The sequence below is a fragment of the Arachis ipaensis genome, chromosome B1 (assembly GCF_059453495.1).
Source record: "Arachis ipaensis isolate K30076 ecotype BB chromosome B1, ASM5945349v1, whole genome shotgun sequence".
NCBI classification, from domain to species: Eukaryota; Viridiplantae; Streptophyta; class Magnoliopsida; order Fabales; family Fabaceae; genus Arachis; species Arachis ipaensis.
Genome location: NC_142436.1, coordinates 2,034,122 through 2,105,760, shown reverse-complemented (window position 1 = coordinate 2,105,760; position 71,639 = coordinate 2,034,122). Strand labels below are relative to the sequence as shown.

At 28.3% G+C, this 71,639-nt stretch overlaps 9 protein-coding genes across 11 annotated transcripts in view; 4 read left to right on the top strand and 5 right to left on the bottom strand.

Moving 5' to 3' along the window:
- Nucleotides 1-16,517: 16,517 nt before the first annotated feature.
- Nucleotides 16,518-22,022, bottom strand: LOC107644166 (putative metal-nicotianamine transporter YSL7). 2 transcript variants are annotated; one of them, XM_021115318.2, is made up of 6 exons: nt 21,588-22,022; nt 19,100-19,263; nt 18,803-18,900; nt 18,582-18,716; nt 18,018-18,207; nt 16,518-17,767 (listed from the first exon to the last, which is right to left on the bottom strand). In XM_021115318.2, exons 1-6 carry the CDS (start codon nt 21,976-21,978, stop codon nt 16,667-16,669), a joined length of 2,079 nt encoding a protein of 692 aa, XP_020970977.1. In that variant the 5' UTR covers nt 21,979-22,022; the 3' UTR covers nt 16,518-16,666. The 2 variants fall into 2 exon arrangements, with proteins under 2 accessions (XP_020970977.1, XP_088358497.1); XM_088502371.1 differs by lacking the exon at nt 21,588-22,022 and adding an exon at nt 19,755-19,940.
- Nucleotides 22,023-24,274: 2,252 nt separating this feature from the next.
- LOC110264193 (FLUCTUATING-LIGHT-ACCLIMATION protein 1, chloroplastic-like) lies at nt 24,275-31,923 on the bottom strand. Its single transcript, XM_088502372.1, has 7 exons — nt 31,573-31,923; nt 30,399-30,507; nt 27,167-27,222; nt 26,894-27,064; nt 26,027-26,098; nt 24,636-24,749; nt 24,275-24,397 (listed from the first exon to the last, which is right to left on the bottom strand). The coding sequence occupies exons 1-7, from the start codon at nt 31,921-31,923 to the stop codon at nt 24,275-24,277; spliced, it is 996 nt and encodes a 331-aa protein (XP_088358498.1).
- A 1,327-nt stretch (nt 31,924-33,250) lies between these two features.
- LOC107639486 (GRIP/coiled-coil protein) lies at nt 33,251-35,513 on the top strand. Its single transcript, XM_016343031.3, has 2 exons — nt 33,251-33,483; nt 35,194-35,513. The coding sequence occupies exons 1-2, from the start codon at nt 33,343-33,345 to the stop codon at nt 35,260-35,262; spliced, it is 210 nt and encodes a 69-aa protein (XP_016198517.1). The 5' UTR covers nt 33,251-33,342; the 3' UTR covers nt 35,263-35,513.
- A 109-nt stretch (nt 35,514-35,622) lies between these two features.
- On the bottom strand, nt 35,623-36,986 carry LOC107616072 (protein LEAD-SENSITIVE 1-like). Its single transcript, XM_016318075.3, has 2 exons — nt 36,876-36,986; nt 35,623-36,647 (listed from the first exon to the last, which is right to left on the bottom strand). The coding sequence occupies exons 1-2, from the start codon at nt 36,967-36,969 to the stop codon at nt 35,980-35,982; spliced, it is 762 nt and encodes a 253-aa protein (XP_016173561.1). The 5' UTR covers nt 36,970-36,986; the 3' UTR covers nt 35,623-35,979.
- A 1,550-nt stretch (nt 36,987-38,536) lies between these two features.
- Nucleotides 38,537-39,456, top strand: LOC107639558 (uncharacterized). Its single transcript, XM_088500806.1, has one exon. The coding sequence runs from the start codon at nt 38,657-38,659 to the stop codon at nt 39,239-39,241; it is 585 nt and encodes a 194-aa protein (XP_088356932.1). The 5' UTR covers nt 38,537-38,656; the 3' UTR covers nt 39,242-39,456.
- Nucleotides 39,457-41,854: 2,398 nt separating this feature from the next.
- On the top strand, nt 41,855-43,354 carry PQL3 (PsbQ-like 3). The gene is made up of 2 exons (XM_016318089.3): nt 41,855-42,454; nt 43,068-43,354. Exons 1-2 carry the CDS (start codon nt 41,990-41,992, stop codon nt 43,161-43,163), a joined length of 561 nt encoding a protein of 186 aa, XP_016173575.1. The 5' UTR covers nt 41,855-41,989; the 3' UTR covers nt 43,164-43,354.
- A 4,892-nt stretch (nt 43,355-48,246) lies between these two features.
- LOC107639641 (cysteine-rich receptor-like protein kinase 2) lies at nt 48,247-57,100 on the top strand. Its single transcript, XM_016343226.3, has 8 exons — nt 48,247-48,738; nt 51,987-52,396; nt 53,089-53,223; nt 53,389-53,516; nt 53,620-53,833; nt 54,956-55,187; nt 55,615-55,765; nt 56,632-57,100. The coding sequence occupies exons 1-8, from the start codon at nt 48,347-48,349 to the stop codon at nt 56,962-56,964; spliced, it is 1,995 nt and encodes a 664-aa protein (XP_016198712.1). The 5' UTR covers nt 48,247-48,346; the 3' UTR covers nt 56,965-57,100.
- Nucleotides 57,101-57,533: 433 nt separating this feature from the next.
- On the bottom strand, nt 57,534-65,477 carry LOC107644176 (cysteine-rich receptor-like protein kinase 2). Its single transcript, XM_088500805.1, has 8 exons — nt 64,892-65,477; nt 63,625-64,028; nt 62,425-62,547; nt 62,192-62,319; nt 61,402-61,615; nt 59,182-59,413; nt 58,367-58,520; nt 57,534-58,068 (listed from the first exon to the last, which is right to left on the bottom strand). Exons 1-8 carry the CDS (start codon nt 65,272-65,274, stop codon nt 57,745-57,747), a joined length of 1,962 nt encoding a protein of 653 aa, XP_088356931.1. The 5' UTR covers nt 65,275-65,477; the 3' UTR covers nt 57,534-57,744.
- A 5,860-nt stretch (nt 65,478-71,337) lies between these two features.
- Nucleotides 71,338-71,639, bottom strand: part of LOC107644188 (cysteine-rich receptor-like protein kinase 43) — an 8,757-nt gene continuing 8,455 nt past the window's right edge. For both annotated transcript variants that reach the window (XM_016347997.3, XM_088500804.1), the window contains exon 8: nt 71,338-71,639. This exon is cut by the window's right edge and continues 304 nt beyond it. In XM_016347997.3, coding sequence (XP_016203483.2) covers nt 71,629-71,639 — 11 coding nt within the window. In that variant the 3' untranslated portion in view covers nt 71,338-71,628.

The window sequence follows — 71,639 nt, the reverse complement described above, 5'->3', positions numbered from 1 at the left end:
AGCCAAACGTGGCTTGCTAATCATACATATATATATATATAATTACACATGTTTCCTTTCCATTCAATAACCATGACACCTAATTCTTTCCTATCACATTAATCATCATCATCTATCTTCTTTGGATTGCATTTTCTTGCATGGTGAGAAATAGTGACCGAGAGCAACAGAGAAAACCGTGGAACCCTTATGCCTTTCTATTTCAATTTTTTTAAATCCGTAACTCCAAAGAAAAATCTAATCCGGTAAAAGTGTTCGTATCTTCCTCCTCTACGCGTTGACGTTATTTTTGTTCGGTGGAAGCTGACGGTAACATAGCTCCCCTTCCTCTTGAGTTCGGCCAATTGGAGTTTTAAGAGGCACAGACGATTTCTGACGCTTTCCTCTTCAGTAGCTCGATCAAAAAGTTTCTCCAAAGTTTTTGTTGATTTTGATTTCGTATGAAGGTAGGGGATTTTATTTTGAAATTAACTGTTTTTAAACTATGAATGCCATGGAAGTCTAGTGGGTATTTGTAAATAATTTATGATTATTTGAAATGACTGAATGATGAGTTTGAGTTGTGTTTGTGACTGAATTTGATAAATATGTATTTGATTTCTTGATTGAAAAGAGGTTGAAAATGGTTCAGTTAGGACCCGAAAAAGGGTGGCTAACCCCGAATTTTAGAGAAAATGCCGCCGAAATTTTATAAAATCTGAGGTTTTATTTGAAAAGTTATTTTAAAAGATTTAGTTTTGGAAAATTAAATTATTTAAAATATATTTAGTTAAGAAAAGATTTATTCTATTTTAAAGTTTGATTTATTAAGGAAAATATAATGTTTTAAACCCAATCTTTTAAGGAGAGATTTTGTTTTAAGAAAAGATTTGAGCTCGGTTTATTAAAGAAAGGAACCTCTGCCACAGGAGAGCAGAGAACAAGGATTTAAAGAATATATTAATTAATGAAGTGTCTGCCACAGGAGAGCAGATGTGACATTGTTTGGGCCTTAGTGCCAAATGTAAAGTGGGGACGCCCACACACTGAGAACTGTTTTCCAGATGTACGCTTATTGATTTGGAAAGTCACACTGTATGCGGCCTGGCCGTACGACTTAAAGTCACACTGTATGCGGCCTGGCCGTACGACTTATAAGCACACTGTATGCATCTGGAAAACCATATCTGGGACTCGTGCCCGGGTAATGTCGGGAGCGGGTAGGCAACCGACACATGAGCTCATGGCCTGCATTAGGAATAGACATGCATCATGTTGTTTGCACATTTGTATTTGGTTGTGCTTGCTTGTATTACTTCTCTGTGATTGTACTATTTGACTTGTTTGTATGTTGGTTTGAATCTCTTGCTTGCACTATTTGTTTGTGAGGGTATTAAAGTGATTACGAGTTGACATTTGACTGAGGATTAACTATGTGGCTGAGAGACAGAAAATGTGACTAGTTTTATATTTAAAATTTGTTTTGAGTTTAGAAATTTAAGGAAAAGTAATTATTTATCTAAAGTAGAAATAAAAGTATTTTCAAAAGTTTAACAAAATAGTTTTACTAAGCAAGTTAATTATTTGCATTAAATTCATTACTTTTACGGTATTCCCATTCCCTACTGAGACAAGTGTGGTTTGTTCTCACCCCAAAATCTTCCACCCTTTCAGTGACACAGGTTCGGAGATTCAGTAAGAAGCTGCAGACGATTAGTAGATTTATTTGTGATTCCTGTTATTTTTATAGAGTTCCCTCGCCCTCGCCCTTGTTGCTTTAAGTTTTATTTTATCCAGAGGAATAGGTATTCTATTTGAGTTTTATATTGAATTCATTTGTATAGCATTTATTATTATTAATAATTGTGTGATTTTAATTACTACAAATAATTTTTCTGGTATTTTCTTATAAACTGAAATGCGATATCGACCTAAAGGCTCAATAGTAAATTTATAATAAAGGAAATAAGGTCTGTAACGCCTTACTTTTGGTACGATCATGACGTGCTAAAAGTTAGGGTGTTACAAAGTACTTCAAAGTCAAAAGTAAAATCACGAATATTATAACTTTATTTGTTATTTGCCTTTCATCTAAAAGTATTTTCAAACTTTTAACATTTTTTATTATTAAAGAGAATCGCAAATTAAAATTATAATACAGTTTTTAGATTTGCGATTTCTTGTAATATTATTTGTTATACTTCATTGACATATAACATACAATGAAATAAAACAAATAACACTACAAGAAAATTGAAATCTAAAAAAAGAAACTTTAATTTTTCGTTCTACTTGTTTATAATTTCATGTTAAAAATCAACATTTATTAAAAAATTTTAATCTTTATAACATTTTAATATCTAAAAAAAATATGTAAAAAAATTTCAAGTACTTTAAAGTTAAAAGCAAAATCACAAATATTATAACTTTATTTGTTATTTATCTTTTATTTAGTAGTATCTTCAAATTTTTAACACTTTTTCTATTATTAAATAAAATCACAAATTAAAGTTATAATACATTTTCTAGATTTGTAATTTCTTGTAATATTATTTTTTATACTTCATTGACATATAACATATAATGAAATAAAACAATTAATATTACAAAAAAATTGCAAATCTAAAAAATGAAACAACTTTAATTTGTTGTTCTACTTGTTTTTTAATTTCATGTTAAAATCTACATTGATTAAAGAATTTTAATCTTTATAATATTTTAATATCTAAAAAAAAGTATGTGATAAATTTTAAATACTTCAAAGTCAAAAGCAAAATCATAAATATTATAACTTTATTTGTTATTTGCCTTTCATCGAGAAATATCTTCAAATTTTTAACACTTTTTTTATTATTAAATAAAATCGAAAATTAAAGTTATAATAAATTTTCTAGGTTTGCAATTTCTCGTAATACTATTTGTTATACTTCATTGACATATAACATATAATGAAATAAAACAACTAATATTACAAGAAAATTGCAAATCTAAAGAATGAAATAACATTAATTTATTGTTCTATTTATTTTTTAATTTCATGTTAAAATCTACATTTATTAAAAAATTTTAATCTTTATAACATTTTAATATCTAAAAAAAAATATGTAAAAAAATTTCAAGTACTTTAAAGTTAAAAGCAAAATCACAAATATTATAACTTTATTTGTTATTTATCTTTTATTTAGTAGTATCTTCAAATTTTTAACACTTTTTCTATTATTAAATAAAATCACAAATTAAAGTTATAATACATTTTCTAGATTTTTAATTTCTTGTAATATTATTTTTTATACTTCATTGACATATAACATATAATGAAATAAAACAATTAATATTACAAAAAAATTGCAAATCTAAAAAATGAAACAACTTTAATCTGTTGTTCTACTTGTTTTTTAATTTCATGTTAAAATCTACATTGATTAAAGAATTTTAATCTTTATAATATTTTAATATCTAAAAAAAAGTATGTGATAAATTTTAAATACTTCAAAGTCAAAAGCAAAATCATAAATATTATAACTTTATTTGTTATTTGCCTTTCATCGAGAAATATCTTCAAATTTTTAACACTTTTTTTATTATTAAATAAAATCGAAAATTAAAGTTATAATAAATTTTCTAGGTTTGCAATTTCTCGTAATACTATTTGTTATACTTCATTGACATATAACATATAATGAAATAAAACAACTAATATTACAAGAAAATTGCAAATCTAAAGAATGAAATAACATTAATTTATTGTTCTATTTATTTTTTAATTTCATGTTAAAATCTACATTGATTAAAGAATTATAATCTTTGTTTCAAAAAAAAAAAGAATTATAATCTTTATAACATTTTAATATCTAAGAAAAATGTGTGAGAAATTTCAAGTACTTCAAAGTCAAAAGCAAAATCACAAATATTATAATTTTATTTGTTATTTGCCTTTAATCTAGAAATATCTTCAAATTTTCAACACTTTTTCTATTAGTAAATAAAATCGCAAATTAAAGTTATAATACATTTTCTAAGTTTGCAATTTCTTGTAATATTATTTGTTATACTTCATTGACATATAACATATAATGAAATAAAACAACTAATATTACAAAAAAATTGCAAATCTAAAAAATGAAACAAGTTTAATTTGTTGTTCTACTTGTTTTTTAATTTCAAGTTAAAATCTACTTTGATTAGAAAACTTTAATATTTATAACATTTTAATATCTACAAAAAAAATTGTGAGAAATTTCAAATATTTCAAAATCAAAAGCAAAATCACAAATATTATAACTTTATTTGTTATTTGTCTTTCTTCTAGAAATATCTTCAAATTTTCAACACATTTTTTATTATTAAATAAAATCACAAATTAAAGTTATAATACATTTTATAAGTTTACAATTTATTGTAATATTATTTGTTATACTTCATTGACATATAACATATAACGAAATAAAACAACTAATATTACAAGAAAATTGCAAATCTAAAGAATGAAACAACTTTAATTTGTTGTTCTACTTATTTTAGAATTTCATGTTAAAATCTACATTGATTAAAGAATTTTAATCTTTATAACATTTTAATATCTAAAAAAAATGTGTGAGAAATTTCAAATACTTCAAAAGTCAAAAGCAAAATCACAAATATTATAACTTTATTTGTTATTTGCCTTTAATCTAAAAATATCTTCAAATTTTTAACACTTTTTCTGTTATTAAATAAAATAGCAAATTAAAGGTATAATACATTTTCTAGGTTTGCAATTTCTTGTAATATTATTTGTTATATTTCATTGACATATAACATATAATGAAATAAAAAAATTAATATTACAAGAAATTGCAAATCTAAAAAATGAAACAACTTTAATTTGTTGTTCTACTTGTTTTTTAATTTCATGTTAAAATCTACATTGATTAAAAAATTTTAATCTTTATAACATTTTAATATCTAAAAAAAAATACGTGAGAAATTTCAAGTACTTAAAAGTCAAAAGCAAAATCACAAATATTATAACTTTATTTGTTATTTGCCTTTTATCTAGAAATATCTTCAAATTTTTAACATTTTTTTTATTATTAAATAAAATCACAAATTCAAGTTATAATACATTTTCTAGGTTTGCAACTTCTTATAATATTATTTGTTATACTTCATCGACATATAACATATAATTAAATAAAACAATTAATATTACAAGAAAATTACAAATCTAACAAATGAAACAACTTTAATTTTTTGTTCTACTTATTTTTTAATTTCCTGTTAAAATATACATTGATTAAAGAATTTTAATATTTATAATATTTTAATGTTTAAAGAAAAAAATATGTGAGAAATTTGAAGTATTTTAAAGTCAAAAGCGAAATTACAAATATTATAATTTTATTTGTTATTGTCTTTCATCTAGAAATATCTTTAAATTTTTAACATTTTTTCTATTATTAAATAAAATTGCAAATTAAAGTTATAATACATTTTCTAGGTTTGCAATTTCTTGTAATATTATTTGTTATACTTCATTGACAAATAAAATATAATGAAATAAAACAATTAATATTACAAGAAAATTGCAAATCAAAAAATAAAACAACTTTAATTTGTTGTTCTTCTTATTTTTTAATTTCATGTTAAAATCTACATTGATTAAAGATTTTTAATATTTATAATATTTTAATGTTTAAAGAAAAAAAATATGTGAAAAATTTCGAGTACTTTAAAATCAAAAGCGAAATTACAAATATTATAATTTTATTTGTTATTTGCCTTTTATCTAGAAGTATCTTCAAATTTTCAACAATTTTTCTATTATTAAATAAAATCGCAAATTAAAGTTATAATATATTTTCTAAGTTTGCAATTTCTTGTAATATTATTTATTATACTTCATTGACATATAACATATAATGAAATAAAACAATTAATATTACAAGAAAATTACAAATCTAAAAAATGAAAAAACTTTAATTTGTTGTTCTAAATTGTTTTTTAATTTCATGTTAAAATCTATATTGATTAAAAAAATTTCTTTATAACATTTTAATATCTAAAAAAAATATGTGAGAAATTTTAAGTACTTCAAAGTCAAAAGTAAAATCACAGATATTATAACTTTATTTGTTATTTATCTTTTATCTAAAAATATCTTCAAATTTTTAACACTTTTTCTATTATTAAATAAAATCACAAATTAAAGTTATAATACATTTTCTAGGTTTGCAATTTCTTGTAATATTATTTGTTATACTTCATTAACATATAATATATAATGAAATAAAACAATTAATATTACAAGAAAATTGTAAATCTAGAAAATGAAGCAACTTTAATTTGTTGTTCTACTTGTTTTTTAATTTTATGTTGAAATCTATATTGATTACAAAATTTTAATCTTTCTAAAATTTTAAAATCTAAAAAAAAAAATATGTGCGAAATTTCAAGTACTTCAAAGTAAAAAGCAAAATCACAAATATTATAACTTTATTTGTTATTTGCATTTTACCTAGAAATATCTTCAAATTTTCAATATTTTTTCTATTATTAAATAAAATCGCAAATTAAAGTTATAATACATTTTCTAGGTTTGCAATTTCTTGTAATATTATTTGTTATGCTTCATTGACATATAACATACAATGAAATAAAACAATTAATATTACAAGAAGATTGCGAATCTAAAAAATGAAACAACTTTAATTTGTTGTTCTACTTGTTTTTTAATTTCATGTTGAAATCTATATTGATTAAAAAAATTTAATCTTTAAAATATTTTAATATATAAAAAAAATATGTGAGAAATTTCAAGTACTTCAAAGTCAAAAGCAAAATCATAAATATTATAACTTTATTTGTTATTTGCCTTTCATCTAGAAATATCTTCAAATTTTCAACATTTTTTTATTATTAAATAAAATCACAAATTAAAGTTATAATACATTTTCTAGGTTTGCAATTTCTTGTAATATTATTTGTTATACTTCATTGACATATAACATATAATAAAATAAAACAATTAATATTACAAGAAAATTGCAAATCTAAAAAATGAAACAACTTTAATTTGTTGTTCTACTTGTTTTTTAATTTCATGTTAAAATCTATATTGATTAAAAAAATTTCTTTATAACATTTTAATATCTAAAAAAAATATGTGAGAAATTTCAAGTACTTCAAAGTTAAAAAGCAAAATCACAAATATTATAACTTTATTTGTTATTTGTCTTTTATCTAGAAATATCTTCAAATTTTCAACACTTTTTCTATTATTAAATAAATTCGTAAATTAAAGTTATAATACATTTTCTAAGTTTGCGATTTCTTGTAATATTATTTGTCATACTTCATTGACATATAACATATAATGAAATAAAACAATTAATATTACAAGAAAATTGCAAATCTAGAAAATAAAGCAACTTTAATTTGTTGTTCTACTTGTTTTTTAATTTCATGTTAAAATCTATATTGATTACAAAATTTTAATCTTTCTAAAATTTTAAAATCTAAAAAAAAAAATATGTGCGAAATTTCAAGTACTTCAAAGTAAAAAGCAAAATCACAAATATTATAACTTTATTTGTTATTTGCATTTTACCTAGAAATATCTTCAAATTTTCAATATTTTTTCTATTATTAAATAAAATCACAAATTAAAGTTATAATACATTTTCTAGGTTTGCAATTTCTTGTAATATTATTTGTTATGCTTCATTGACATATAACATACAATGAAATAAAACAATTAATATTACAAAAAATTGCGAATCTAAAAAATGAAACAACTTTAATTTGTTGTTCTACTTGTTTTTTAATTTCATGTTGAAATATATATTGATTAAAAAAATTTAATCTTTAAAAAATATTTTAATATCTAAAAAAAATATGTGAGAAATTTCAAGTACTTCAAAGTCAAAAGCAAAATCACAAATATTATAACTTTATTTGTTATTTGCCTTTCATCCAGAAATATCTTCAAATTTTCAACACTTTTTTTTATTATTAAATAAAATCACAAATTAAAGTTATAATACATTTTCTAGGTTTGCAATTTCTTGTAATATTATTTGTTATACTTCATTGACATATAACATATAATAAAATAAAACAATTAATATTACAAGAAAATTACAAATCTAAAAAATGAAACAACTTTAATTTGTTGTTCTACTTGTTTTTTAATTTCATGTTGAAATCTATATTGATTACAAAATTTTAATCTTTCTAAAATTTTAAAATCTAAAAAAAAAATATGTGCGAAATTTCAAGTACTTCAAAGTAAAAAGCAAAATCACAAATATTATAACTTTATTTGTTATTTGCATTTTACCTAGAAATATCTTCAAATTTTCAATATTTTTTCTATTATTAAATAAAATCGCAAATTAAAGTTATAATACATTTTCTAGGTTTGCAATTTCTTGTAATATTATTTGTTATGCTTCATTGACATATAACATACAATGAAATAAAATAATTAATATTACAAGAAAATTGCGAATCTAAAAAATGAAACAACTTTAATTTGTTGTTCTACTTGTTTTTTAATTTCATGTTGAAATCTATATTGATTAAAAAAATTTAATCTTTAAAATATTTTAATATCTAAAAAAAAATATGTGAGAAATTTTAAATACTTCAAAGTCAAAAGCAAAATCACAAATATTATAACTTTATTTGTTATTTGCCTTTCATCTAGAAATATCTTCAAATTTTCAACACTTTTTTTATTATTAAATAAAATCACAAATTAAAGTTATAATACATTTTCTAGGTTTGCAATTTCTTGTAATATTATTTGTTATACTTCATTGACATATAACATATAATAAAATAAAACAATTAATATTACAAGAAAATTGCAAATCTAAAAAATGAAACAACTTTAATTTGTTGTTCTACTTGTTTTTTAATTTCATGTTAAAATCTATATTGATTAAAAAAATTTCTTTATAACATTTTAATATCTAAAAAAAATATGTGAGAAATTTCAAGTACTTCAAAGTCAAAAGCAAAATCACAAATATTATAACTTTATTTGTTATTTGTCTTTTATCTAGAAATATCTTCAAATTTTCAACACTTTTTCTATTATTAAATAAATTCGCAAATTAAAGTTATAATACCTTTTCTAGGTTTGCAATTTCTTGTAATATTATTTGTCATACTTCATTGACATATAACATATAATGAAATAAAACAATTAATATTACAAGAAAATTGCAAATCTAGAAAATGAAGCAACTTTAATTTGTTGTTCTACTTGTTTTTTAATTTCATGTTAAAATCTACATTGATTAGAAAAATTTAATCTTTATAACATTTTAATATCTAAAAAAAATATATGTGAGAAATTTCAAGTACTTCAAAGTCAAATGTAAAATCACAAATATTATAACTTTATTTGTTATTTGTCTTTTATCTAGAAATATCTTCAAATTTTCAACACTTTTTTTATTATTAAATAAAATCACAAATTAAAGTTATAATACATTTTCTAGGTTTCCAATTTCATCTAATATTATTTGTTATACTTCATTGACATATAACATATAATGAAATAAAACAATTAATATTACAAGAAAATTGCAAATCTAAAAAATGAAACAACTTTAATTTGTTGTTCTACTTATTTTTTAATTTCATGTTGAAATCTATATTGATTAACAAATTTTAATCTTTAAAACATTTTAATATCTAAAAAAAATATGTGAGAAATTTCAAGTACTTCAAAGTCAAAAGCAAAATCACAAATATTATAACTTTATTTGTTATTTTCCTTTCATCTAGAAATATCTTCAAATTTTTAACACTTTTTTTATTATTAAATAAAATCGCAAATTAAAGTTATAATACATTTTCTAGGTTTGCAATTTCTTGTAATATTATTTGTTATGCTTCATTGACATATAACATATAATGTAATAAAACAATTAATATTACAAGAAAATTGGAAATCTAAAAAATGAAATATCTTTAATTTGTTTTTCTACTTGTTTTTTAATTTCATGTTAAAATCTATATCGATTAAAAAATTTTAATCTTTATAACATTTTAATATCTAAAAAAAAAATATGTGAGAAATTTTAAGTACTTCAAAGTCAAAAGTAAAATCACAAATATTATAACTTTATTTGTTATTTATCTTTCATCTTGAAATATCTTCAAATTTTCAACAATTTTTCTATTATTAAATAAAATCACAAATTAAAGTTATAATACATTTTCTAGGTTTGCAATTTCTTGTAATATTATTTGTTATACTTCATTGACATATAACATATAATTAAATAAAACAATTAATATTACAAGAAAATTGCAAATCTAAAAAATGAAACAACTTTAATTTGTTGTTCTACATGTTTTTTAATTTCATGTTAAAATCTATATTGATTAAAAAATTTTAATCTTTATAACATTTTAATATCTAAAAAAAAATATGTGAGAAATTTCAAATACTTCAAAGTCAAAAGCAAAATCATAAATATTATAACTTTATTTGTTATTTATCTTTCATCTTGAAATATCTTCAAATTTTCAACACTTTTTCTATTATTAAATAAAATTGCAAATTAAAGTTATAATACATTTTCTAGGTTTGCAATTTCTTGTAATATTATTTGTTATACTTCATTGACATATAAGATATAATGAAATAAAACAACTAATATTACAAGAAAATTGCAAATCTAAAAAATGAAATAATTTTAATTTGTTGTTTTACTTATTTTTTAATTTCATGTTAAAATCTACATTGATTAAAGAATTTTAATCTTTATAACATTTTAATATCTAAAAAAAATATGTGAGAAATTTTAAGTACTTCAAAATCAAAAGCAAAATCACAAAGATTATAACTTTATTTGTTATTTGCCTTTCATCTAGAAATATTTTCAAATTTTTAACACTTTTTCTATTATTAAATAAAAGCGCAAATTAAAGTTATAATACATTTTATAGGTTTGCAATTTCTTATAATATTATTTTTTATACTTCATTGACATATAACATATAATAAAATAAAACAATTAATATTATAAAAAAATTGCAAATCTGCATTTTTTAGATTTGTAAGTTTTTTCTGATATTACTTATTATACTTCATTGATACATAGTATAAAATGAAATAAAACACATAATATTATAAAAAAATTACAAATTTTTAAAATAAACATTTTTTATTTTTTATTCTAGTTATTGTTTTAATTTCATGTTAAAATTTATATTGATTAAAGAATCCTAATCTTTATAATGTTTTAATATCTAATGAAAAAATTATGTGACAAATTTAAAATACTTCAAAATCAAAATCAAAATGACAAATATTATAACTTTATTTGTTATTTATTTTTGATTAAAAAATATTTCAATTTTTCAACACTTTTTCCATTATTGTTTAACTATGAGAAAGTTGAGAAAAAAAATTAAGAGAAAAAGACAATAATAAAGTCATGAAAATTACTAACCTAATCGCAATAATAAAGTCTCCATAAAAAATATCGATCTCAACTCAACTACTTAATATGTGTATCCATTCACTACTATTAAAGAATCTTAATCTCTTTAATATTTCAATAGGTAAAAAATAAAAATTATGAACGAAATTAAAATATTTTAAAGCCAAAAGTAAAATAAGAAATGTTAAAGAAGAAGAAAACCAAGAAAAGAGAAAGTCTATGTGTACATACCTTTGTCGCTTGAGAATTGAGATAGATGAGAACGGTGTAAAACTCAAATCTTAGATTTTTACTTAAAAATGAATTCAAGAAGTGGAAAAAGTTAATAACAATAATAATAATAATAATGAATCCACATACATTATAGATATTTTATCACGTATTTGGAGATTTTGTAACATGATGCAACTTCAAACAACGATAAATAAATAAATAAATATTTTTTCTTGGAAACATTAATTAGATAACAAAATTTGAAATATTGCAAAACTTTCACTTGACCGAGGGAAAGAATTAAACATTTTCTTTATATTATATATTTTTTATTTGGTAAATGAGATTAGACAGAAAACAGAAAGTAAAAAAAAAAAAAAATTAAAGAAGAAGAAAATCGAAAAAAGAGAAAGTTTGTGTGTGTACCTTAAAAACGAATTCAATAATAACAAGAACAATAATAATAATGAATCCACATGTGATATGTGATGCAGCTTTATTCTCACATCTAAAAAATGTTAATTTCCAGTATTTGAATTGAATCTATTGACCACTTATTTCAAAGGATCCTTATTCAGATATGTACACAAATTCTTGGATTATCCTTCAAGAATTGACAAATTCTTAGGTGATTATGTCATTTTTTTTAATAGTGGTATGCATAATATGTGTAAAGCTCAAAAGCACCTAAGAATTTCTCAAAAAAATTGGAAAAGAACCAAAACAGAATGGTTTCCATCAACATGAATAAAAGAATTGCTCCTCATGTCTAGTCCTTTTTCTTTACTTCTGTTAAGTTCTTGACACTTATTTTACTCAAATCACATGTGGATTTTAGTAATTTAAAGATCCATGATTTGGAAATGATTCTAAAGAACTTAATTTGACATTTTTTTCATATGTTATTTGTCCTTACTTATTGAGTCAAAGCATAGTTTATATGAAAAATGAAACCAATGTATGAATAATGTACACTGGATATCAAGTATCATATCAACATATATAACTGAAAAATCTCAGCTCCTTTTGTTTTTAACTTTTTTTATTTTGTGACATGATGGAAACTGCAAACAAGAATGAATAAATATTTCTTCTAGGAAACATTGATCAGATAACAAAATTTTAAATATTTCAAAACTTTCACTTTTGCAGACGGAAAGAATCAAACATTTTCTTTATTTATTTGGTAAATGAGATCAGACAAAGAAAACAAAAAGCATAATTGAGATACAAGTTAGAAAATGTGAACCATTATTTTTTGGATGAATAAGCGAAGAGAGTAAAATAAATGGAAGACTTGGGATTACTACAAAAAATGAAAACTTTCAAAGATCAAGAAAAGTACCTTAACACTTTTGAGAGAGATGAGAAGGATTAAACAGTGATGATAAGTGCAATCAAAAAATAAATATTTTTTTAGATCATTGACAGAGTAGTAAAATAGAAATCATACGTCAAAGTATTACAAAATAATGATGCTTAGTGGTAAATAAGAGAGTAGTCAATTAGAAATCATACGTTATTTGCCAAAAAAAAAAAAAGAGAAAGAAAGAAAGAAAGAAGAAGAAGAAGAAGAAGAAGAAGAAGAAGAAACCTGATGTTTAACTGAAATCTTGGATGAGAAGGGTTGAGTAGCGGAAATAAATAAGTAAATAATGAATTCAAGAAGTGGAAAAAGTTAATAACAATAATAATAATGAATCCACATGATGGCAACTTCAAACAACCATAAATAAATAAATAAATATTTTTCTTGGAAATATTAATTAGATAACAAAATTTGAAATATTGCAAAACTTTCACTTTGACAAAGGGAAAGAATTAAACATTTTCTATCTGGTAAATGAGATTAGACGGAAAACAGAAAGTGTAATTGAGATAGAAGATTAAGAGAGTAAAAGATGGTTATATATATAGACTTATTCTTAATTGTTCTTTTATTAAGTATAAAGTGCTGTACACCTTTGTTAATTTATTAATTTTGAACCTTTTATTTATTATATTTTATTTAAATAATTTAAATTTAAAAAAGTAACTTGTTAATTAGGTTAACTATTTTTTTTATAAATTTTAAATATTTTTGTAACTTTTAAATATTAGACTGAAGTCTAAAACAAAAAAAAAATAATATACAAATATTAAAAACAACATGTCTTTACCAAAAAAAAAGTAATTGAACTTTAAAATTAAAATAAATAATACATAAAAAAAATTAAAAATTCATTCACCAAACCAAAAAAAAAGGATATGCATTTTGATTTTTTGGTGGGCTATGTGAGTGCGGGTCATGTGGCCAGATCTAACAAAAAATTAACCACCCATCAATATACCTTATAAAAAAAAGGACATAAAACCGCTAGTCCAACCAAAGTACCAAACTATCTATTATATCGGTTTGCAAATACATTAAATTATGGGTCAAATTTAATAATACCAACAATTTCTTGTTTGGAGCAATTTGGACCCTCCATCAAGAATCTTTTTCTTTGGTACTTGAAGTTTACCTCTTTATCTTATAATTCATCATATATATATATATATAAAATAATGTTTAATGTTGTTGGCAATAATAATAATAACAATAATAATAATAATAATAATAATAATAATAATAATAATATTATTATTATTATTTATTAATTCAGCTGTGAAGTATATTTAGAATTTAACATATGTTTAATTATTCATGTACTTAATTTAAATACATTTTTCTATTGATACTTTAAATATTTCTAATAATATGGTTGAGAAAGTACTAGAGACAAAATATTATAAAAAAAACAATAAAATTAATCATATGAACAATGAAGGACAAAATTGGTAAATAGAAAATAAATTTCAATTTAACGTCGCAAAAGTTATAATTTTTAGCTTTGACTAAACTTGGGTTGGAGAGCATAATCATGTTTATGTTCAGAAGAAGAAAAAATAGCCAACTAAAAAGTGAAGTTTTCAAAAAAACTAAGTACGTTTGATACTTCAAATACTAATACAAACACACCCTATATTGACTTAAGGCCATGTATATTTTTCATATTATGAGTAGGATGTGATTAGTGAAAGTATATATTATAACAGGATTGCTACACATTCAAGTATTTTTTTTATTTAAATAGGTCCAATACTAATAAAAATTAGGAAAAATATGAGAAGCCAATGGAATATTTGTACAATGTATACAATGGAGGATTAGTGAGTATTAGAGATATAATCATTAGTGTTACCTTTTGTCATCAACTAAATTTTTTGGGATGAGTGGTACATGATGTGGCACATGACATGGTATTAAAGTTTTGGATCCGAAAGGTCAAGAGTTCGATCCTTCATTATCGTCATCACCAACAACACCAACATTTTGCTAATGAATTATTTTTTCAATCGAATTGAATCGAATGCAATGGTTAAATTGAATTGAATTAAATGGACGCAGGTGGATAATGTTCCGCATTTAATATTATACAATTGTTTCACATTAATAACGTCTTCGGTTCATTATGCAAAAACCTGTTTTGAATTTGATTTTATATAATGAATAATATTCCGTTCATTTAGTACTATACAATTATTTCATCTTAATAATGTGTTCAGTTCATTATGCAAAAAACTGTTTTGAATTTGATTTTATATAATGGATAATGTTCTGTTCATTTAGTACTATACAATTGTTTCATCTTAATAACATGTTCGGTTCATTATGAATTGAATTGAATTGAATTGATTTGATTTTATATAATGGATAATGTTCCGTTCATTTAGTACTATACAATTGTTTCACCTTAATAATGTGTTCGGTTCATTATGCAGAAATCTGTTTTGAATTTAATTTTATATAATGGATAATGTTTCGTTCATTTATTACTATACAATTGTTTCACCTTAATAACATGTTCGATTTATTATGAATTAAATTGAATTATTTTGAATTGAATAGACGCATGTGTTCTGAATTGAATTGATAATTTCTGAGAAAAGGAGAAGAAAGAGGAAGAGAAAAAGGAAAGAAGAAAAACCCGCGTATATAAATTTGGAAGAAGAAGAAGGAGGAGGAGGAGAAGAAGAAGAACCTGCGTGAATTTAGAAGAAGAAAAAGAGATACGAGGAGGAGGAGGAAGAAAAGAAAAAAGAGAAAAGAAACGAAGAAGGAGAAGGAGAAAGAACGCGTCATTTAAAAGTTGTTACAATAATTTAGATAAAAAATTTGCTTGGATGTAGAACTTTATTCATAATATAAAGGAGATACTAGGATCAATGCTTATTATTAATATTAACTAACACTATTGATTAACACTCTATTTTTCTACTATTAAAAAGGTTTCATGTTTATTATTTAGAGTTTAGATTTGACTGAGTGATTTAAGTATATAATTTTCTGTGATTTACCCTGTATTTTTTTAATATGATTTTCCGATTCAATTATTTTTGCATTTTAATTTGGATTGACTTATTTAGTTTTTGAAAAAAGATTTTAAAGTTTTAAAGATTAAAAGATGAATGCAACTTACATAAAATAAATAATTAAATAACAAATCATTCCACATTCTTTTTAACTAAATAAATTAATAAAAAAATAATATATTAGCCAGTAAAATGTTCAATAAAAAAATATGATATTTATTATTTTAATATGTCATGTAATGTGGTTGGGAGTAAATTGGAGCAATCTATAGAATCTAATGCATGTAATTTACAAAATAAGGATCCAATCAGTTCCAAAGCTTCAGTTCATAAGGGTATGTTTGCAAAATAATGATCCAATCTTAACATTTGAGAACCAAATTTCATAATTTTTTTTAATGAAATTAAGCTATTTATTTATTTATTTATTTATTTTTTTGTGAAATAATCGTTAGTTCACTCTGATATATACTAATAAAGTTACTGTGATCTATAATATGTACTAGCTTTGAAATTGCATATAGGTTCATACACACAACAAACTAAATGGTATCTAACAAGTATACTAAAGATAATAAAACGAGGTCTAAGACTTAGGTGCTGAATTCCAAAGGAGAATCTTTATTTCGAATTTATCCTAAGAATGCATCCACCTTTGCATTTGTTGCTCTGGACAAAAACTTCATGCAAATTGGAGGCTTTACCCCTGCAAGAGCAATAATTGAGCTAGGTAGTGTCCAGATTCCATCACCACAGATCAAACCAGAAGCCACAGCTGATCCAAATGCCTCAGCATCTTCCTTGTTAACCTTCTCCCAAATAAATAAAATCAAGCTTCCAAGACACATGTCAATGGCGAAATAGCTCCCTATGTAAAAGGGTATTGCCATGGCCATTGGAACTGGAATGAACCTTGCATACTTGTTTCCTACCATGTCCCTAACAAGGTTGATAACAATGGCTCCAACAAAGAACGCACAGCAGAGAGTGAGGCAGTATCTTGGTAGAGCCGAGAAGCCGTCGACTCCCAATATCGCCATGTTCCGGTAAACAAGGGCATAAGGAGCAGGGTATTGTGAGTCAGGGCTCCCAAGATTACCAAAGGCCTTGTAGAAAAGCCAGAAGACACAAGGAGATATAATGCAACCCATGGCAGTTCCAACAACTTGGCTCACAAACATGGACCTTGGTGAGGCCAATGTCATGTATCCGGTTTTAAAGTCCTGCATAAGGTCAGAAGCTGTTGAAACAATGTTCATCATGACACCACATGCCGCCAAACCGGCTAGAACACCGCCACCATTAGACCCTGCCCATGCCCCAATACAGAAAATGGCTAATTTTCCATAAGTGGATGCAAGGGACCAATCAGTTAGTCCACAGCCAAAGGCATTGCAAAATGCTAGTGCTGGTGCAATGATGTAGATGACAATAATGTAGTACCACTTTAGCTGGTGGAAGATGAAGGGAAGAGTTATGGTTGAGATCGCTGCAATGATGACATATCCAGCAATAGAAAACCAGGTTGGGATTTGGTCCTTGAGGAAAAGCTCGGTTCTGCGCTTATCGTCGTATGAGATTGATGGAGGGTGGTCATGCGAGGAATCATCGGTTGGACCAACGTCCGAGTCCTTTTTGTAGCATTGCTTATATAAACCAGAAAGTGTGCGGGCAAGAACCTTCACGAAGTTGTATAGACCATCACCAAGAATCATTGCTATGGCAATGAAAACCTGAAGTATATAAAGAATACACCAAGTTAAAATCACAACTATTAGTTTAAAGGTGTGTATGGTTTCATCTAAACAGAAAAAAACTGAAAAATATAACTTTCATATACTCATAAAGTAATCAGAGTTTCACGAAAGAACAGACTTTATCCATGCACAAAAACTGTACACCAATCTTTCTTGTTCACTGCAATTCAACTATTCAATCACAAAAAGGAACATAGTGAAAATTGAGTGGTAAAGGATGACTTGCCTTGTAACCTTGAAGGCCCTCTAAGCTGCTTTGCTTAAGTTTTGCATCATACCAATCACCTTTTCTATTAGCAATGAGTGGCCACATGACACCCCATGAGAGAATTCCACCAATCAGCAGGGATACATTGATTATATATGGGCAAATCATCCCAACCCCAACATAAGTAGCGGAAAAATCAAAGAAGAACCTGTTATGCACAAGAAAATAACAAATAGATAAGCAAGTGGTTAAAGGAAATGAAAAATAAAGTACACATCTATTATTATATAACAATAAATAATTAATAAAAAAAATGGCATTATTTCATTCAGGATCAATAAGTGCTACCCCATCAAGCTAAGACTAACACTAGAAGGTGAAATGCTTCATCTTAGTTTTTCTTTTATTGGTTTATTATTATTACAATACAAAGTTGGCTAATATTTGACATTCAAGAAGCATATTTTTTAGAGGATAGAGGTTTTGCGAATATATTTACATGTCCTTTATTGAAATAAGTGTTTTAAACACTTCTTCTGTTTGATACTTTGATTCATCAACAAGATATAGTGAGTCACATACTTGTTCTTATAGGCCTGTAGACCAAATGTAGGGAAGCTTGAAAATCCGCAATCATCACCAGCAGTGAAAAACCATTGGAAGAAACTCCATAAGAAGCTAAAGGAGAAAAATCTTCCCAGCTTTGATACTTGCTTCCTAAAAATGAAAAGATCACGAAGAAGTTAGGAGAAAATATGCCAATAAAAGTGGAAACTCTGCTGTTCAAAGCCCTGAATGCTCACTTAGCTAGCTCTGCGCCCTCTGGAGTATGGAAACCATTGATAAGATTGGCTGTCGCAGTACCACTAGGATATGTCAATCTGAAGTCTACAATCATAATCTGTAAGAAGGAACATTAATGCAGAAAGGGTCAACTCAACATTCTGTAACGACTAACGAACCACCATAGAATCAACTGAAAACTCTATTTGCACCGCAGACGGATATTGCAAATTGAGCTTTAATTATAAACTTATTCTATATTGATGCAGTGGTGCTTGTTACAAGAAGTGGACACATGCACAACTAGTTTAGCTTACCTTCCGAAGAGGAAGCACAGAAAAGAGGCCAAGAAAGCTAACAACAAACAGAAAAGCAATCATCCATCCTAAACTCGGGTTCTTAATATCCGCACCAGCAGCAGCTTCTGGCGATTGATTTGCGATAGTTGAACTCATTCCAAACAGGTAGCTACCAAAACCACCTAGTCAAGCAATTTTTTCCATCATAAATTCAGTTGAATAGTCAAGCATTGACCGACTCTATGGCATAATATTCTTTTCAAATGAATGTAAACAATTGACACCATTTTTACCATAAGTTAAGGCAAAAAAAAAATTTCTGCATGCAAGTTTTCACCCTTATGTCCTACAAGACGCACTTCCTAAGTTATATAAACTTGGAACTTTCTTGAAACAATTAATTTTTAACCAAAAGTAGCTGTTTAAATTATCCCCTCTAAACTGTATAACTGGGACCTCTTCAAACAGTAGGTGGTATTGCATTAAAAAGACTAAATATTCATTGAGCAGTAAAAGATGGAAAATTAGAAATTTAGAATGTATGACAGTAAATATAAGCATAAACAAACACATATTAAACTTTGGCAGAAAATGCTCTGTTGGTTGTGTAGTAAAACTTCAAAAGATTCGAAATATGGACAATCTATTGTATTGAAAATGGGAAGTAAATCACATTTTTATCCAATTAAGATTTATAAGTTTCCAGTCATTGGAGTAAACAAATTGTAATGCCGACTCTTTGAAATATCACTTGCGCAGGAGCATATTATAATCTCTTGGAAACAACTCTCAGTCACAGAAGGTTAACACAGTGAAATACCATTAGAATATAAAACATAAGAAACTTCTAAACTCGTATGATGTACAAGTAAGCCAGATTTATTCTATATGCCAACTTTCTAGAACCAGAATCCAACACATGCATACTATTTGGAAAAGAAGAAGAGTTGGATAAGAATATAATAAAAAAATTCCCTGGATACCTTTATCCAAACAAAAAGAAGGGAAAAGGAAATTTTTTTTTTTTTGTTACTTTTAGCCATTAAATGACTAGCTGCGTAAAATTAGCTTTTCAGCCTTTTCTTCAACTGCACCTTATTGAAAGAGACATATTATTTATGCTCACTAATGATCCATACAAATTCCAGAATGGAAAGGTGTGTGACAGCTAGAGAAACATTCCATATATCCAAATGTAGTTGAATCACAGTTCTTGATTTTTCTGTCCCTTTCCTGGTTGTCATTATCATTATATGTATTCTTCTTAAACGTCATTATGTTAGGGAAATTCCAAAGACGAAAGATGGAGGGGAAAAGGTGAACATATGGACAAGCTAGTCAAACTAACAAGTACTCAATTGTCTTCATGGAAGGTCATAAATAACTTCATGTCACACTCGTTTAAAGAGCATTATAAGACACTTGAAAAAACAAATAAAATATTTAAGCATGATTAGGATATAAAGTGCTAATTCAACACAAATCTTAGTCACTAATCTCAAAAAAGAAAAAACACACTTCTCACCTTTCCACTTTACAAAAGGCAAAAATTTAATCAAGAGAACGTGTCCTCTCTATCTTCCTTGGTAGCTCCCACTTCCTACTTTCTACTTACGTTTCGTTCTCCAAAGGAAAATATGTAATGAACTAAATAATATTATTATGAATTTGATTTTATTATGTTAGTATATGACTAATAATTTATTAAAAATAAGCTTTTATATGATTCTAAAGTATTATTATTATATAAAAATAAAAACTAAACACCAGTGTGTATATAAAATAAAAAATTAGATAATTATGTATACTATTTTCACAAAACTTTAGTTTTTATTTAAACCTAACTTTCTCATTTTAACAATTTATTTACTTTAGAAAATCTTTTATTCCAACAAAGACCACTTTTTTATTTGCTGGGAATACACAAACACATTCTCATTCCGTCAGGACTACGTAAATCTGAAGTAAGCTATGTGATGCCGATATATAACAACAAATATTATTATTTTACAGAAATAAACAAACAACAAAGAGAGAAAAAGGATCACACTTTCTAAATGAACACACGAGATCCGCTGTAGGACCCACACACGCAAACAACACCCCCATGCAACAATCAAACGATGCCGTTTTGAACAAAACTACAATAAGCGTCTTCATATAGTTCAAATAACTTATTGCAAATTCATAATATAAAATTAATCTTAAATGTTTAAATTAATTGTTATTGAACTATGATTACTGAAATTTTCTGTAAATTAAACAGGCTTCCCCATTCACACTCTGTTCACTAAAATGTCTAAATTTGAACAAAAAATTACAAATTATTGCACTAAACAAAATCTCGTAGCTGAAATTTCAAATTTCAAAAGAAAAATTAAAAATAAAAATCAGGTCAATAATTGCAGAAGATGACAACAATAATGACCATGCACATTAAGTGAGCCATGTTCATGACGAAATTTTCCCGAGAAAGAAGAAAAAACGGAGAGAAGAAAATGTTTACCGCTGAAGGCGATTCCGCTGGCGGCGACGACGCAGGTCTGAATGACGGTGTTCTCTTGACGCGTGAACGGTGTCCTGAGAAGCCCCGTTTGAGCGAGAACCTTGGACCACGTCTTCACGAAGAAGAACCCTAACAATCCCGCAGAAACGTTCAAGGAAGGAATAATCCCAGTGGTGAGGTTGAGCTTCATTACGATGAACGTGAACGCGAATGAAAGCACGGCGCTAACGAAAATCGCTCGCACTGTGAGCTGTTTCGTCCATGGCGGCACCGATTTGGCCTCGAAGAGCTTCTCTACCGATGTGGTATCGTCCGGGGCCGCATTGTCCGCCGTGGATGGCGGCTCTCCAGCGAGGTTGTCGTCTTTGTAACGTGCTGTTCGCGAAGTCATTGGGTTGGCGCAGTGGCAGTAACGATTCTACGAAGAATGTGTTTGATGAGTTGTATGTCTGTATGTGGTGTTATATATATACGCTGCTCCATTGACTCGGTTCACCTTTTCTTTTTCTTTTTCTTTTTTTATTTTATAATTAAAAGTTTCATTTAAAATGGAAGATTAATAAATGTCAACTCAGTTGTTTTAATTTTATTTTAAATTTTAGTGAAAATTTACTTACAATTATCTTCATGTGAAGAGATTAATTGATTATTTGATAAATTTTCATTGTCTAATAATTTTTAGTTAGGAAAAGTCTATAGGCCAGCAATTTTATTACATTTTGGCCAGCATATAACCAGCAGAGAAATGTGAGTCATTCGATGAAATCTCATACCATCAAATCATCATTGATGGCTAGTTGATGGCTACCAATCACAAATGTTGCTGCCCCTAGCATTGCTCTTTTAGCTATTAACTTTTATAGAAAGACAACTACATACGAATCTTTATCTTAAATTTTTTATTATTTTATAAAGAGTAATGCTAGGGAGCTAATGGCCTAATCGTACAATGTGTACAATAGGCTAAATCTTTGGTCTATGAATAAAATGAACATCACCTATACTATCCAGAATAAACATCTCATGTCATAAAACCACTCATCCCAAAACCTTAAGCTGATTTTGGGGTTCACCAAAGATCGAACTCTTAACTTTTCGGATCTAGAACTCTAATACCATGTTATGAAACCACTCATCCCAAAAGCGTAACCTGACAGAACAATGTAACACTAATGATCATATCTCTAATACTTCCTAAACTTTCATTATACACATTGTACGCTTAGGCCATTTGACTCCTTATACTTTCTCTTTTGTAAAAGATAATATGAGTTTGTTTGAATTATTGGATATATTTTTAAAAGGAAAAGTATAGGTAGACAATGAAAATATTAAACAATGTGAACAATAAATGTATTGGATGTTCATCTTACTGGGTGTGTGGATGATTATTCTAATATTAAGATTTATGTAGATAATTTAGAGGTGTAGTGTGTTTTTATTTGATTGATGGTTGTTCATGTTGTTCAAAAAAATTATTAGTTACCTAGCATTGTCCTTTTTTAAAAGATATCTTTTTTTTTAAATTATTTTTTTATAAATAATTTTATTTTTTTATATTTTATATAAAAAAATTATTTTTATCTATTATTTTCTTTTTTGTTATCTCAAGCCGTTTGTCCGTTTCTATATTGTTTACGGTTTACCGGATGTCTTATTTTTAAATTAAGTTAAAAAAAAAAATCCTTAGCTTTTTATAAATAATTATCGTTTTGGGGTTTGTTTATGAGATTGAATTTTTGGACAGAAAGAGGAGGCTGTTAAATTTTTATGTTTTATACAACAAATCTTTTCTTCTCGCTCTATCTTTTTCTGTTTTTCAAACTTTCAACCATTAAAATTGAATTCTATTTTTAGTGCTTTGAACTTGGGGTTTAGTTAATTTGTCGTAGAAAGTTATTGTCATTTTCAAAGTAGGTTTCTGAGCCGCAATTCTAACTTTTGTTATTACCATCAGATTCGGAGTTAGTTTAGAAATGGCTGGAAAAATAAGTGCGATGAAAAGACTAGAAAGTAATTGTTGAATTATTCTGTAGTAGAATTCTCTTTTAAAATTAATTAATTAATTATGGAGACGATAAAAACTAAAAAGAGCCCATAAAAAATGGAAGAACAGATAAAGTGAGTTGAGAAGATGAAGACAGAGGAAAAAGAGGACACATGCAGAGGATATGAAAGTAATTAGTGGATGACGTGAAGAAAATAATGTAAGATAGAGGAAATAAAATAAAAAATTAAGATTGAAAAGAGATAAAATTAACTTAAATTAAAGCTTATCTTTCAATATTCTTTTATCAAGTGTTACATTTTTTATTAATGAAACAAATCTTAATTCTCTATTTTATTATGTTTTATCTACACTTTTTTATTTTATTAAGAGTACATACATTAGCATTTACCATTAATTAATATATCTATATATTATCAAAGATTATAATTAATTATTAACAATGAGATATGAAGAAATAACATATTCCTTAATAAGATTTCTTATAGCAGTTATTAATTCATAACTCATAAGTATAAGAAGTAATATATAACATTCATACTTAAAATTGGTTTTGGACCAAAATATATTGAGACATGAGAATATTAATTAAATCCCTCTTGCATGTGGAAAATTAATTAATGGGGAGAGTAAGAGTTGATTAAGTAATTAAGCATGCATTCCTCATTTTGTATCATTATTATTCCTTTTTCTTGGCCAGAAAATTTCCCATGGACTTTGCTAATTTTGGGTAATCTTCAATTAGTTCCTCTTCAGAAAGTGTGTCATCATATTTTTGTGGAGTCCATAGCACCTCCCCAGCCTGTAACAAATTGAAGACTTAAAAGCAATTACTAAATTAATTATTTTTATACGAATATATTAAAATAAAATATATAAAATAATATTTATATTTATATAAAAATACACGATATTAATTTCGTAATTGATTTTTGATATACGAATAAAGTTTTTGTCTAATTATATATATAGTCATAGTGATGAAGAAATTAATAATTATTATTTAATTTAATTAATTGAATGTATGTGTTTGATCTTACTAGTAAGTGTTTTGATAGAAGGGATCTAAGCTTTTGTAATGTCTTCTTCAAATCTTCAGCTCCATTGATACTTGGAAGCTTATGTGTTCCTTTAGCAGCTACCAAAATTGTTATCTGATATATAATTATATTAAAGAATAATGCAAGAAGAAACCTAGTAAGAATGTTCTTTTAGCTAGTGTTTGTTTTGAGATACTGAGACAGAGACTGAAAGACTGAAACTTAGTATTATGTTTGTTGGTTCAGAGATTAGTACTAAAATTTCTGTCTCTTTCTTCTAAATTTCAATATTTCAGTACTTTCAAAAAGTGGAGACACATAGGACTGAAATTTTTAGAGACGAAAACTGAAACTTTAATAACATTTTATACCTAAAATACCCTCATTTTAATTAATTAATTCTAATTTTACCCTTTGTGTAAATTAAATTAGAGCTTCATTCTTGTTTCAATTTCTGTCTCCCACTTTACACCAAACAGAATACTAAAATTTATTTCAATCTCTATCTTTTAGTCTTTGTCTTTCAGTCTCAGTCTTTCAGTTTCTGTCTCTGCACCAAACGCTACCTCTAGATATAGGAAAATAAAGTGTTTCCCTAAAGTAAGCAATGAATTAACCTCCATGGTATCTGGACAAATTCTTAGGTATTTTTGGAGTGACACATGCATTTATTCTTGTATTGATTGGGATTTAGGGGGTAACATTCACATGATGTTCAAGAATGGAAGATAAAATTTTAACTAATTTATTTCCAAAAAATGTTACATAAACTTAATTAAGAGAAAAAAAAATAAATTTACATCTAAAAATTATGTCAAAATACAAAAATACATAAAGTTGTTGCTTTCTGTGTGAAAATTCTGATATCCCATTATATAAAAAAGAGTATATATCCAAATAGCTTTTTAAAGAATTTTGCGTCAAATATTTGTTTCTAAAAAAACTTATTATATTAAGATTTCTAAACTTTACAAAGATATAAGTCTTTATCTTAATTAAATCTGTTGTTTTCATTTTGATAAATAAATTCTCAAAAGTATAACGAAAAAATTTATATATTCTATTTTTATAAAGTAGAGGAATTTCAATGTAATAAAAAAATTAAAACAAAAATATTCGATGCAAAATTTTTTAATAATCTATTTGAATATATACTCTAAAAAAAACTAAGCTAACAAGCAATTAAGGAAGAAATATTGTTGCATTCAAAAGCTTACAAAATTTCACAAACCAAAGTAACACTAGACTTGAACATTTTAGATGGATTAATTAGATATATTTGGAGGGCAGTTAATTAACAAGCAGGAATAATACAATAATTGATAATACAAATCCAAGCAAATTTTATAAACCTATGAGCAATAAATAAAATTAAAGAAATCATACCATACCACTATAAACTCATTCCCAAACCCATTGAGAAGTAGTTTCTTCTCTTCTTCAGGTTTCTTTTCCTCATCCAACTGCAAGAGACTACCAATTGGTTAGTTAGTTATAGTTCTATATCAATTTAGATGACATGTTGCATTATGATACTATAGTGAATATACATGTTTGGGTCAAAGAACATCTGATTTAGTGCTTGTTTGGCCCATTATTTTGATTAAAAAAATCTATTTTCAATGAAAAAAATCTTTTTTTATTTTTTAGCGTGTTTGGCAAATTTCTAGTAGTAAAAGTAAAAGCATTAGAAAAAAAAAAAAACATCTTTTTTGAGAAGTTGTAATTTACATTTTTTTTTAAAAGATCTTTTTTCCTTAAAAAAAAGATGCTTTTCAAGTAATAAATAAACAAAAAAGTACTTTTATATCGTTATATCCAAACATACTTGATAGATAAAAAGATTTTTTTGTATGAGATACCCAAACATAAAATTACTTTTACTTTTCCATAAGATCTTTTAAAAAAAGATGACTCGAAAAAAGATTTTTTTTTAGAAGCTCACCCAAACAAGTCCTTAAACTTGACTGTGCTTGATTAATTTAAAAAATTTTTAATTGAACTTATGTATAAGTTTTTATGGTGGTAAAATTTTGATTTCTTAAGCATTTTGAAACAATTAATTTGAAAAAGAAAAAAAATTCAAAAAAATAATTTATTTGTTTGTAAAATTTTGATTTCCTTAAGCATTTTTGAATAGTATCACATTACAAACCATAATGAAGGGTATTTTGTGAATATTTCTTAATTAACCTCAGGGTGTTCATTATAATTTTTAATGAAGCTATGAATATAATTAACTAATATATTATATATACCAATGTGTACTCATCATCATTGATGAACACATTAGCACTCTGGTTTCTTGTACTAATCTTCTCTTTGCCATTAAAGTTGACTAATGTCTCTTTGTCAAATTTGGCTCTCTCTTCATGTGATAATTGAGTGTAGCATTTCTCTCCATCTTCCCTACTCAGCTTAAGATCCACCTACAAAAGATATTGTTTGATATATACAATGATAATTGATATCTAGAAAATGATATTTTTTTACTTTGCCAATGAGAAGAAATTAAATGAATTATTTCTTACATATGAATATCCTGAAATACAGTAACCAGGATTCTGATGCAAAGCTAATATTGTCTCTGAAAGAGAAAATTAGTGTGATAAATTAATGCATCATAAATAAATGAAGCCTTGTGTGAACAATGTAATGATCTTAACAATGATTAGTTTCAATTCCTTGGCACATACTAGCTAGCTAGCATCACAAAATTAAAGAAACATATCCAAAACAAACATATTCATATCAAAGTGTCAAAAAGGGGTGTGCAAAAAAACTGGTTTCACTGAACTGAATTGAAACTGAACTGAAACTGTTTTAAATAAATCAGTTTTTTTAAATAAAAAATTGAACTGAAACCATAGTTTTTATGAAAACTAATTTATTAAAAACCAGTTTTTATACTTCAGTTTAGTTTTAAACCAAATTAAAACTGGTTTTATTTAAACTCTAAAATTAGTTTTTACATACTCTTTCTCTCTCTCTCTCCCTTCACTCTCTCTCCTCCTCTCTCCCTTCTCTCTCTCTTTTCCCTTTCTTCCTTCTCTCCCTCTCTCTCTCTGTCTCCCTCCTTCTCTCTCTCCCCCTTTTCTCCTCTCTCTCTCTCTCTCTCCTTTTCCTCTCTCCCCTTCTCTTTCCTTTCCCTCTCTCTCCTCCTCTTTCTCCCTCTCCTCTCTCTCCCTCCTTTTCCTCTCTCTTCCCCTTTCTTTCTCTTTCTCTCCTCTCCCTCCTCTCTCTCCACCTCCCATCTATCTCTCTCTCTCTCTCTCTCTCTCTCTCTCTCTCTCTCTCTCCCTCCCCCTTCCTTCCTCTCTCTCTCCTCCCTTCTCTCTTCCTCTCTCTCTCTCTCTCTCCCCTTTTCTTTCTCTCTCCCTCCTCTCTCTCTCTCCCCTCTTTCTTCCTCTCTCTCTCTCTTTCTCCTCTTTCTTCCCCTCCTCTCTCTCTCTCTCTCTCTCCATTTCCTCTCCCTCTCTATCCTTTTTCTCCCCTTTCCCTCGCTCCCCTCCCTTCCCCCCTCTGTCTCTCTCTCTCTCCCTCTCTCTCCCCCTTCCTTCCTCTCTCTCTCTCTCTCCTCCATTCTCTATTCCTCTCTCTCTCCTTCATTTTTCTCGCTATCCCCTTTTCTTTCTCTCTCTCTCTCTCTCCTATCTCTCTCCCCTCTTTCTTCCCCCCCTCTCTCCTTCTCCTCTTTCTTCCCCTCCTCTCTCTCTCTCTCTCTCCATTTCTTCTGCCTCTCTTTCCTTTTTCTCCCCTTTCCCTCGCTCCCCCTCCCTTCTCCCTTCTCTCTCTCTCTCTCTCTCCTCTCCTTCTCTCTCTCTCTCTCTCTCTCTCTCTCTCCCTCCTTTTCCTCGCTCTCTCCTTTTCTTTCTCTCTCTCTCTCTCCCCCTCTTTCTTCCTCTCTCTCTCTCTCCAATTTATCTCCCTCTCTCTCTCCCTCTCTTTCCTTTTTATCCCCTCTCCCTCGCTCCCCCTCCCTTCCCCTTCTCTCTCTCTCTGTCTCTCTCTCTCCCTCCCTTCTCTCTTCCTCTTTCTCTCTCTCTTTTTTTTCTTTTTTCTCTTTTTCTCTCTTATTTCTCTCTCTCTCTCTCCCTTCCCTTCTTTCTTTCTCTTTCTTCTCCCTCCTCTCTCTTTCTCCTCTTTCTTCCCTTTCTTTCTCTCTTTTCTCTTTCTTTCTCAACCTTCTCTCACTCTATATCCTTCTTTTCTCTCTCCCCTTTTTTTCTTCAAAATAAGAGAGAGAAGGAGGGAGAGAGAAAAGAGAAAAAAGAGGGAAGAATGAGAGATAGAAAAAAGAGAGAGAGATGAGGAGGAGAGAGAAAGAGAGAGAAGGGAGGGGGAAAAAGAGCGCAAAAGAAAGAGAAAGGAAGAGAGAGAGGGAGAGAAAGTGAGAGAGACAGAGAGACAGAGAGAAAGAGAGAAAGAGAGAGGGAGAGAGAGGAGGGGGAGAGAGAGAGGGAGAGAAGGAGAGAGAGAGAGAGTGGGAGAGAGAGAAAAGATGGAGAGAGAGAGAGAATAGAAGGAGAGAGAGGGAGAGAGAGAGAGAGAGAGAGAGAGAGGGGGGGAGAGGGAGAGAGGGGGAGAGAAGGAGAGAGAGAGGAAGAGAGAGAAAGGAGGGGGAGAGAGGGAGAGAAGAAGACAGAGAGAGAATGGAAGGAGAGGGAGAGAAGGGAGAGAGAGAGAGATAGAGAGAGGGAGATGGGGAGAGAGATAGGGGGGAGAGGGAGAGAGAGAGAGGGGGAGAGAGGGAGAGAGGGAGAGAGAGAAAATGTAAAAACTAATTTTATATATGTTAAAAGTTAAAACTAGTTTTGACCTATAAACCAGTTTAAATTGGTTTTTTCTATTAAAACTGGTTTTATTTTTATGAACTGGTTTAAACTTGTGCACTGTATTGTAAACTGGTTTAAAACCAGTTTCTTATTTGACAAAATAGTTTAGTTCAGTTTCTAAACCATTTAAAATGGTTTAGTGTAGTTTCAGTTCAGTTTATGAAAAAACTGAACTATGAACACCCCTAGTGCTAGGAGATTCATTTTGTATTTGACTACGGTTTATTTGGATGAGCTTTTAAATAATTTTTTTTTAAGTTATCTTTTTTTAGAAGATAGAAAAATAAAAATAATTTTATACTTAGATATTTCATATATACAAAAAAATTTTTTTAGCTATCAATTATGTTTGGATATAACAATATAAAAGTATTATTTATTTATTTATTATGTGTAATCTTTTTTTTTAAAAAATCTTTTAAAATAAGACATAAATTGTAACTTCTCAAAAAAAATATATTTTTTATTTTTCTAGTACTTTTATTTTTACAATAGAAATTTACCAAAACGTTAATAAATAATTTTTTTTATCTTTTTTCACTAAAAAAATATTTTTCTATCAATTTAATGGTATCCAAATAAATCCTATATGTTTTAGATATCTCTTGAGTTAGAAATACAAAAACTGATGGATATAAAAATTAAAATATTTAATTATTCTATTAATTTTTATAATTTTATTAAATGTTAATTATATTTTATAATTTAAAAATTTATAATTAAATATTTATAATAAATTTTTATTTAGAGTATTCCTTTTTTTTTTTGTTAAAAAACACAAATTTTTTTAGAATATTCGTTTTCGAATTTGATGGAGCATACAATGCATTTCTATCATAGTTAAATTAAAGTTTTGCGATGTACAAACTACAAAGAAAGTGAATCATACTACAATAATTTACAGAAAATAAATATTAATGACATATACCTATTAATAAGTTGCTCACACCTTCTGGAGAAGATGTATCTGCAGCTTGGGCAATCCTACTTAGATCCCTTTGTATCGAGCTTCCCTTCTTCCCACCTAACATTGCAACCTTCAATTAAGGCATTCCAAGAAGATATCATTAACATTACAACATGATGCTAAGCAATTTTATTAATTGCTTTTAAAATAATGAATCCTATCTAATTACAACTCATACTAATCACTTAATTAATAGACTAAATACACTATCAACTTACTAACTTAAGCTTGTGTAATTTTGTTTTATGCTGAATTTTTTTTTTTTTGGAAAATAAGAATCGCTAAACTCACTTCTCATTCTTATATCTTGTCATAAAATTATTTATTTCAAAATAATTATGAGTTGATATATAAAATTAAGAAGATAATTTTTTAATAACCATTAAATGAAAATAGTAGACTTAGCCATATGACAAGACGTGTAAATTATTCAATGTTAATTAAGTTTATACACTTCTTCATTTTAGCAAATTTTCTCACTTAAATTTTATTTCAACATGTTTATATATTTTCATTATTTTTTGGAAAAGTCTAGGGGGTCAGCAACTTTTGTGTTTTCTGTTCAGCACTTAACTATCAAAACAAAAGCGAGTGATCTTCCACTATCAGATGTAATATCACACCATTAAAAACATTATTAATGGCTAATTAATAATTACAAAACACCAAAATTACTAGTCCCTAGCATTCCTCATATTTTTTTATTAGTTTAAGTAGCATTACTCTTTAATTTTTTTTATTGAATAAAATAAACCTAATTGATAAAATTAATAAAGTGACACATATATATTATGAACTACACCTTTTACTTTATTTTATTTTTGCACTACAGTCTCGATTGACACACAATATTATGTCTAAAATCCAACTTAATTCTATATATCATAGTCTATTATGGAATCAAGATAGATGTTACATATAGTTATTAAGAGGAAAGAAATAACAGGAGACATCAGAATTTTTGTTTTTGGTAATCGGTTAATTATTAATATTTAAAAATATAGATTAAAATATGGTATTTAATTATTAGACTAAAAAAATTAAATTAATAGCTAAAGGTAATACAAAAAACAATAAATTTTGATAACTCTATAACATTTCTCCTTACTTAAATTGAAAGCATGTTTTATCATACCTGAACCTTGATCACAGAAATTGCATTTCCATTTCTGTGTTTACATAATCCAACCAAAACCAAACCAAACATGAAGAATAGAAACACGCTTGGAACCCCTCCATCATCATTGTTACTTGGAGTGTTATCATCAACAAAAGGTTGAGAAGAATCATAATGTTGATAATGTGAATGATCATTCAAAGATGATTGCGAGGATGAAGAATCCGAATCGTCGAAGAAACTCCCTCCCATGACGCCTCCGGAAGGCGAGGCCAGAGCCAAGAAGTTATGGTTGTTGCAAGTTTTGATGAATACAAGACTAAGAAGCAACAAAACCATATTAGCATTAGGCCTTCTCAACAAATTCATTTGCGCGCAAAAATTCAAAATTTTTTTTTGTTAGGTTTCGATTTTCTCACTTTAAAAGAATTAAATTCTATGGAACGAATTATACTTTCTGTTCTAACTCAATATACGCTCTGTTTCTTGCGTCATAAGAAATGTTTTACATTATTGTATTTGAATGTTTAGGGTTTTCTCATTGTGCATATAAAATTTGCACTAAAGTCATGGTGAGAGTTTAGATTATTGGTGCAAAGAGTAGGGAACAGGAGAGTTGTAAGGATTGATGATAGAAAATTGGCATGCAATTTCTCAAGTTTATTTTTGTGAAGGAGAATGTTTGGGATTTCATAGAGATCTAGAAATGTGTCATCGAAGAGATTTAGGATCACAAACTCTTTTTCTTACCACCATAATTGCGGAAAGTTGGAAACTTTGCTAACCATATATTATATGTAATTAAAGAATATTCATATAATATAGGTATTTATTTTTCCATGATAACATATATATGATTAGTTAAAATAGTATATGCAATATGCCACTCTCAAGAAACCCACTTGTTAAGAGGGAAGAGTTGTGAGAATAATGTTGTCCATTAAGGTTTCAAGAGGAGTATTATAAATGTTAAGAATACATGAGAATTTTGAAATATATTAACTACAAACTCAAAACTAGTTGTTTTACTTCTTAGGCAAAATTATAATGCATAGGGTTAAGTTATGATATTAAAGTTTTTGGTTACCAAGTATTTTCCCCTTTTTTTTCAAGTATATATAATCAAGTGAATAACTATTAATGATAATAGTGACTAATCTTTTTGTCAAAGAAGTTTAAAAAAATTAAACACAATTAACTATGCAATATATACACTCCATCCCCATGAAAGCATATTGAATCCTTGATTATATATGGTTGAGTAATAAAGAGTCAGTTAAGATTGCATTTGACAAAATTAAAGTACTTTTTTTTTATTTTCTATAAAAAAAATTCTTATTAAAAAGGTAATTATGTGTAGATAAAAAGTATTAAAAAAGTTAGAAAAAATTATTTAAAAATTTTGCTTAAAATTTTACTTTATAAAAAAAGTAACATATTACTTGCTTAAAATAAACCCTTTTTATGTTTTATAATGAAAATATATTTTTTTAACAAAAATACTATGTATACACTGAAATCAACAACTATTCTTTAAAAAAAAAAATTCAAAACATGCACAGTCTTTTTTTTTCCTTTTCAAGTTTTTATGTTTTTATTTTCATATTTTGGGCCGCATAGTACTATTGGGCCTGGCCCAGTTGGCAATTATTCTTAAATCTTAATTTCTTATCCATTTTCTCTTCTCTCACGTTCTTTTCGTTTTTGGCGTCGCTGTGGTCGTTTCATCTTTCTTCTGTCTTCGCTGTGCTTTCAGAGAGAGAGAGAGAGAGAGAGAGTAATTGAGAGATGGCGAGGCGAGTTGAGACTCGGAACGATTCGGCGCTGACTCGGGCGGTTGGAAAGGTGTTTGCGTTCGTGAGATACGCGGAGTTTGAGATCCTCTTCTTCCTCTTCTTCATCATTGCTTATATCGTCTTCAAAGACATTGTAACTCTCTCTCTCTCTTCAAATCTTTTTTTTTGTGCCGTGTTAGTATAATAATTCGATAATTTGATTCATGAAATATTTGGAACCTCTTGTTGTATTAATATCAAGTAAATTATAGTTTTTGTGAATTAGGAGCTTAAGTTGTAGTTTTGTGGATAAAAACAGAAAGTAGGTGCCAATTTTGTTCTGTGTGGGTGCTTTCTTTTTTGGCTTAATCTTTGACTTGCATGATTTCATAAAGGACTGAAAAAAGAGTCCGAATTGGCCAGGTTTCAACTGGTTTCAGGGGCTTCATCAATCAATACCTGATTTGGAATTGAGAGGGTAAGTTTAGCTGATTTGGGAGGCGAGAAATGTTATTTGAACCTGAAAATGTTGATATCATAGAGGGAGAAATGCAAAATTCTAAGTGATGATGGATATTTACAGAGAAAGGGCATTAAGTCAACACTTTTGTGGATCTCTCTTACCATGTTTGATGTTCAGATAACATGCAAATAACATTTCTCTTCACGGGTTGAATGGTTTCTGAATCATGCCTTACTTGGAAAGATTGAAAAAGATTTGAAAAAGAGATGTGAACTTTAAATACTAGACTGAATTAGGAACTGTGCTACTTATGTTAGGAGGATTAGTTTATGAATTCAGCATAAGTAGAGCATAAATTTAATCTAGATTAGGCCAAACAAGTGGTGTTGAAGGCGATCATCATTCCGCCAGTTCTCCATCCTCCCTAGTATCCACATCAATATTTAGGGTCAGTCATGAAAGTTTTCTTGTTGGGTGAACATCAAAAGGTGAGGATCAACAACCGGTGTTGCAGCCTCTGTGTCTGTGCCTCAGAAGAGTGTTTCTGGGTTTTGTTTTGGAGAGAATGGTTACTGAGATCTACCCAAACTCTGGAAGTTTGTGTATTTCTTGTCTCAGGTGGATGCTGACCATTAACGTTCTGACCAATATGACATGAACTAAGTTTTCACTACCTCTTCTTTGTCTATGGGTGCAAAAATGAATACATGGGACCCCAATGTTGGCAATGTGCTTCCATGTTGTCAATGCCTCATTCAGAGCATGCCAAATAAGTTTGTAAAATGTTGTCCACTTCAGAGGCATCATTAGGCTTGGGAATAGGATGATATTCAGACTTAACTTTCAAGGTTCCATTCCTTTCTAGTCATCCTTCAGTCCTGATAGGCATCACTAGGCTTGGGAATAGGATGATATTCAGATTTAACTTTCAAAGATCCATTCCTTTCTAGTCATCCTTTTCAGTCCTGATTTTCTCTAGGGAGTTTGTGTATAATAATTCTCTGACTGAACAGCACAAATAGAAGGAAAATTTTGGATTCCATGTCTATTATGTCAACTTGAATTTGAATCAATTATCTTGGAAACAGTGCCCTATTTTGCAGTGTTGTTGGCTTAATAGTTGATACACACTTATTTTTTCTCGGTACCCCTCTTATTCTCATCATAAGGTGTTAAGAAAGTTATATGTGGGATATATTATAGCCTATGTTCTTTGTAAATATGTATCTGCTTTTGGTATCTCATGTTCAACCAACATTTGATCTTAATATATTGATATACATTCATGGTAACAAGAGTTGAAGAGACTAGTTCCCTGTCTAAAAACTAAAAATCCTGCTTCATTCATTAGATAGTTTTCTTTATTAGCGTGTACTAACAAACTATTTGCATAAATTGCAGACATCAAGACCCGAATACAATCAAATCCTTGTAAAGAAGCCCGGTGGATCAGAGTTTTGGCCTTACTAGAAGATTGGACACTCTGCTTGGTACTGTTGGATGTATTCATTATTATTTATTTAATAGGTATGCTTAGCATGAACGCTGGTGACTTTGGAGTTTGGATATTTCCCTTTTGTATTATATCTTAATGTATTTTTATAGGTAAAATAGGTGAAACTGCTACAAATTCGTGTAATGTTCCACTCCAGTTAATAGCAAAATCTTGTAAAAGATTCAACACCTTTTTGTTTAATATTATTCTCTTGTAGTTCTCTCTATTTTCATTTCATTTTGGTGGGGATTTTTCCACATTTATTGACTATTTTGCCGGGACAATTATCTTAGACACCCCAATTTTACATGGTGCTTACGATTTACAAATTTATATTATGCTTTACGCATTAATCTCTATTCTTGTTAGTTGAGCTGATATACACCTGGTGAAAGGCAGCATAAAACTTTGATCAATTTGTGAGATGCAAGATATTTGTTTTCCATAATAAACATGAACATAGTAAAATATAAAGAAATACAACTCCTATGTTGGCAAGAGTAAATAAATATGTTAACTACTGCTAAACAATGATAATCATTTGAGAGAATCTTAAGTAGTTTTAAACTGCACAGTTGAAAATTGCAGATACCACAACAAACTTCATCTGTTAAGTGTTTGACAAATTAGGCAGTTTTAGAACACTGATCATACTTGACATTATTTTCTGACATACTTATGTGCAACCATCTTTAGTCTAACTTGGCCATTTCAGTTATCTTAGCCGGTGAATCCAATGAATCTACAAGCTTCTCCACCGGAACTTTAGTTACGTCTCGGCGAACTCCAATATCCGAAACCAATCGGCTAACACAGTACATGCCACAACCAACCAACGATAGACCGCCGATACCCGTGGTCATGAACCGAAGTGGTGAAGAAACTAAGGCACTAGCAGCAGCAAAACAAGATGCTGCTTGACCACTTCTCCCAACACTCATGTTTGTGAATACAAGCAGGCCAGTTTTGCAGTAGATTGCAAAGTCCTCACAGTTGTTCTTAAAGACATGGTAGCCACCGAACCCGTTCTCAAGGAGGAAGAAAGCACGGTGAAGCACTTGCTCGGTTGGATTGGAAGTTGCAAGGGTGCAGGTACCACCTCTAGCTTTGGCTAGAAAGAATGCTGGTGAGACACCATATTCAAAGAGGTAAAGGTCACCACCAGAGAGAAAACAGTCCAAGCAAGAAGAGATGACACCATCTTTTCTTGTCTGGTCGCCGCCACATCTTTGGCATGGTGTGTCTGTAGGATGGGAGGGAGGTAAACTGAATAGAAGACGGTCTAAGACAGTTCCTGCTCCTATTTCTTGGTCTGCACCCCTTGTGAAGTGGATCACCATTCCATCACCTATATAAATTCCTGCAATCTTATGCAAAAGTAGTTGCCACAAGAAAAATGAAAATTTTCAGTATCATTCACAGATAAACTCTTTTTGATAGAATTACTTGGGACTTCTGATATGTCACCAAACATGTTCCAAATTTGAAACAAAAATGAAAGAGGCCTCTTATAACAAGTAAAATAATATAGAACAAATATAACAAGTGTAGAACATCAATGTGAATATAGAAGAGAGAAAGAGATGACCGTGATGTGCATAGATGTAAGCCTGTCTCCAAGAGTAAATATGATCACCAGGATTAAGGTTTGAAGGATCAACCTTATTGGAAAGCACCCCCATTTTCCCTCATCAATGTTGGAGGAAGTAAGGAATGAATATGAATTATAAATAAAAGTTATAGGGTTCTTGGATTCCAACCCAAGGGAACAAAAAAATAAGGAAGACTTTTCTTGGCTTTCACGGTTCTAGTTTCATCAGTGTTCAGGTAATCAAAGATGAAATCCTTTCAGGAATAGTGAGAATACAAATTATTAAATTCTTGTGTTATTTTTATTTGTTATTTTATTTTTTTCTTTTAAAAAAAAATTGTTATGTTTTTTTTTTTTTAACAGAATCATCTAGAGATTCTGATTGTTTTATCTTATTTTAAAATTTAGAATACTATTATTTTAATTTTAGATTCTTAGTATTCTACATTTAAAAAGTAAAAATTCATATGCAGTTATCTTTACATAAAGTTAATAACTAAGAATTATTAGATTACAATTTAGTAAAATATATCAAATTATTTAATATTTTTTAATTATTAATTTTATATAAAAATAACTGTATGTGAATTTCTATTTTAAAAAAATTATTAGAACTAAAGTGAGTTTTTTCACTGAACTTTTGTCCCATGTGCATATATTCTTTGAGAGGGTGACACAAGGAAAAAAGACTAAGTATTGGCTTTTAGTTAGATATTCGAAATGAAATCTATTTTCTCGTAAAAATATAAAATCAATTTTATTAGAGTTTAAAAATGATAAATTCGAATCTTTTTGATAAATTTGCTATTCCCTATTAATGGTGAATGCTACTGTGCCTATCACATTGTACCTAAGTTATTAAAAAGAATAAATAAATAATATTTAATAAATTTTATATAATTTATTTTTTACTTTAAATATTTTATTTTTTATTTTAAAAAATAAGTTAGGCAATTTAGGCACCATAAAAAAGCACATAGAACTCACCATTCAAATTATACCGAATATTGGCTATATTCTGTATAACTTTTATACCGTAGAATAATTTTTTTCTGTGTTTGTTTCGGTAGGTTGATATATTTATATGTATCGATATATTTAAAATATAAACAAATAATAATTAGTTATATGAAATTTATTTTTCACATCAACATTTATTTATTCAATAGTAGAAAAGAATATTTATTTTTATATTTGGAAAGAAAATTTTATCCTTCATATTTTTTGTTAGAGCAAAATTGGAGATATACATTTTTATTTTTGTCTTTAGTTGGAATATACTTGAAAGATTCTTATTAAGAACATAATTTCTATATAATAATTATTATTAATATCTAATTAAATATTATCACATAAATAATAATGCAACAATAATCTTTTCTAAAATGCTAAGTGTAGTGACATTTGTATCTTTCACAATATTTTATTCTTTTATAGTATGTTTAGTCTGGAATAACGTTTTTTATTTTTATTTTCAATAGTAAAATAAATATTTGAAAAAATATTTTTTAAATAATGATTCATTTTCAATAATTTTTTATTTTTATTTTTTGTTTTTAATTTTCTTTTTACAACTGTTATAAAAAAACATAGAGTAAAAATTCTTTTTTACGATAAAATGTTTTTTAAGAACTTTTAAATAAACTCTTTTTAACGAATTAAACGCACTTCACAAGATCCTCAAAAAAGAAAGTTGAAGAAACGTTGATTTCATTTTTTCTTTGTTCATCTCTTTCCAAAAAGACATTACTTTCTTTCAATCTTTCTCTCTCTTCGCCATGGCCTCAATCCTCCGCCGTTTACCGATCGCCGCCGTAATCTTTTTGGCGGTGGCCCTCTCCGCCACCACAACCGCCACCGCACGACCCTGCAGATCCTTCCTCATCTCTTCCTACTCCATCCGCAACCCTTCCACCAACAACTTCGCCACCGTCACCGTTACCGAGATCCAATCCCTCACTATCAACACCAACAATCACTTCTTCAAAATCCCCTTCAACCAAAACGGCGTCGTTTTCCCCTTGCACCGTCGCAACCATCACCGCGATCTTTCACGCGCGTCGCTACCACGCGCCTCCTCAGGGATTTACGGTTACGACTTCGCTTCACTCCGCGACCGCACCAAGGACATCCTCAGCGTCGTCCTCGCCTTGCTCTTTGGATTCGGTTGCGGTTCCCTCGTCGCCGCCACTATGTACCTCCTCTGGTTCGTCCTCTCCGGCCGCCGCTTCGACGATCTCTCCGATGACGATAGCCATGGCGCGGAGATCGAGAGTTTCAAGAAACTCGGGTACGTGAAGATTCCGGCGGCGGAGAAGACCGCTGCTCCACCGGCGGCGGCGAAGGATTCTTCTTCGGTATGAGATTTGAGAAATAGGTTTCTTGTTATATAGTGTAAACCCTAACCTCACGCGGGTTATTAATGATCATAGTGGAATACCATTAGAACCTTCTTATTAGTGTTTTTCTTTTTGTGCATTGCATGTTTACTTTTGAAAGTTGATGTATTTGCTTGCAGAGTTTTATTACTGTTGTTGATAGTGTATTTAGTTTCAATGCAAATGGTTGTGGCTCTTTCTGAATTGTGTATTTATATGAATATGGATATAGATGTGTGTAGACACATTAGACACGAAGTGAAACTAGGATTCAAGTGTTGGGGACTTTGGGGTTGCTTTCTGTGGATAGTGTAGTAGAATTCTGTATTAGGTGGCTTGCAGTTTGTTCATGAGGTTAGGAGACCTTTATATTAGGGTGTTTGGTTTGCAGAATGTTTTCACATTCTTGGGAATTTTAGCTAGAAATCTTACATTGGAATGTTTCAATGTAAAATTTCCAAGAATATTCCACGAATCATGAGTCCATGTATGGTGGATTTCACACTTGAATCCCTTTCCTCTCCTGTCATTCCCTCTAAGACCCCAATTCATGAACATACCCTTAAGTAGTTTGATCATTGAGGGCAGCTCAATAGGAGGACAAAGAAAGAAACCAAGTAAAACTAGACATTGATTATGAAGTTAGGTCACTTTGGCTTCGTTTGATACATGTAGCTAACTCCATCTCGTCGAATTAGGTTTAGTTGTTGTTTGTACGCTTTAGACATTGATTATGATAAGACAAAGTGAAGGCATTGGTTGTTTGATTCAGGTAGTCGACTTTGCTTAGTATGAGAAGGCTTCATTTGTTGTGGTTGTCCTTCTTGTAGTAGTATTTTTATATTTGGTTTGAACAAGGTACCTAGGAATCGTTTGATTCCTATAGCTTGTGAGTCAAGTATTGTTTGATACTTTAATTTGTCTATAGATGAACCCTCCTAGTGAGAAAAAAAAACTTCATTGTTGTTCTTCTTGTAATTGACTTTGGGGTCTAACATGTGGAGTTTTGAACTTATGGAATTTCCAATATGAATTTGCTATGTTGATTTGCTGAGTGTCTCTATGTTGCTTAAGTTAACCTTTAGGGTAGTTGTAGACATCTTAAACAATCAGGTTTTTAGATACAAGTGATGGGATAGAATCAACAAGGAGAAGAGTTGCAGATGCAGTCTTAAGACTCTTATTTAAGTGTTGTAGACTTATAGGTATTAATTTCTTATATTTTTCCATATATATGATGTGGAAATGCATTGAAGGCTTAAAATATATTCGTTTGTGAAGTGGCATTACAACATGTATACTTGGTTGTTAAAGTTTTCATATGAGAGCGTATATTCTGAATTTTCTATTGGCTCATTGGACGGCAAGTAATATCGTTGACTGGGTTGAGGCTTAATGGCAATGTCATGGATTGTGGCTACAAGCCTATAAATAATGTTGAAGAAACTTCAAGCCCCGTTTACATTCTCAGTTATTGTACACTGTAATCGAATTGTATATTATGGTTACTTAATAGTTAATAATAAGTAGGTTTCAATTAGTGATATAATTAATTTGTTTTGATGGCTAGGTTAAGGGTTGTATGGATGAGGTTTTAAGAAAGTTTTTTTTTTTTTTTTTCGAATTTTTTTTTTAAATTTTATAAAAAAATAAAAGTAATTTTATATTTGGGTATTTCATGTAAAAAAAAAATTTATTTATTAATTATGTTTGGATATAATAATATAAAAAATTTTTAATTTATTTATTATATGAATAATATTTTTTTAAAAAAAATATATTTTTTAGTGTTTTTATAATTTTATTTTTACTATTAAAAATTTATTAAATACACACAAAAAATTATTAAAAATTTTTTTTATCAACTTTAACAGTATCCAAATAAGTACTAAATGTTCCCCGTTTTACTTAACGGCAAGTCCAAAGCTATTGCATGAGCTATACGCCTATACCACTGTCACTTTCCAAAAGCAAAAACATTTCCCATATATATTTTTTTTTATCTGAAATTATAAATTTATTCATTACAAAACATCAAAAGCCTACTGCAGTACATAATCACGAGCTCCCAATGTTCTAAAACTCGAAATTCGGAGAGTAATAGAATTTGATACATCTATCCGGTGCGTCTGTAATACAGTAGTAGTCCATTAAACCACACATTTTTATTTTTAAAATTAAGAGAAAGTAATGTGTACTTCTCATACAGACCAGTGACCTTAATATACATTTTTATTTTTAAAGTGTTTTGCAACATTATCTAATTCTATATCATTTTTATATATGTAGTTTTAAGTTTTGAGAAAACTATAGTATCTTTTTAATAATAATAAAAAAAATTATGCTAACAAGTAACGATCAATTAAATCAAAGTTCTTTTGGATAATGAAATATAAGCAACACCTATGCTGACTCCATAAGCTTTTGTCGTTTTTGTTGTAACAAAAGTGACCTGAACTTCACACAAGTTTGGCCTTCACTCATTCCTAGCGTGTCATCTTTAGCAGATAAGGGTAAGATGATGAGTCTTCTTTTACTCTAGCTTATAAGCTTCAACTCTCTAATTTCTCGCTCTAATTTCTCTTACTTTCTTGTTGATTTTCATATTCTAGTAATCTCTTGTAGATTTTCAAACTTCTCTTCCAAAAAAGTATCCAACTTTACCTTTAATTTGTTTTGGGTCGACTCCATATTTCTCCTTCTTCTTTTGGTAATTGCCCTGAAAAACAAACAATGGAGTTTATGAGAACATTCATATTGAAACCAAACATGACAACACAATTATACTTTCCACCATTCACATCATCATGCTGTGTCAACAAAGTGAACAAACCTTATTCCTATCAAAATCCCAACAAGGATGATCTCTCATTGAAAATGAGCAAAAGGGTTGGTGTTTTTTTATCTGTAGCATCATTGATTCTGAGGACACAAAGCACAAGCGCGTTTGAGTTCAAGTTTGTGGCACCTGATCAAACAATTGAAGAAGCTGAGAGTGGTGTTAGAGGGCATGCACAGAATTTGTTACAAGTTAAGGATCTTTTGGAGTTAGAGTCATGGAAAGCAGCACAGAAGGAATTGAGAATGAGCTCAGCACTTTTGAAAAAGGATATATACACCATCATACAAAACAAGCCTGGAATTGAGAGGCCACCATTGAGGAAGCTCTACACTACTCTATTCAACAATGTTACTAGAGTAAGTCATGCTGAGATTAGGCAAATTCTTTAAGGTGTATTTTCAGTTTCATAGCTATCATGAATGAATGCTTGTATATGCATTCATTACCTAGTGGTCTTTTAATATAACTTTCTTTAAAAATTGAATTACACTACCTAAAGTGGTCTGAGCCCCTTCAACTAACTGCTTAATGCATAGTAGATTTTACAGATTCATCTTTCATATACATGGGTCAGAACAGAGAATTTTATTTTGATTAGAATGTCAAATTGATATTTTTGAAAGAAAAATTATGACCCATCTACTAGATGTTGCCTTTTTTATTTGGGGAATTGACTTGTGCATTATGTATTCAAGATTTAGAACAATGGCAAATGCCTTGTTAGGATCAATTTGACAAATCTGAGGTGATCTTTAAGCTGGATTTCTGATGAGCTTGCTTGAAAATTTTGTTGGAGAACTTTTTCATTAAGGGTATATTTCGTCGAGAGTAAAACTCAGGTGGAAATTTTACAAATCAAACTCATTCGTGAAATTTCTACCTGATTTTTATCCTGAACCGAACATACCCTTTTGTTGTGTAATTGTTTATCAATTGACTGTTATTAGTGTATGTTGATCGTTAATGCAGCTGGATTATGCAGCAAGGGATAAAGATATACCGGAAATTTGGCGGCGTTACGAGAACATTGTGGTGGCTGTGAATGACATTCTATCCAGAATATGATGATATCCTAGGATAATGGTAGATTGATTGTTCTAAGATATAAAGTAGTCAAAAAAATGGACTCAAATCTAGCTAAACAAAACAGGATCCTCTTAAATATTAAGGCGTTATTGGTTTTGATCATGTAAAGTTAGCTATGATTGTTGAAATTTGAATAGAATGTGATATCATCAGAATCATGGGTTTCAGTATGATTAGAAGCCATAAAAAGGGAAGAATACAGATATCAGTAATGTCAATTTTGGTATAGATGAATCTAAATATATCAGAAAAGGTAATGGCTGTGATAATTGAGGTTTTGATTAATATATCTATTGGTTACCTAAATATGTCTGAATATTTGTAATGGACAGTTGAATGATTGTATTTACTAGGGATGTGCATGGGTCGGGTGAATCTGGGTTTGATGTGACCCAGACTCGACCCGAAATATATATATCGGGCTTATTTATTAGACCCGAACCCGGTCCTAGACCCGATGAAATCTATACACTTTCGGGTCACGATTATACCGGGTGAAAACCGGACCGTTAACATTACATTACATTGATACCTTCTTATAAGTTAGCATGTGCCAATGAGTAATAGCTCAAATGACATAGTCTTTCCATACTCAATTAAGAGGTTGCGGGTTCGAGTCTCCTATCTTTGGTAAAAAAAAAAAAGTTAGCATGTGAAAATATTCAAATTTTCAAGACTCCAACCATTATTTGACATGGTAAAATTCACTTAGAAAAATATAACAAGAACCAACTCTTCTCTAAAATTAAAGCATAACCATAATCAATACTAATATTGTCTAATAATACCAAATTTTAAATTAATATAAATAACACAATATTATGCATTAGTTTAAAATTTTATACATTTTAAACATAAAACATTAACTTATAGTCTTATAATAACTAATAACACAAAATATTAAGGTTTACAATACTTAAATTCCACATAAGAATAGTCATTATCCATCACTAATAACACAAAATATTAATTGTGTATGATGACCGGGTCACCGGGTCAATTTCGGGTGACCCGAGCCATGGCCCGGACCCGACCCGAAATAATGACCGGGTCTATTTTTGAGACTCTTACCCAACCCTAGACCTAGTGAAATCACACCAAAATAGCCTCTAAAATGTTCGGAGCCGGGCCAGATCTTCGGGCCGGGCCAGGCCATGCACACCCCTAGTATTTACTTGTAAATTTCTCACCTCCAAGTCTCATTTTGATACATTATACCTAAATCAATCACATTTCAAAGTTATTTTTTGTCTATTTTACTCTTAAAACTTTTTCTTTTCAAAAGCTTAACTCAAACCCTCCCAATATATCATATGGATATACATGTATATGTGGGATGGATATATTCATTATATTGTATAGTCTATGTTCAAAGAGTGTAGCATTCTGTGTCTGAATTTGATGTTCAAATAATAATAGGAACATAAAAGAAAAGAGCATAGAATCTGTTTGAGCTTTAGTTGAATTGTGTTAGTATTTGATCTTCAAAAAGGCATGGCTTGGCAATAGCTTAATTTTTTGTTTTTTTGTTTTTTTATTTTTTCACAGAATAATTAATTTTCCTTCTAACAGTGTTAAATGAAATTTTGTACTAGCTTAATTCATGGGTCATGGCCAAACCAAAATCCAACAATATTATAAATTCTATTGAGAATTAGATGGCGACTTTTTTATTTAGGTCTTAGTTTATTTTTTCCTTTGCATTGATTCGATTCTGTCTTAACCGTTGACCTTGAAGTCGTTGATGTCATGGTTTGTGTAAATAGACTTTACCTGAACGAAACTTAAATATTGTTTTTTCTTTAGTAATACTTAAGTTTTATATCCTATTCGTCAGATTCTTTTCAGGAAATATTAATAGTATGTCATTGAAAATACAGATTTTATTGTATTTTATTTCATTAGAAATTTCTAGAATTTAATTTATTACGTTTCTTCTATAATCTGCTAATTATTTTTCTTTTTTAATTTCACAGTAAATACATGTGATATATGATTTTCTGTTTAATTTCGCAGTCTATGACAACGTAATTGAAAAAAGTACACATAAATATAAATAATTTATTTTTAATACAAATAAAAAAATTTCATTTAAATAAAAAACCCTATGAAATATAATTATCTCAGGAATAAACATTTATAGTTGACTTTATTCCTATTATAGAAGTTGACTTATTTTGAGATTAAATATATTTTTTTTCTTAAAATTTGTTAATTTTAAAAACTCATAAGCTTTATTTTATTTTAATTTTATGTAAAAAAATTTTAAATTACATTAAATATATCTCTTGTAGCTAACTTCTAAAGAAATTTAAGACCGTTTCAACAATCGTTTTTAAACCTTTTGAAAATTTATCTATCAAAGATATATTTGATACAAATCGAAAATTTTTTAGACAAAATTTAAACAAAATAAAACTTAGAGATATATTTAAAATTTTTAACAATTTTTAAGAATAAAAAATATACTTTCACCTCTTTTTTTTCTAGTATTATATAAGAATTGAAGTTGAAATAAATAACTAATTAATCTGAGTTAGTTACCGAGTAAATAAGTCACCCTGCTACCACAAATTCTAACAGCTGTGGAAACATGGAGCATTATATTTCTGCATTTGGAACTTAGTGGAAGACCAAGACTTAATTAATGGCAAGTTGCAAGGGCAATGCATTCATCATCTTTTATCTTCTTTTGTCTTTGCATCATATAGGAATTGAAGTTGAAATAAATAACCAATTAATCTGGAATATGGACTCTGTTATAATAATAAGGTAGTGTTTATTTTTAAATATTAGAACTAAGATTGGAACTGAGTAGAGGACAATATTAGGTCTAATTGGATTGAGAAGGTTGGTATTATAAATGAGGAGTTGTCAAGCGGGTCATGTCCCTATTCTTTTGGTTATGGGCCACGCACTTCAACAAACCATGTTCATCATATGGTTTTTGGAAAATATGTGGAAATTTGATGATCTTGAAGTGAAAGGGAGTGTTAAGTGTAGAAATGTGACCAAAGTGATGAATGCTATATAGACTGAAAGTTGGTGGTGTTTTTTGTTATTTTATCTATCAATCCTGCCAACAACATTTTTATCAACTTCTGCCAACTCTTATTTATAACTGTATTTAATGGAAGTGTCTTTGTGAATGTGTCTAATAAAAATGTCTTTTTTATGACTGTGTTTAATAGAAGTGTCTTTATAAATATATTTTCTAGATGTGTCTCTTTATATATGTATTTAAAATATAATAACTAATTATTGTTGACAATAAGTTGGCAGATAATATGTCGGTACGCTATATTTTTTTTTTTTATCTTTTGATGTTGTCTTGATATATTGTTATGATATGTCATGTTAGTTTTAAAGTTGTTGGAATTGTTAGGGACGTCTGCAACTGTTGTAAGCTCTCAAATTTCTCTTTGGGAGTTTTGTGAGTTGTAAAATTAACAAAAAAAAAAATATTGTGTTTGGTGGTTAGATAAATTTCAAACATGAGTTTCAGTCGAGATACAAAATTTTAATCCTTGAGTATTTTTAAAAAGGGTTATGCTACGTGTACACTAAAATCAGCCATCAAAATTAGCTACCATTATAAAATACATGTTAAAATACAAATACGCATTGAAAATAAATTAAACCACACATATATTTATACACAAATACATTAATAGCTGATTTTAGTGTACAAATAACATTTCTCTTTCAAAAAATAAGGATACAAGAGATTTAAATTTCTGAAATTTTAATAATATTTTTTCTAAAATATTCTCATTTAATTTTTTAAATTCTAAATCTACTACTCAATTTTTATATTTATCTTAAACTAAACAATAAACATAATATTTAAACATAATTTAGTACAATATATTTTATATCAAACACAATACAAATATTTAATTTAATCTCAATATCTTAATTTTTGTCTCTCAATCACTGTCTTTTAATCTCAATCTCTTTTCTAAAAACAATCTAAAAGATCTCTATGGAACATGGAGCATTATGCCTGCAACTAGAACTTAGTTGAAGACCAAGACTTATTAATTGCAAGTTGCAGGGCCATGCCATTCATCATCTTTTATGTTCTTGTCTTTGCATTGTTGTCATGCTCTGTTGACCTTCAATTCCTTTGATGTCATGGTGCGTGTGGACCTGCCTACCCACGATTTCAGCTTTCTTTTTTGGATTCTAAACTTTTCATTATACTGAATTAATATAATCTTTTTTATTGGCCTAGTAATTAGTTTATTAGTCCACTTAAACAAGTGGACAGAGTTTAAATCCTTAACATGACCACTGTATATAATATTGTCGATTCATTGAAATTTTTAAATCCTTCAAGGAAGAAGAGGATTTGTTCTTTGCAAAGTGATTTCTACAATTCTACATAAAAATACGAATTACAATAAAAATACGATTGCTATTGTCAACATATATAAGATACAAATAATTTAAATATTACGAATTTAATTTCATATACTATTAATATAAAAGAATTTTATACAAATATTAAATTGAGTATGATCACATAATTAAAATTATTTTTCTAAAATTTATTATTTAAAAAATTGTTTGAAACATATGAACTTAATTAGAACACTCTGTATGAAACTAAGAAAATTTTTCAGAATACTTAAAAGGTGTTATCTATTTTAGTATATAAAATATGAGTCTCGCTAGGAAGACAATGAACTATTTGTACAATGTGTACAATAGGCTATTGAGTTACAAAATGAACATCCTCCATACTATCTAGAATAATCATCCGAGTACTAGAGATAATAAACATCTTCCCAAAAGTTTAAACTGATTTTGGAGTTCACCAAAGATCGAACTCTTGACTTTCAAACTCTTGCCTTTTCGGATCTAACACTCTAATACCATATCATATACCACTCATCCCAAAAATTTCAGCGGATGAAAAAAGGTAACACTAATAGTTATATCTCTAATACTCCTTAAATCTCCATTGTACACATTGTACAAATATTTCATTGGTTCCTCGTACTTTTCCATAAAATATCTATATATATAGTCCATACATCATTAATGAGATCTCTCTACGTTCACATATACATGCATAACACCCAACCAAACCCATAGATAATAATATCCCAACTTCTATAACCAAAACCATCAATAATTTTTTTCTCATCATCTTGATGATGTTTAATAAACCACTCAAACTCTTGGCCTTGACCTTAATCATATTATGGTCATGGTGGACTTCATTCCATTTCCATGGAGCATTAGGAGACCCCCAAACCCTTTTGCTCAACAAAGGTTGCAGCCAATACAACGCAACCAACTTGTCAAATTTCAACCAAAACCTAAACTCAACTTTGAGAGATCTTAGAAATCAAAGTAAGAGTATGGATTTTGGTACATCACACCATGCCGTAGGAGCGGATCCTGTCTACGGCATGTTTCAATGCAGGGACTACTTATCAAAGGCTGATTGTGCCACGTGTTTCTCTGTCGCGGCCGCCCAAATTCGCAATTGCTCCGCCGGAGCTAATGGTGCCCGGGTGATATATGATGGATGTTTCATCAGGTAATTCATACAAACTCCATCAACTATATGTTACAAAATAAATTCTTTAATGACGTCTAGAGTAAGAAAATTTAGATTTTCACAACTTTTTCTTTTGTCCACACCGTATATATGAGTTTACTACAGTTACAGTCCAATTATTTTTGTTCCTTTTTTTTTTTGTTTGTCAACATCACAAAACTCTTGAAATATTATGCATTTTCTTCTTTTATTTTTCTTCTAATTTTTCATCAAATTTAGAATTTACAAAGGAAGTAATATTTTACTTATAAAATTAAAATTAATGTTTAATTATTCTGTTTGTCTCTATAATTTTATCGAATTTGGAATTAAGTTTCTATATTTTTTTTAATGGGATCTCTATACTGCTTTTAATTTTGTAATTAGGTATTAGGTATTTTTTATGTCAAAAATATTAAAATTAACAACATATTTCTCCTAAAAATATGCGATCAAAGATCTAATTAAATTTTTAATTATAAATACTTTTAATTTATAAAAAAAATATTCAGTTAACTCTAATATTTTTATACTAAAAATATATAATTATAAAATCAAAAGTAGTATAAAAACTCAAATAAAAATAAAAATATAAGGATCTAATTAAAAATTTAATAAAATTATATGAATTAATAGAATAATTAGACCTAAAACTAATGGTAATAATAAAATGTATAACCAGTGTATTAATGTCTAAATATTAAGAAAGAAGAAAAAAATGTTTCAGAAATGAATCATTAACAGGCGATGATATAATAATGCATGATTATTTTTTTAGTTGAATTTTTTTTTTTTTTTTGAAATTTCTCATATAATATTATACTAATTTTTAGTATAACATGTTAGAGGATAACGAAATAAGATAATATATAGTTGATTTAATGGATTCTGTGTGCAACTTGCATGTTATTCCTATCGTATCATTAGGAATTTGATGAGATACCATTATCAATATTTTTATGTCATGCTTTATACACGTTACCAACATAATAATACATAGGTTTAATTATTCCGTTGGTCTCTATAGTTTTATAAAATTTTTAATTAGGTTCATATACTATTTTTTTTTTAATTGAATCCTTATACTAAATTTTTTTTTCAATTAAATCTTTCTTAGTAGTAATTAGCTTAATTTTATAGGGACCCAATTAAAAAAAAATTGGTATAGGACCTAAATAAAAGGAAAAAAAAAAGTATAGGGATCCAATTAAAAAAAAATTTGGTGCAAAGACTCAACTAAAAGAAAAAAAAGTATAAGAACCTAATTGAAAATTTCGCAAAACTATAGAGACCAACAGAGTAATTAAACCTAATACATAATACATTATTCTATATTTTATAGCCGTCTATACAGTATATATCGTCCAACAATATATTATTAATTATATTTGTCTATGTTGATGGCGCATAAATAAATTTATATGTGCAAGTTCAGACTTTGTTGCCATTGGTTATCCAAATGCGTTGACAAAAAATAGTAGTATATAGGAATATGATTAATAACTTACTTTTATATGATTAGATATAATAAAATGGAATGAGAGACAGAGTGAGGCAGAGTTTGGAACAATTATAGAAAGAAATTAAAGGAGGAGGGAAAGTGAAACTGTGGTGGGAGACAAGAGTTTTCTACCTAAAAAAAAATTTAAAATTTTTTTTCATGGCAATATTTATCCTTATCAATACATACGAAATATGAGTTTTTTTTGATAAATTATTTTGCAACTACTCTTTTCATAAGTGATTAACATATTTTTTTCCTAATAATATATCTAATTTTTAATAATATACTAATAGTATAAAATTATTTTATACTATAAAATAATAACACAAGTGTAATAGCACGGGTTATTACACGGGTCAAAAATAGAAAAAAAATGACCAGTACATTATGATTGATCTTCATGATTTGTAATATGTAAAATTTTAATAATATAAATATTTCTTTTGGTAATAATTATGTGTTGTGGTGCAAATTTTTTTTTATGTATTACTATTTATTCTTTTAATTCTCGCTTTCATTCAAAAATGAAAAAAAAATAAGATGTACATTATGAGATCAATTTACAATCCAATTACTTGATCATCTATATGGTCACCAAACAACCGAATACATAATTTATTCTCTAATTTATAAAATTTAACAAAGATATTGGTAAACATATTGGTTTTGCATTTATTTATATATTTTATTTATTTATGTTATATTTGTAATTATATTATATCTATTATTATCAATATATTTTTTTAAAAAATACCGTTAGTGTTAACACATGATGTATTAAATAAAGTAAATGATAGAAACACGTAACTATTTTCTTTTTCAGTCAAGATTCAGTAAAATACTGTAATTTAGACTTGCAATATCAATATATTAATAGTAAAGTAGAGAAAAAAATGTAATATTATATCAAAAAAAATTTAAATCATAATTGTAATTTATGATTGAAATAATAATTTAAATATTTTAAACGGAATAATTTTATTTAGAGAATTCATAATTCAAACATAATTTTTACACACTTAATAGCTACATTTGAGTTAATACATTTAATACTATATTTAAAAAAACACGAACAATCTACATCAAATTATTTATTTATTAATTAAATTTTTATAATTTAAATTAATTTTAATAAAATAATTTAAAATTATAATTTCAATCTTATCACGTGCGAGTAATTTAACAGATAAACACACTACTTTATTACTCATATTTTATTAAAATATAAAATTTTGAAAATTAAATCGATCATAAACTAGTCAAGTTATAGATTTAAACATTCAATCGAAATTTAATTGAAATTGAACTAAATATAATAAAATAATATTTTTATATATAAAATATATAATTTTTTTAAAAAAATATATTTTTTATTATTATTTTAAATTAATTAATCATTAAAAAACTACACCAGTTAACTGGTTTTTAACCCATTTTTCTAGTTCTTTGATCGATTTATTGCCAACGGATTAAACCGTTTGGTTCAGTTCAATTCTCAGGTAAAATTTTTATACAGTTGTCAAATCGCATGCATCGTTAGTATAAAAGATAGTTACTTTTGCTAACATAATATTATTATGTAACTGGATGTATATACAAAATTATATTAAATTCATAATGTATCAAAATTAAGTTCATTTTTAATAAATATAAAATTAGTTTACATTTTTCATAATTGGAATTTCCAACATCACACTTAAATATTTTATGATCAAAATAATAATTCTTCTTTTAATGTATTTAGGTACGAAAGCAATGAATTCTTCAACCAAACAACTCTACCGGGTAACAGCATGATTTGTGGTAACAAAACTGCAAGTGGAGGATCAAATGCTTTCAATGGAGTTGCACAAAAAGTGCTACAAGATTTGCAAACAGCAACACCAAGAATTCCCGGTTACTTTGCAGCTACCAAGACACAAGTAGCCGGTGGCGGCGGCGGCGGCGCAATCTATGCCGTCGCACAATGTGCTCAATCCGTGTCTGAGGGAGGTTGTTCGGAATGCTTGAATGTTGGCGTAACCAACATTCAAAGTTGTCTTCCTAATACAGATGGTAGAGCATACGATGCTGGTTGTTTTATGAGATATTCTATGACACCATTCTTTGCTGATAACAAAGTTGTTGATGTCACACCATATTTGAAACAACAAGGTATATATACATTATAGAATTAGGAAAAATATAGGTAAATAATGAAAATATTAAACAATGTGAACAATGAATATATCGGATGTTCAATTCACTAGGTATGCGGATGGTTATTCTAATATTAAGATTTAGGTGAATAATTTGGAGTGTAGTGTGTTTTACTTGAATTGAGACAATTTTAAAACCCGTTATTCATGTTGTTCAAGAAAATCATTGGTTACCTAGCATAACCCATAGAATCATAATTTTTAGTAAAATTACAAAATTGTCCTTGAAAGATTTCGGTCGCAACAAAATTATATTAAAAAAGTTTTAGTTCTTCTATGAACAATTTTTCTTTAAACTATCGAAAATTGACAACTAAATCACTATGTATACATAATTATTTAGTAGTTGCTTTTAAGTTGTTTAGAAATATATTTTTTTAGTGATTTTTGGTAGATAATTTTATCATTTTACTCTTCTTTTAAATTTTCTTTGTATGCATAAATGTATATTTACAAACCATTATGCATCTAAAATACTAGATTTCTTGGAACTAATAAGGCAAATGTATGAAAATGAGTTATTTATTAAATATTTACTTATTTAGTAGTGGTGAAAATTTGTTTTTTTTCTTGATGTTATATTAATTACTTGGAAATGAGGTCAATGCAAAATTATATATATAATTATTTTTTCCCCTTTTTTCTTAGAAGGAGGAAATTCAAGCAACAACAAAGGGGCTATTATTGGTGGTGTTATTGGAGGTGTAGTACTTTTTATGATTCTCTTTGCATTGTTTGTGTGGCTTAGAAGAAACAAGAAATTACCAACAAGAGGTCCTAGAGGTGAGGCACTAATTATTGTGAAGTCTAATAATATATTTTGATGGTTCTTACTAAAAAAAAAATACAATGCCACATCATTTAATGTTTGGAAAATATAAATTATGCATGTAGAATAATTCATTTATTTAAGAGATTCAAAATTATTTACATGTTTTTTTTTATCAGGTGACATATTGGGAGCAACTGAGTTGAAAGGCCCAGTTACTTATAGGTATAAAGATTTAAAAAGTGCAACAAAAAATTTTAGTGATGAAAATAAACTAGGAGAAGGAGGTTTTGGAGATGTATACAAGGTAATTAATAACCATGTGTTTTTTAAGTATGATCTTTTGAGTAATTATTATGTTTATGGTATGTAGAGGTCATTATTATAATAATTTAAATTTATGTTTGCAGGGTACTCTGAAAAATGGAAAAATAGTTGCTGTGAAGAAATTGGCTTTAGGGCAATCAAGAAAAATTGATGAAAGTTTTGAAAGTGAAGTGAAGCTTATAAGTAATGTTCACCATAGGAATCTGGTTAGACTTCTTGGATGTTGTAGTAAGGGCCCAGAAAGAATCCTTGTTTATGAGTACATGGCAAATAGCAGCCTTGACAGATATTTATTTGGTAACTTATTTCTTTTTTCAATCTAAGTATTTTCTTAACTAAAATGTTGCATAAATAATTAATTTTAATAATTATAGATAATTAATTATATACAAATAAGTAACAGATTATAACCAAATCATATTGGTTTATTGATTAACTCACTAGCCCGCTTAAGTAAGTGTTGAGGGTTTGAATCCCGCCTTATGCATGCAGCAACTAGGGCTGGAAGTGAGTCAAGCCAGCTCGAGCTCGGCTCGTTAATAGCTCGATAAGCTAAGCTCGTGAGCTGGTGAGTCAAGCTTGAGCCTGAAATTGAGCTCATAAATTAAATGAGCCGAGTTTGAGCTTGGATAAGCTCGGCTCATTAGCTCGTGAGCTGACTCGATTATATATATAATTATTAATACACATATCCTATATGCATCTAGTCTATACTTTTAATATTATATATATACATATGAAATAGTAATATATAATTATATATATTAATGATCTTAATTATTTAAAATTTTATATTTATTTATTACATATAATTTTGATGTAAGACATAAATAAAAAAATTATATTTATTGATAGATAACCAATAATTGTTCTTTTCAAATATTTTTTTAAAATATATAAGTTATAATTTATTGATATAAAATTATAGATTATGTATTTATGTTTCTATTATTTGAGCCAGCTCGTGAGTTTGAGTCAGCTCGTGAGCTTTTGGTGAGCCGAGCTTGAGATTAAGAAATAGACTCGATTGTTAATGAGTCAAGCCGTGAGCTAAGCTCAATTTTGGTGAGACGAGCTTGAGCTTGGTCTAGCTCGGCTCAGCTCGGCTCATTTCCAGCCCTAGCAACAACCCATTGGCCAGCGATAAACTCTTAAATAGAGCTCAGAACTATGGCAAATTAGTCTTTGACCTGTCAAGTTGAAAGATACTGTGAAAAAAAAAAAAACAAAAAAAGTAACAGATTATGAGTTTCTCATAATATTATTTATCTAACATTTTTTTTTGTTGTTTTTAAATTTTGATCATTATACATAAAAAAAGAAATATGTATTATAAGGCTCACATAACAAGCTCAAACTAATATGCCTTTATAGTTTTCCTTTTTATTGACCATTTATTTATTTATTTTTTAAAATTAGGTGAGAAGAAGGGTAATCTGAATTGGAAACAAAGGTATGATATAATTGTAGGCACAGCAAGAGGTCTTGCATATCTACATGAGGATTTCCATGTTTGTATCATACACAGAGATATAAAAACTAGCAACATACTATTGGATGATGATCTTCAACCTAGAATTGCTGATTTTGGTTTAGCAAGGCTTCTACCTGAGGACAAATCTCACCTTAGCACAAAATTTGCAGGAACTTTGTAAGTCAAAACTCAAAACAAATGCAATAACCACACAAATAATTTCAAGGTTTAATTATTCTGTCGGTCTCTATAATTTTATCGAATTTTTAATTAGGTTTCTACATTTTTTTTTCTTCTCAATTAAGTTCCTAAGACCCTACAATGACAAAAACGTTGAAATTAATGGAATATTTTGTTAAATTATACAGAATATTCAGTCAAGTGATAGGTATATTCATTTTGTTTAATAGAATATTCCGTTAATTCAACATTTTTTGTTACGACAGGAACTTAATTACAAAATCTGATATAATATAAAGATTCAATAAAAAAAATATAGAAATCGACAGAATAATTAAACCTAATTTCAAAGACATTTATTTTTTAGTGTGATAAGATATATTCATTTATCAATTATATATAAAATTGTGTAATTAATTGACAGAGGATATACAGCACCTGAATATGCAATTCATGGTCAATTATCAGAGAAAGCTGATGCTTATAGCTATGGTGTTGTGGTCCTGGAAATTATAAGTGGTCAAAAGAGTAGTGAATTGAGAGATGATGCCGACGGTGAATTTCTCCTTCAAAGGGTATGCAATTTCAAAGAATTAAACCCAACTTGGATATTAAGGATTATTTGATTTGTGAAAAAAAAAAATAATTGTTAGTTTTTTTTTTCTAAGACTTTGTAGAAAAAGAAAAATAAAACTAAAAAAATTAAAACAACTTCATTTGTTTACAAATTTTTTTAAACAGCTAAAACTAAAATAAATTGTTAAAAATAAAAATAAAAATTTTTTTACAAATCAAACAATTCTAAAAATTTTCTAAACAATTTAAAGCACTCTTTCATAATAAATTTTTTATTATTTAAGTAATTAGTCTAAACAGTTACTATTATTAGTTTAAATAGTCTATAATACATTAGCAAATCACCTTTTATAAAAATCATGTAGGCTAATTATTTAAATAGTTAGACAGCAATTAAAAATTTTTAATGGTAGCATTTGTTTTGAGGTACTGAGATAGAGATTGAGAGACTGAGATTCAGTATCATGTTTGTTGGTTCAGAGACTGGTACTAAAATTTCTGTCTCTGTCTTCAAAATTTCAATATTTCAGTACCTCCAAAAAGTAAGAACACAGGGGACTAAAATTTTTAGAGATAGAGACCGAAACTTTAATAACATTTTATACCTAAAATACCCTCATTTTAATTAATTAATTCTAATTTTATCCTTTATACAAATTAAATTAGAGTTTCATTCTTGTTTCAATTTCTGTCTCCTATTTTGTACCAAATAGAATATTGAGATTTATTCCAATCTCTGTCTCTTAGTCTCTGTCTCTCAGTCTCACAGTCTTTCCGTCTCTATCTCTCCATCGAACGCTAAGGGACAAAAGCAACATTTACTGTAACTATTATAACTTTGGTTGTAACAATAATTACTGAACAGGCATGGAAACTGTATGAGAAAGACATGCACTTGGAGCTAGTGGACCCCACATTGGACCCTGAAGACTATAGTTCAGAAGAAGTAAAGAGAATCATAGAAATTGCTTTGTTGTGCACTCAAGCATCACCTTCCACAAGACCAACAATGTCCGAGGTGGTTCTCTTACTCAAGAGTAAGAACTTATTGATGGAGAATATGATGAGACCTACTATGCCTGTCTTTGTTCATTCTAGTAATGTTAGGTCTCAACATGACACATCTACTTCAACTGCTTCATCATCTGTGTCTGCATCCAAAGCTACAGTTTCCACTTCAGTACTATCTGCTCGTTGAATAACTGAATATATGCATGTGTCAAAAGAAGAAAAAGGATGAAGGTTTTTAATTTCTTTCTTTAGTGTTCTTAGGATTGTACATTAAAATATTAAGTAATAAATACTGATATGTTATATAGTGTTTGTTTTGTTCATAGTATGATATATTAATGATATATAAATTTTAAAAATATATAAAATATACCTATTTAATGTCTTATAAAAAATAAAGAGTTAAGGCACAAATATTAGATTTGAGATTTAGATTTTTAATACAATTTTGTATTTTTTAAAATTTTTTACATTTTATTTTGGACCTTCATCATTTTTATCATTAATAACAATCGAGATAAAATTAATTTTTAATGACAAATATATCTATATTTTTGTCTTTCTATTAGTATCTTAACAATTAAACAGATTATATATATTTGTGTACATTTATTATATATGGTATATCTGTCTTTATCACTTGATATATTTGATTATCATCAAGCATTGTGATCTAAAGCCAACAAGTTATAACTCAAATGACAGAGACTCTTCATACTCACTTAAGAAGTTGCGGGTTCGAGTCTCACTCCTAACTTTGAAAAAAAAAAATACGTGCATCCAATTACCTAATATCATATTAGTAAAAGTAACTACATTTTACATTGTGCATCAAAATTAAACTCTTGATATATATACCCTAATAAACTCTAAAATATGAAGCACAAATAGCAACGGTTTTGAGGCCAAATTGCGACAATTTTAAAGAACCATTGTCATTATCTGCCGTTTTTTTAGTGAATCATAATCATCTTGCTGATACTATAGAAGTGGAGACAGTAGCATTGGAAGTGGTTGTAGAGGAACCACCGGTTGAAGCAGAAATATCTCCTCTGGCTTTCATATTTGACTCAACAAACACCGGCATTGAAGGTTGCATATTCTCAAATAAGCCTTTGCTTTTTAGTAACATAACTACTTCAGACATTGTTGGCCTCATTGATGCTGATGCTTGAGTGCACATCAATGCAATTTCCATTATTTTCTTCACTTCCCCTGTTTCATATTCACTAGCTTCTATGCTTTTGTCCACTAACTCCATGTGCATTCCTTCCTCATGCAGTTTCCATGCCTATTAAATTTGAAAATGCAAACATAAGCCAAAATGTTTTGAAGGAATACAAGGTTTAAATAAGTTAAACTTTTCAAGAACCGAATCCAATATATATTAGCAAAGGTGAAAACTCAGGTGCAGTCGACTTCACGTGAAGTTGATAATTGAGAGTCGTTAGATGATTTGACTGATTTGACTAAATTTTTATCTAACGACTCTCAACTATCAACTTTACGTAAAGTCGATTGTACCTGAGTTTTCACCATTAGCAAAATCTTATTTAAATTAAAAGAAAATATATGAAAAATTTTCTTACTCGTTGAAGAAGATATTCATGTCCATTATCATCAACCTTCATTTCAGTACTCTTTGGACCACTTATAATTTCTAGGACTACAATGCCATAACTATAAGTGTCTGCTTTTTCTGATAATTGGCCATGAATTGCATATTCAGGTGCTGTGTATCCTCTGACAAATTCATAAAAATTATATCATAGTTAAATAAAGTATAAACTCTTCTTGCAAAATAAATGTATCTTTGATAATGAGAATAATGATTTATTTACATTCAAATTATTTAGTAGAACCTAACATTTAATTTTCTTGATATAAGATTTTTTTTTTTCACTTTCTCAATTAAAGAAATAATGCTCTTTTTAATTAGATGAGTCTCTTTTTCCTTCTAAAATAAAGATTCATGGAAACAAATTAAAGGATATTTTTTTTTTCTTTTTTCACATACATATAAGGTTACTAAACAAATATAATAAATAGGACAAACATTTACAATAAACAAGCTTATTAAAATATTTTCAAGCATGATAATTTTGGGTATATCCCCAAATAAGTCCTTGAAAATTTTAGCATCGAATATTTTTGTTTTTAAAAAAATTTTATTATATTGAGATCATTAAACTTTACAAAAATAAAATATATAGATCTTTTCGTCACATTTTTAAGGATTTATTTGTCCATATAAAGATAACAGATTTCACTAATAAGAATTTATATATGTTATTTTTGTAAAGTTTAAAAATTTCAATGTAATAATTTTTTTTTAAAAATAAAAACATTAATTACGAAATTCTTTAAGAATCTATTTTAAGATATACTCTATTAATCAACTTACAATGTTCCTGCAAATCTTGTGCTAAGATGAGATTGATCCCCTGGAAGAAGTCTAGCCAAACCAAAATCAGCAATTTTAGGTTGAAGATCATCATCCAATAGAATATTTCCACTCTTTATATCTCTGTGAATAATAGAAACATGGAATTCCTCATGAAGATAGGCCAATCCCCTTGCTGTCCCTAAAATTATGTCACAACGTTGTCTCCAATTCAGGGAGCCTTTCTTGTTACCTGCCTCACAAGTGCAAAAACAGAGTATACGTTTAGAGAATGTAAGGCTCTTTAAAAAATAAGTTTAATTATTTAGTTGGTTTCTATAATTTTGTTAAATTTATAATTAAGTTTTTATATTTTTTTATTTAGATTTTTACATTATTTTTAATTTAGTAATTAGGTCATTTTCATATTAAAAACGTTAAAATTAATATTTCTATAAAAAAAATATGTAGTCAAAGATTTAATTAAGTTTTTAATTGTAGATACCTTCAATTTGTAGTTAATTCCAACATTTTTTATACTAGGAAGGATTTAATTATAAAATTAAAAATAGTGTAAAAACTCAATTGAAAAGAAAAAAAAAAGTATAAAAACCTAATTATAAATTTAGTAAAATTATAGAAATTAATAGAGTAATTAAACGTTAAAAAAAAAGGGTTATGCTAGGTAACTAATAAACAACATCAACAATGGACTCTAAAATTGGCCCAATTCAAGTAAAACACACTACACTCCAAATTACTCATATAAATCTTAATATTAGAATAACCATTCGCACACCTAGTGAATTGAATATCTGATATATCTATTATTCACATTATTTAATATTTTTATTGTCTATCTATACTTTTTCAAAAAAATAACAATTAAATAGTTAGCATGATTAGTAAGTTATTATCTTTAAATTTTAATTATTTATCAAAGATATAATAAAACAGAGCATTAAAATTTATCTAATTAATAAACAATACAATACTCCTTATGTTGTAAGTAAGTGTTTAAGGAAAGTAGTTTAGTTTAGTTTAGAGCCCTGTTAGAGAGTAGGAGAAGCTTTTTTTTTTTTTCATGAAAAGTCATTCCATTTTAAAGAAAAAGTTTTTAACTTTTTCAAAGGTTAATTCACAGTTTTTTAAAAAAGTAGAAATATATGACTTCTCTCCTTTTTTATAAGTTATTCTATCACGTCTTAAAAAAATTAACTTCAAAACAAAAAAGATCTATTTTCATTTTTTGCTCTGTGAAAACTTTTCTGTTTCTGCCACCACCATTTTTACACAAGGTTCCATATGCTAGAAGTACTAGCATTCTACTATCATTTTCAAGCAATGTTCCATCTGCTAGAGGTACTGATCCTCCACCACCATTTTCATATAATGTTCCATCTAAACCACCTACTGCATATATTCTTAGATTTTTTATCATTTTACCACTCTATTTTTATTATTAAATTTGTATTTAACATTATGTGCAGTATGAAATCCCAGTTTTAATTTTATTTTTTATCACACGTGATTTTATTCTTATATAACTTGTTATTATTTATAGTTTGTTATAGCAAGTACTTGACCCAAATAAAGGAGGAGGGAGTTTTAATAGGAGTAAAAAAAAGCAATAAAATATACATTGACACACATTTTATATTTGTTTTTTATTTTCACCTACCATATCATACACAATAAAACAGCAAACACTAACTACACAATAATTTTTTTGGCATTGCCATCAAGATTATTGTAAATTAGAATTTTATTACTATTCATCACATACAAAAACACCGTTATTAGATTATGTAAAATCAATATTTAATATTAAAAAGAATTTGTTATTTTAATATTTATTCTCTTGTATAAAAAAAATTATAATTTTTGAGTTATTTATCCAAACTTATAACTTTAAAACAAGTACTTTTATAATTAAAAATTCAAATACAAAATAACCTATTTATAAGTTACTATTAATAAAAGTCCCTATACAGTTATACTTGAAGCGACAGTGTTGATTTAATTCAATTAATTTAGTTACTAAAATTACTAAATATAATAAAACGACGTTGTTTCATTCATCCATACAAATTTAAGTTACTAGGTTTAGTAATATAAAAAATTAAATTAAGTATTTTCTAGTATAGTCCTAACTCCTTAAAGATTAAAGTAACCATTTACTCAAAAAATAAATTATGGAGTAATAAAATGCATAAATGAGAGATGGATGTAGGTTATTACCAAATAAGAATCTGTCAAGGCTACTATTTGCCATGTATTCATAAACAAGGATTCTCTCTTGGCCTTTACTACAACAACCAAGAAGCCTCACCAGATTCCTATGGTGCACATTACTAATCAGCTTTACTTCACTCTCAAAATGATCTTCCATTTTGTCAGTTTGCCCCAAAATCAATTTCTTCACTGCAACAACTTTCCCATTTTTAAGAGTACCCTGCTTAATAAATATGAATATTATCAAAGTTTAAAAATGAAAATGGTTTATTTTAAAAAGATTTAATTATTCCGTTGATCCCTATAATTTCATCGAATTTTTAATTAGGCTCTTTTTTTCTTTTTAATTGAATCTCTATATTATATCAGATTTTATAATTAAGTTCCTGTTGTCACAAAAATATTGAAATCAACTGAATATTCTATTAAACAAAATAGAATACAGTTAAGTGTTAGGCATATTCATTTTGTTTAATAGAATATTATGCTAATTTTAACGTTTTGTCACAACAGAGACTTACTTACAAAATTTAATATAGTATAGTGATTCAATTAAAAAGAAAAAAAATATATAAAGACCTAATTAAGAACGGAATAATACTATGGGGACGATAAAGTAATTAAACCTTTTAAAAATTATCTTATTTTTCTTTTAGATTCTTTGAGCATGATCTTAATTGAGTAAACTTTTTTTTTCCAATTTGGGTACTCTTGTATTAATAATCTCTAGAAGATGTGATTAATTTTCTAGAATCCTTAATAATTAAAAAAATATAAAAAAGAAACTTAAGTTTACCTTGTACACATTACCAAAACCTCCTTCTCCTAATTTATTTTCTTCACTGAAATTTTTTGTTGCAGCTTTCAAATCATTATACTTGTAATTAACTGGACCTTTCAACTCGGTTGCTCCCAATATATCCCCTGCCAATATGTGAAAGCATGAATTGCTTAACAAAATAAAAATAAAAATAAAAATAAAAATAAAAACATTAAATTAAAAAATTCTTGATTTTCTAATTGTTTTACCTCTAGGAACCCTTTTGGGTTTTTTGGAATGTCTATACCATGCAAATAATGCAAGAAGGATCACAACAAGAACTACACCTCCACCAACACCACCTATAATGGCCCACTTCTTGCTTGAACCTCCTACATTCAAAAGGGGGAAAATTAATAGTGTCAAAAGTTATTAGTTTAACTTAATTAATTAGAGGTTAAAATCTTTCAAAAATATATTTCTAATCATAATTCATATATATAAATAACAAAAAATGTTGATTTCTTTAGTGATGATTTAAGATATTAAATATATTTAAATATTTTTGTGTAGAGGCTAAAATAATACCTACAAAGACGTTTACATCAACATTTATATAATTACTCGACAACTAAAATATAAACAAATGATTGTGATTGTACAATATATTTTTTCCTTTAATTTAAGTTAATTACATATAGAGACGAATTCATGTATAATATTGTGGGATAAATATCCCGTTAGAATTTAGAATTTTTTTTATATAATAATAATATTTATTTGTTCTAATTATGTTATGAAATTTAATACTATTAGTTTAAATTATTATAAAAATTATTTTCTTATTATACTTTATCATTACTATTAGGGCTGTCAAATGGGCTATCCCGACTCATTTATGTGGGTTAAATGGACTAGACTGTTTAAGTCTACTTTATTTGTGGGCCATGATTTTTCAATCCGAACTGTTTATGGTCAATCTAATGGGTTAAACGGACTAGCCCGTTTATCCTTTTATTTTATTTTTTGAAAAATATTTTAATAAAAAATATCATTTTCAAAAACCTTTAAAAAATAATATTTTTTTAGTTGATTGGTTGGATTTTCGGGTCGAATATGGAGAAATATCGGCTAAAAGTGCTACTTTTTTTAAAAAACGTAAAAAAAAAATTAAACGAGCCACCCATTTAGCCTGCAGATTAGCCCATTTAACCGTCATCTTTTTCGGGTTAATCGGACTCAGCCCGTTTAGTCCAAAATTTAAACGGGCTTAATTTTAGAGGCAAAACTCGTCCATTTAAATAGATGTTTAGCCCATTTTAACGGCCTAATTACTATCAAATTTTTTAATATTTATGACCATATTATTAGGGGTGGAAATAGGCGTAACTTGTTATAGGCTATTTATTATAAAATAAAATTAAAGATATTAAATATATTTAAAAAATTGTATAAAAAAGCATATATACCTTGTGTCAAGTATGGAGTGATATCAATGGTTTGATTATCAGCAAAAAAAGGAGTCTGTGAATATCTCATAAAACAACCAGCATCATAAGCCCTACCATCAGAATTAGGAAGACATGTTTGCAAATTGTTGTATCCAACATTCATGCATGCCAAACAATCACTTTGAGTGGCAGTTTCAACACACTGTGCAACAGCATAGATTGCACCACCATTATTATTATTAGGCAATTGTGTCTTTGTGGCAGCATAAAATCCTTTGATTTTTGGTGTTGCTGTTTGGAGATTCATTAGAGCTTCTTTTCCAGCTGAACCAAAATCATTGCCTCCTTTTCCTGTTTTGTTCCCACATTTTACACCATTCCCAGGTTCAGTTGTTTGGCTGAAGAAGATATTGCTCTCATACCTTATATATACATCATGTTAAATCACAATCATAATTATTAGTATTAACTTTCCTTTTATTTGCATATATCTTTTTTCTATTTTTATTTTATTTATCTTATATTAATTTTTTTTTTAGAATTTAATAAAGATAGAAAAAGACACATAAATAATTTGTAAATTACAAAAAATAATTCGATTATAACATGTGTATATAGATGTATTAATTTTGAAACTCATAACTAATTTATAAACAAAATGAAAATATTTGGTAACTAAAGAAAATTAGCCAAAAACAGCCATAACTTATCTTATTTAGCATTTGTTGCGACAATTAATGAATATTAAATAAGGTAAATTCTGGCTGCTTTTTTTTTTGTCTCCCTAGCATTACCCCAAGCAAAATTACTATAACATAAAGAAAAACGTTTTCCTAACATGATATGTAGTAGGTTAAATAGGAGAAAATAAAAGAATAAACAAATTAAAGTAACTTTTAAGAAATCATTAAAAGTAAAAACCTTATTTTCATTAGATAAAATTATTTCTCATCACCATGAAAATAAAAAAGAAAGACACATTATTTTTATTTAAATTAAAATTAAACAGGCCTAATTTAAATCTAAAAATTAATCAAAAGGATAAAAAATATCTTATATTTATCAATCATATCAAAATTATATTATTAAAAAAAATAAAATTTATAATAATCTTCTTTTAAATAAGATGGAAATTCAGGTACAGACATGCAGTCAACTTCATATAAAGTTAATAACAAAAAATCGTTAAATGATTAATAAATTTAATGATTTTTATCTATTAACTTCGCATGAAATTAATTGCACATGAGTTTTTACGTTCAAATAGCATATCAGAGACATATACCTGAGGAAGCAACCATCATAGATGACTCTGGCACCATTACCATTTGAACAATTCCGAATTTGAATGGTAGCGTTGTTGAAGCAACTAAGACAATCCCTTTGGGAAAGATAGTTTCTGCACTGAAACATTGTGTATGTGATAACCTCTCCCCTCGCTTCTTGTGCAGTTCCAAAGTGCTTGCTTTGATTCACTATATCACTTCTAAGCTCCGAAAACGTTCCATTGATGTTGGCAAAGAAGCTTCTCAAGTTGGTTTCGTTGTATGAACTGCACCCTTGGTTTATTAGATTCACTTGAGGATCTGCAACAACAACTGCACCGTGAAGATGCCATGTCCACCACCACCATATTAGGGTTATGGCCACTACCTTAAGTTGCAACATCTTTACTTTTTTTTTTTTTTTCAGTTCTAATATATGAGAGAGAATATACTGTTATATATCAAGAAATTAAACTGGGCTTAGCTTGTATTTTTGGCTTTGCCTTCTTATATGTATATGTGTGGTGGTCTATATTTGTATATAATTATATCTTCAAAAATGTTTTTATATGTGTGGTCGGTGGTATATAATTTTTGGCTTTGCCTTCTTATATATATGTGTGTGGTGGTATATATTTGTATATAATAACTTTGTATTTTGTCTCTCTTACCACTTTTGAGAAAGTTGTAATAATCATTAATCAAAGTTAAAATAAATTTCGGTAATATAACTATGGAGATGTTTGATAATAAAAAAAATAGTCAAAATTTATCTTATTTATAATATTTATTAATTATTGTTAAAATTAATAAATATTAAATAAAAAATTTAATTTTTTTTTTGTGTTTTCTTAATATTATTATATCACTATATATATACCGTTATTATCAGTATAAAATGTTAGTTTTTTCGGGAGAAATATCAAATATCAGTCAAAAATTATAGTGTAAAAATATAATGTTTTATTTTTTATTTATCAAATGTAGAGATAATAATTAATTTAGTCTTGAATTTTTATCGGATAATCAAATTGGTTCATGAGTTTTAAAACTGATAAACAATTTAGAGACCAATTCAATTAATTATCGGGTGAAAATTTAGATACCAAAATGATTGTAATCTCTCAAATATATGGCATAGTTATGACTTATGTATCTTGGTTATACCAATGCATGCAACTTAATATTTTATATATATATATATATATATATTAAAATTAACTGTTAAAATTATTAGAATATTGTTATTCTACATGATAGAAACAAGAGACTGAGAGAATAATATGAAAAGTGTATTATTGAGTTGTGTATGAGGTACAATATACAAGGAGTATTTATAGGTGCTAAATGAATCAAAGTAATAAAGACATAGAATCCTACAATTAATGTACAAATATGCTATATAAATATAGACGATGCTAATTGATCTAAATTGATTCTAATGATTCTCTAACATTCCCCCCTCAAACTCAAGTGGGAGCTAAGGATATCAACTTGAGTTTGGATAACAAAATCCGAAAGCGAGTCGGGTGATGAGCTTCCGTGAAAATATCAGCAGTCTGATCCAATGTCCCAACAGCAATGAGACGAACAGCATCAATAAGGATTCATTGCCGAACAAAATGACAATCAATCTCAACGTGTTTGGTGCGTTCATGAAACACATCATTATGGGCAATCTGAATAGCACTGCGGTTATCACAAAAAACATCAGTAGGGGACAACTGAGGAGCACCCAGATCTTCGAGAAGCCAACGAACCGAGATAACCTCAGCAGTGGTGTCAGCAAGGGCACGGTACTCAGCTTCTGTGCTTGAGCGAGCAGTGAACGTTTGCTTTTTAGCACGCCAAGAGATGAGAGCGTCGCCAAGAAACAAACAATAACCAGTAGTAGAACGACGATCAGTGGGATCACCAGCCCAATCAGCATCAGAATATGCCTGAAGGGTCAAAGAGGAATGGGCAGAAAAATAAAGGCCATGAAAAAGAGTGCCTTTGACATATCGAAGAATGCGAAGAACTGCCGCATAGTGAGTAGTACGAGGAGCAGACAAGAACTGGCTGAGGACATGAACTGGATAGGCAATGTCTGGTCGGGTGACAGTCAAGTAGACGAGACCGCCAACTAACTGGCGTTGTGACACGTGGACGCTCCAGGGACGTCCGATCTGCACGAAGATCCAACGGCTGCTGAACCTCTGGATGAGAAAAGAATGGTGGTGGACAGCAACGTTCTGACGGCGCGTGGAGGCGCGTGCGGTGGTCTCTGGAGGCGATCTTGGCGGCGTTGGAAAGCTGACGGAGAGAAGAACACGATGATGCCGGAGGTGACGAACCAAAGCATCGGAAACAGCTCGAAAATTGCGAGCAAAGAGGCACGGGTGGAATCTAGAAGGAAGATCAACCTGGTCGTGGCAGCGTCTTTCAGCGGCGCGTGGAGGCGCGTTCGGCGGCGGATGGCGACGGTTCTGGTTGCGTTGGAATCACGGCGACAAGACGAACAAGGTGGTTATGGGGGTGACGAACCAAAGCGTCAAAAAGAGAACGAAAAAGGAGGCCAAAGAACACTGCCGACAAGGAAAAACAAAGGGGCTATGAACTAATATTCATTGAAAAAAAAAGACCTAAGCTCTTGATACCATGATAGAAACAAGAGACTGAGAGAATAATATGAAAAGTGTATTATTATTGAGTTGTGTATGAGGTACAACATACAAGGGGTATTTATAGGTGCTAAATGAATCAAAGTAATAAAGACATAGAATCCTACAATTAATGTACAGATATGCTATATAAATATAGACGATGCTAATTGATCTAAATTGATTATAATGATTCTCTAACACTACATATATTTAAAAATTTTTCAACTTATGATCAAGATAAATTTTAAACTTTTTCTATCAAAATACTTTCATTTAATTTAAGAAGTTATTACTTACTTACATATGTTATTTTCGCATCGGAATAAGTTATATAAAGATAATTATATAATAGTATTATGCGAATATGCATGATAATTGAAATATGTTAAATAGTTAACATATTCGATCGATGAACTTAATTAACCTAACACATTTCAAAGATTACCCCAAACATCTCTACATGTGAGTAAATTAATTGTCAACAAGTTAACAATGTGCTTTTTGTTTTTCTTTTTAACTTCTTAACATCAACTTCTATTATATATATAATCACTTTTTTCATATGTGAAAATTCATTCTATATATATTTATATATATATTACAAGATCAGAGTATTAGAAAGAGGAGAAGAGACGGTGGTGGGCGCGGCCGGGGCAAGTCAAGTGCCGCCATTGCCCCCACTTTGAATATTTCAATGGTGGGAATCTGAGTCCCACTCACTAATTAAAAATATTTCTTTATCACAATAATATATATAATAATTATCATTCACGGGTATGACAATTCTAATAAAGTAATAATTCATCACTTATTATATATAATAAAGTAGGTAAGCTACTTTAATTTCATGCATTTTAAATATCAAATATGTACCAAATCATTTCTGGTATTTAAAATATAAGTTATTGCTTATATATTACACCACAAAAAATTACTAAAATAGCAATCGATTTTAACAATTAATAAAATTAGTTGTTAATAGTAATTAATTTAGTGATCAATATAAATTTTTATGGAACAAAATAAAATTAATAGCTAAATTAGTCGCTAAAATTATAACTGCATATTAAAATTATTTATTTTAAAAACTTAAATAGTTACATTTTTTTATATGAGATCATAGAAATCTATATAAATTGCGATTTGCAACAGATTAAATTAATTAGGTTATTTTTATTACTAGTATTAAATCTAAATTTTTCCACAAATGATTGGAAAATATCTATATCAACCATATGAATAATGGAGGAGAAAAAAAAAATAGAACGACACTATTTTCAATATTGTAGACAAAACTACAAAAACCATTAATGAATAATAATGAAAATGAATTTTTGACCAGAGATTATTTATATATTAATTATGACAATGGATATATGTTAATGTGCGTGGATTAGGACCAATGACACAAAGGTAGCGGAGTCAATACGGATCATGTTATTTACCAAGAAAAGATTAGCCACCATGCATTATATATACTTCCAAAATATCTTCTATTATTATTATACATTTATTATATTCATTTTTCAATTTACTTTCAAATTGAGCCAATGGTTTCTCTAAGATGTGTTAAACTAACCGCCTCTCACTAGTAATAACATAATCATGATATTTTGAAAATTCGTCAGCTCCAACCCTAACGGTATATGTGGGGAAAATTTTGAATATATACAAGAAGTCTTATCAATAATACAACAACAACACAACAACACAAAGCCTTGTCTCACTAAATGAGGTCGACTACATGAATCAAACAATGTTATTGTGCTCTGTCATGTATTATGTCTACAGAGAGATCGTTTATATGTAGATCTCGTTTGACCACTTCATGGATGATCTTCTTAGGTCTTCCTCTGTCTTCCACCCCTTGTCCATCTTCCATCTCATCCACCTTCTTGACTGGATGTTCTATCGGTCTTCTTCTCACATATCCAAACCACCTGAGACGCGATTCAACCATCTTTTTCACAATGGGTACTACTCCAACTCTCTCCCTTATATCTTCGTTCCTTATTTTATTCAATTGTGTATGACCACTCATCCATCTCAACATCTTCATCTCTGTCACACTCAGCTTATGTTCGTGCTATCCTTTAGCCGCCCAACACTCCGTACCATAAAAGCATAGCCGGTATTATAGCAGTGCGATAGAATTTACCTTTAAGTTTTAAAGGCACTTTTTTGTCACATATAAAGTCAGATGCACCCCGCTATTTTGACCAAACTGCTTGGATCCTACGATTTACATCATGTTCAATCTCTCCATTATCCTGTATGATGCACCTAAGATACTTAAAACTTTTAACTTTTTGTAGGATGTTTTTTTCAATTTTCACCTCTATATTAGGGTTTTCTCTTATCGGACTAAACTTACATTTCATATATTCCGTCTTGCTACGGCTTATGTGCGTAGATCATATACTTTTAGAGCTTCTCTCCATAACTCCAACTAGGGGTGCACAGACCCGGCCCGGCCCGAAGGTCCGGCCCGGTCCCGAACACTTTTGGGGCTAATTTGGTGTGATTTCATCGGGTTTATGGCCGGATAAGGGTCTCAAAAATAGACCCGGTCATTATTTCGGGTCGGTCTGGGCCATAGCTCGGGTCACCCGAAGTCGGCCCGGTGACCTGATCATCATACACAATTAATATTTTGTGTTATTAGTGATAGATCATGACTATTCTTATGTGGAATTTAAGTATTGTAAATCTTAATATTTTGTGTTATTAGTCATTATAAGACTATAAGTTAATGTTTTATGTTTAGAATGCATAAGACTTTAAACTAATGCATAATATTGTGTTATTTGTATTGATTTAAATATTTGGTATTATTAGACAATATTAGTATTGATTGTGGTTATACTTTAGTATTGATTGTGGTTATGCTTTAGTTTTGAAGAAGGGTTGGTTCTTGTTATATTTTTCTAAGTGAATTTTACCATGTTAAATAATGGTTGGAGTCTTGAAAATTTGGATATTTTTACATGCTAGCTTACAAGAAGGTATCAACGTAATGTAATGTTAACGGCCCGGTTTTCACCCGGTATAATGGTGGCCCGAAAGTGTATTGGTTTCATCGGGTCTAGGGCTGGGTTCGGGTCTAATAAATAGACCCGGTGTATATTTCGGGTCGGGTCTGGATCACATCAAACCCGGCTTCACCCGGCCCATGTGCACCCCTAACTCCAACTTCTTATTGATAAGAAGTCTTATCAATAATAATCAATAATATAATTAATAAAATGATAACAAATTACATTATTTGCCGCCTCTAAAATAATAATAAATTACATATAATCACTTTCTTGATTTAATTTGTCATTTCTATTATTTTTCCTAACGGAACATTGATTGAGATAATTTCTAGAATTTTATATGGGAAAAATATTATGATTATTGATGTTAATTTATTGTAATTAAAATACAATCCATATATGTCAGTCTCTTTTATCCAAATAAAAAATAAAACATTCTATATGTCTCACACTCTAATTTAAACTAAACAAGGCATATATAAATTATAAACTAAGATATGGATGGAAAAGCATATACTATAAAGTTTAATTTCTTAATTGTGCAGTATGAACAGGATATACGTATAAGTTACTACATAAAATCCAAAACTTAAAGAGATATAATAAATAGACCAATATTCTTTTTTTTTGGGCCCAATAATATTGATAATTATATTTAAAAGTAAAATATATTTTTTATCTTTAAAATTTATATATATATATTTTTTAAATATTTCTAACATTTAATTTTATTTAATTTTGTCTCTAATATTTTTTATTCATTCAATTGTGTACTTAACGTTTTTTGTTTGTATCAAAATTATTCCAAAATATTTTAAAAGGAAATAACTTAACTTTTAGGAACAATTTTGATATAAATAAAAAATATTTTAAGACAAAATTAAATACAATTAAATATTAAAAATATTTTTAAAAAAATTACAAATATTAGAGATAAAAAATATGTTTTATTCTATATTTAATAATCATCTACCTGCCAATGAGTTATAGTTCAAATGGCATAGTCTTCCCATACTCAATTAAGAGGTTGCGGGTTCGAGTCTCCTATCTTTGGTAAAAAAAAAAAAAAAAAAATCATCTACCTG

What these genes read in the sequence shown, in the direction of transcription:
- LOC107644166 (XM_021115318.2), bottom strand. Translation starts at nt 21,978, where the DNA reads ATGACTTCGCGAACAGCACGTTACAAAGACGACAACCTCGCTGGAGAG. An exon ending in GAGGGCGCAGAGCTAGCTAA is followed by an intron (nt 18,717 to 18,802) that starts GTGAGCATTCAG and finishes TTTCATTTTTAG; the next exon opens with GAAGCAAGTATCAAAGCTGG. An exon ending in CTACAGGCCTATAAGAACAA is followed by an intron (nt 18,208 to 18,581) that starts GTATGTGACTCA and finishes TGTGCATAACAG; the next exon opens with GTTCTTCTTTGATTTTTCCG.
- LOC110264193 (XM_088502372.1), bottom strand. Translation starts at nt 31,923, where the DNA reads ATGAATTTGTTGAGAAGGCCTAATGCTAATATGGTTTTGTTGCTTCTT. An exon ending in TGTGAGCAACTTATTAATAG is followed by an intron (nt 27,223 to 30,398) that starts GTATATGTCATT and finishes TTTCTCTTTCAG; the next exon opens with AGACAATATTAGCTTTGCAT. An exon ending in ATGATGATGAGTACACATTG is followed by an intron (nt 26,099 to 26,893) that starts GTATATATAATA and finishes AGTCTCTTGCAG; the next exon opens with TTGGATGAGGAAAAGAAACC.
- LOC107639486 (XM_016343031.3), top strand. Translation starts at nt 33,343, where the DNA reads ATGGCGAGGCGAGTTGAGACTCGGAACGATTCGGCGCTGACTCGGGCG. An exon ending in ATATCGTCTTCAAAGACATT is followed by an intron (nt 33,484 to 35,193) that starts GTAACTCTCTCT and finishes CATAAATTGCAG; the next exon opens with ACATCAAGACCCGAATACAA.
- LOC107616072 (XM_016318075.3), bottom strand. Translation starts at nt 36,969, where the DNA reads ATGGGGGTGCTTTCCAATAAGGTTGATCCTTCAAACCTTAATCCTGGT. An exon ending in TTACATCTATGCACATCACG is followed by an intron (nt 36,648 to 36,875) that starts GTCATCTCTTTC and finishes ATAAGATTGCAG; the next exon opens with GAATTTATATAGGTGATGGA.
- LOC107639558 (XM_088500806.1), top strand. Translation starts at nt 38,657, where the DNA reads ATGGCCTCAATCCTCCGCCGTTTACCGATCGCCGCCGTAATCTTTTTG.
- PQL3 (XM_016318089.3), top strand. Translation starts at nt 41,990, where the DNA reads ATGGAGTTTATGAGAACATTCATATTGAAACCAAACATGACAACACAA. An exon ending in TATTCAACAATGTTACTAGA is followed by an intron (nt 42,455 to 43,067) that starts GTAAGTCATGCT and finishes TCGTTAATGCAG; the next exon opens with CTGGATTATGCAGCAAGGGA.
- LOC107639641 (XM_016343226.3), top strand. Translation starts at nt 48,347, where the DNA reads ATGATGTTTAATAAACCACTCAAACTCTTGGCCTTGACCTTAATCATA. An exon ending in TATGATGGATGTTTCATCAG is followed by an intron (nt 48,739 to 51,986) that starts GTAATTCATACA and finishes TAATGTATTTAG; the next exon opens with GTACGAAAGCAATGAATTCT. An exon ending in GTTTTGGAGATGTATACAAG is followed by an intron (nt 53,517 to 53,619) that starts GTAATTAATAAC and finishes TTATGTTTGCAG; the next exon opens with GGTACTCTGAAAAATGGAAA.
- LOC107644176 (XM_088500805.1), bottom strand. Translation starts at nt 65,274, where the DNA reads ATGTTGCAACTTAAGGTAGTGGCCATAACCCTAATATGGTGGTGGTGG. An exon ending in TATGATGGTTGCTTCCTCAG is followed by an intron (nt 64,029 to 64,891) that starts GTATATGTCTCT and finishes TGTATATATAAG; the next exon opens with GTATGAGAGCAATATCTTCT. An exon ending in ACCCAAAAGGGTTCCTAGAG is followed by an intron (nt 62,320 to 62,424) that starts GTAAAACAATTA and finishes ACATATTGGCAG; the next exon opens with GGGATATATTGGGAGCAACC.